The sequence below is a fragment of the Ptychodera flava genome, chromosome 8 (assembly GCF_041260155.1).
Source record: "Ptychodera flava strain L36383 chromosome 8, AS_Pfla_20210202, whole genome shotgun sequence".
In the NCBI taxonomy this organism is placed as follows: domain Eukaryota; kingdom Metazoa; phylum Hemichordata; class Enteropneusta; family Ptychoderidae; genus Ptychodera; species Ptychodera flava.
Window position 1 is genome coordinate 18,283,260 of NC_091935.1, and position 72,089 is coordinate 18,355,348.

Consider the following 72,089-nt stretch of genomic DNA (forward strand, 5'->3'; position numbering starts at 1 on the left):
TCGGAGAAACAGAACACTAAACAAGAAGCAGACAACTTGAACAAAAAAAGCAATACGGACAATACTCTAGTTTTAATAACAATGTACAGTTCATACATCAGAACTTAGATACTCAAACAACCACTGACAGAAAACGAGTGAACTAGGAAAAGACGAAACACTGAAAATCTGTTCCGAAAGCAACTAATAATCGCATACAAAAGACACAGGCATACACTTATAAATGCCAAACTCCACAAAAGCGACAGTAGCTCGAACTCCGATTCACATGAGCATAGATAAATACAAGCAGTTTAGTTTCCCTACTTGAAGGACAATCAATAAATTATTCCACATGTTTAGTCAACAAAGAATGAGTTGTAAGCGACTGATGAAAAACCCTCACAGAATCACATTATCACATTTGTATCTCCACTCAAATGTGAGTTAAGAGCAAGACACGTAGATCACGGTTACGTGGCTAATCAACACTTTACATAAAACAGCCTAACATAATATACATATACAATATACACAATGTCATACACAAAACGCAAACAACAAAGATATAGACGATTAGTCGAGTTGCTTTCCCTTTATTACATGTCACCAATTGTGTCTGCTGTCAAATTAATCTTCCCTGATTAGACCTGCGTTCCTGCGAGGGCAGCGATAACTATAGCAACCCTTTTACTCATGACAATGCTGGTGAAGAAGAGGGTGATGAATTTATAGAATTACTCGAAATGAATGATACTGTATTGCCATGAATTATATGGATCATGAATCATGCCAAAATGTTGACTGAAGTTTACTCTGACAAATTGTTTTGGCCGTAGAGTTTCTCTTATCTACTATGGTGTGGTTCATGTGCATCTTTCTTTATATCTTTACTTAATACTAATCGGTGATATTTTGCCACCACATCTTTCACAAAAATGTTTGCGTTCAAATCAATAATGTATTTAAATTAACATTAATAAATCTATATTGTTTACTCCTGTTGCCATGCTTACAACATTACAAGAAATTGTTGAGTGTTCGTTAGTGTAATTAATTAGGTTTTCATACGCTGTGAACGAGTTTATTATACTCCTAAATTAAGCCATGTTTTGGAGAAATTGCATCTGACCTCTTTAAAGTAGACAATGGATTAGGATAACATTGCAATCAAGAAGAGGCTTTCATATATTATAAGACATATATTCAACAAAAGATAAATATATTTTCAGAACTCATTTCAGCTGTTTCGTCTCCATGTTTTAAGCACTTCTTGCATAATACTTGTGCTTGCATTGATCTTTCTGTTAGAATTTAAAAAAAACTATTCAAAAGAGGGGGGGGTACTTTTTCAATATAAGTATGAACATATTTCTGTAAAATAACTTTTAATATCTCTTTGGATTAAATTTTGTTTTCTATATGCAAATATCTTTCATTGATATATCACTCGATGCTATAAAAGTATGTTCGAATAGTTAATGAATTTTACAATTTTACATCGGATTTATGCAAATGGGATACTTGTGTGAATTATGCAACTTACGGGGTAAATACCCTACTTGCAGCTCCACATTGACAATTTTCTTAAAGTAGAGATAATAAGCTTTCAAATGACGTATGATGTGGCTGTATGTGAGGTGGGTTACATGAAGTGGAAAAACAGGTGGGGCTGAAGCTAGCCTATGATATCATGTAAAAAACGCAAACAACTAAAATATGAACGATGTGTGCAGCTGTTTTCCCTTTACTGCATATCAATGAAGAAGATGAAATTAAATATGGCGCCTTCCATTTACAAATACCCAAAATTTAACTGAAACGTTCGACGTTACACAATATAGTAACAAGTGATTATCCATCTAAACAAGACATTTGTAGGGAATTTCAAACTAAAATGACATCTAAAATGCATAAGGGTTATCCGACACACAACTATTATGTTCTTGTTTATTCAGCTACATGAGAATTAGATAGGGATAGGTAACAGTGTGCGTATCCTCAATAAACAAAATGAATTGTAAAACAAAGTACAGGTGTTTATTCGCCATAATATGGGCATTATTCGTATTTACTACACAATGTTTATGAATATCAAAAATATGACAAAATGTTCACGATTTAAACGAAAATACTGAATGAGAACATTTTTAATAAACGTTTGAAGTTGATAGCTCTATTTTACATGCAAATAACTTTCATTTGATATATCACTCGATAGTTATTTCCCTAGAAATCTCTTAAAAGTATGTTTAAATATAGTTTAAAAGTATGTTTAAAATAGTTAACGATGATGTTGCAATTTTATATCGGATTTATACAAAATTTGGTACCTATATAAATTATGCAAACGAGGGGGTTACGGCCCAATTTGGCAGCTCCACATCGTCAATTTTCTTGAAGTAGAGATAATAAGCTTTCAAATGATGTATGATGTGGCTGTATGTGAAATGGATACATTAAACTCCTAAAATAAGCCCCTTCTTGTTGATTTGCCGCTTGCCTATTACATGTATGTGTGTCGTGACAAGATCGTCTACACAAAACTTTTATATATTCGTCATTGTATCGTAGCCTTGTCAATACCATTGAATCTTGCGATGTTTTACCCTGAGATCAATGCGTCAGTAAATGATGAGACCTATTTTATAGTACGCTGTCAATTTGCATAAATGGCTACGTTAAAGGTATACAGTACCTGTAATCTAAATATGCCCATATATGGTCAAAGGGCGTTATTTGGTATTCAAAATGCCCATGTGAGGGGGCTTTTTTAAAATGCGGCCACCTGCTTAAAATCTGTGATTGGTTAGATTTTCTGTTTCCATGGTAACTGTGGCAAAATTGGAACAGGTGACAGTATACCTTTAATACCATCAGGTTCCATTTATATTAATATTAAATTAACCTGTAGAGAAGAGAGACGATATCCTTTATTGAAATTTATAGCAATTAATGATTATTTGAGTAGACTGACAGTTCAAGTGTAAACCCACGTTTTCTAGATTCTTATGAATTGTTAATCAGTCGTGGGTGTGTATAAATTGCCGATTGAAAATTTGATGACGAACACATAATTTAGCACGTTATAGAGTGAAAAAGTGTACATATTAGACGAAAGTCCCCTTTTCGTGTCTTTGTCATGACTTTCCTCGGTAAGCAGATAAGTCTGGTTCCTTCAAAACTAAATAGAAAATTTTGATCCATGCATTCTATAATTTATACCTTGGGATGGTTGCCCAACTTAAGAATCTGTTAATGAATCGGGTGACGATATTAGCAGCTCAACTCTTGTTACATATTGTTTCTCACCACAGATAGAAGTTTATCCACCTGGTTGCTAACTCTTATTGAACAGCTTGGTTAATGTGTTACTGAAGTAGCTGATGCAAGGGGATAAATAAAATAGCCGATATATAAACATTTAGGTAAATATCATCATGTATAGTGGCAACGTTAAAACGTCACGAAAGGGAATTGTTTTTTTGTCACACTTTGTTCACTTGAAAGTAAGTTGTCACCAACAACATACACGCTCTTTTGTATCAAACATTGTACATTTGCAACATTCTATAAGGAGAAGAATATCAAAGTTTGTTTTTTTTTAAAACACAGGACTGCAGGGTGCAACATCGAGCATTCAATGAATGATTCAGTAGCATAAATATAACTGTGCTCCACCCTGGGATTTTGAATAAGAATTGTCATGTGTGCTTCACAAAAAAGGTGACATAAGTATTGTGAACATATGAAGTGGCAGTATAAATAATCGACCTCTTGTAAACAGCTCACTGCTCTGTCATCTATGATTTGTGCATACATGGATTTACAAAATGTAACCTCAATAAAATTACGATCACGTCATACATCTGAATCATTTAAACCGAACTTAGAAACAATATCATAAAAAGTTACACTAAAACCTACCTTGTCTCAGCCTAAATTCATAGTACACTCCTCTTGAAATGTTGGCTAAGAGAATGCGCTTGCTTTCTCAAGCATGCACGTACATGTATGTGTGTCGTGACAAGTTCGACAACTTTTAAATATTGGTCATTGCAATTTTGTGATCTCTTACCCTCAGATTATTGCTTAAATAAAAGATGAGGCCTATTGTATATCACAGTGTCAATCAGCATAAATTGTTTCGTTGACATCGTCAGTTTCCATTTTTATTTGTTCGAGATTAAATTCACCTGTACAGCAGCTAAATTGGAATGTATACCAATTAAGTGACTATTTGACTAGACGGACAGTTCAAGCGGAAACCCACGTTTCCAAGATTCTCATGAATCGTTAATCAATCGTGGGTGTGTATAAATTACCTATTAACGTTTTGATGGCGGACATATTATTTTATTTAGCACGTCCAATTGAGAACAAATGTAAATATCAGACCAAAATGCCCTTTTCATATCTTCGTCATAACATCTCCTCGGTACGTAGTTCTTTTATACTACCACAAATAGAGGAAATCTTAAGTGTAGTTCCTTCAAACTAAAAAAGAAAATTTTGATCCATGCATTCTATGCTTTGGAATTTATGCTTTGGAATTATTACCCAACTTAAGAATCTGTTAATGAATCTTATGACGATATTGGTTGTTCAACTCTTGTTACATACTGTTTCTCACCACAGGTAAGTTTATCAGTCACCTGGTTGCTAACTCTTATTGAACAGCTTGGTTAATGTGTTACTGAAGTTACTGATCCGAGGGGAATTAGCCGATATATCAACTTTAAGGCAAATATCATCATGTATAGCGGCACCGTTACAATGTCACGACAAGGCATTGTTTTTTTATCACACTTACTGTGTCTTGTATGCTGGCTTTGCTAAATTGGTAATGTAAAGTACTAAGCGGTCCCTCAAGTAGCATAGGAAGTTAATGCTAAAACAAAAGGCCTCTAGAGAACAGGAAAAACTCAGGCTTAGAATAAATGAAGTCATTCAGTTCATTTGGAAATTAGAGAAACGGCCTCAAGTTTCCCATTGTTTCCAATGAATTTCCATTAAAGACGCTTTCTCCTTTTTAGTGGTCAATCAATGGAGAAGACTTCTTCAAACATTGAGAAGTATACGCTGATATCACGGCAACAATTCAACTTAAAGTGCGTTTAAAAACTATCTACTGTTGATTGACCAATCAGAGTGCTCAATTCAGGGTGTTTTATTTACTCGTAAAGCCTTGGTCACCAAATTCCAGAAACGAATGACAGCGCCGTAGTAAAGTACTGTCCAATCAAAGTGAACATGTCATATTCTGTAGACATCTGGTACGTTTTAATATTCAAATTTGGTAACACAGCGGAAACCAGCTGCAACACAAAGTCTGCTGTGCCCTAGGGCATTTATATAATGTGCCCTAGGGCATTTATAGGACGTTCCATTACATTGGAAGGCTATTTCACAAATAAAAGTTTTAATTCATATCCTAAACATGTTACATTGACAAAGGGGACGGTTGACGTAAACACATTGAAAACGAAAATATATCAGTTAGGGGCGATAGTTTTTAAGTCGGATAAACCTCGTACTCGGGCTCTTCTGGTATATAAAGTCCAACCCTACGATAAAATGTCTCGGCCTGCGGCCTCGACATTTTATCGTTGGGTTGGACTTTATATACCAGAAGAGCCCTCGTACTCGGGCTTTATCCTATACATATACAACTCACTCTGTATAGCACTTGCGGCTTGCGCTACGTATCGCGTAATGTACACAAACCTCGTATATGACAAGGCGTTGTTCCTGTTCACTTTGTTATTATTATCAACGAACCGGAGAAAACCGTCAAAATTTGCGAAAATTTTCGGAGCGAAAGACAACTGGGCCCCAGATCTGAGCAATACGCGACGCACTGTCACGCGCGCTGTAAAATATTGGCAATCCGGAGATATTTTCAGAAAAAAGTATCTCAACTTGGCCCACAAGTGCTCCGTTTTATTTTGTGATTGATTATGATTTACGTTTGAGCTGTAAAGTTACGATACTTTGAGGTGTTAATCTTATTATTGATATTCACGGGCATGTAAACTTTCAACCATTCTCTTACTAAATCAATAAAAATCCGGGGTCACCATGCAAAGTTTGGAACTAGCGAAACAAATTACCGATATTTTGCGAGATTAGATATTCGAAATGGCCGCCATTCCTGAGTTAACAGTACGGGGAAAAGTTAATTTTTTGATTTTCGAGAAACTAAGTCGGTGAACGTTTTTCTTTCTCCAAACGCTTTAAAATGAGCTCGCATAAGTTGTAGATCAGAAAAGAATTGCAGAAATTTGAGAGTCCGACTATCTCTCCCCGAGGCGCATTCTACATTAAAGAGGGACAACATGAACTTCTAATAACTTTATTCATGAGATGCAGATGACACTTAAAGCCCCAATAGCTGAGAACTTCATGCATTATTTTCATGATTTTATTTTCTAACCAAAGTTGCTTCGTGTAAATGTGCAAACTGAAGGACGTGAATGGAAATATCACTGCTGGCTGATTTGGATCATGCCTACACGTTTTAACAGGCTTAATAATAAATGAGTACAGCACCGATAAATTGGCACCCCAACGGAAAAGTGCAAAATACGCAGTATTTCCTGCATATACACATCATGATCACACCAGAACGTTAACAAGCATGATGCCATTTACTTGAATGCACAACACATAGTCTACATTTTGTTGTTGTAATCTTCTGTCTGATGATTAGTTTTTGAAATTTGCGGGAAATCTAAAATGATGTTAAAACTTTCGAATTTACATGCCACTTTGGACACTTATGACAGTGTTATACACTTTCTCAGTCTTTAATGGGTCCTAGTCAAAGACAACTCTTGGATAACGGAGGATATATTGAGATCGGTTTATTGCACACCCGCTGCAATTGAGACTTTAAAGAGCTGAGGATTTTTCGACATTTTCAAATATCTTATTTTTCCAAAACCTGACGTGATTAAACAATGACACACGACCATAAAATGCATCTCTTCTTTTATAAAAATATTGGAATGCCGGGATGAAAAGAAATCGAAATCGATGTCAACATAGTCAATACAGTCATAAAACTCTGAGAAAAAACTATGTTATCACTAGTAAATACAATGGATTTCCTCTTTAAAGCGCACCACTAGTCTTTGCTGTATTTCACAAGCCACAAGTTCCCCCATAGGAGCTGTTGACTGTCGCAGAATTGTACTGTGGATTGCCGTTTGGCTGATATCATGCCATCTTCTCAGCAACTTGTCAATTCCATACACTTTTCATGTAGCAATATATTAGCCCTACGATCGAAGTCGTGGCTCGTTGCTTTGTGTATGCGAGCAAACAATAGAAAACAGAATATAATAAATCATATTTAACAAGGGCGGAACACGACATAGAGTCATGCTATTTAATTGACGTTTCAATGAGATGTAATTCCTGCTTTTCCGCATCTCATTCAGCATGATCATGAATAAGGGACTAATATTATACTGTATATTTGTAAGGTTGTTTTTTTTAAATTTTATTGGTCCATAATATTAAATATGTATGCTTTCAGCGCGTATCAAATCGAGTTCGATAGGGTCATGTTACTCCGAAACTTAAGTCGATCGATTGACTCCGAAAATATTTTGGTACCGTAGATGACGCAATCACTCTACGCGGTTGTATGTAGGCATATGCCCCACTGAAATACAATACTCCTCCGTAACATGGCTTTAAAAATGTACGGTGATCCAACTCTACAATGCTATTCAACACTGTTGCCTCAGCCTGATTTATTTTCCGGTGAAAAATAATGAAGAACATCGTTGGCTGTCATGGTGATGCATTACTCCGTAATGATATCTTGTTTTTCTCAATCGATAAGCATACACTGTTGGTATTATTGTTTGGTTTAGACATTCGTAAACGCGTCGATAGGACCACCCCCAGTAAGAACATTGTAATCCACCGGTTACAGGCTATCTTCATCATCACATGCAACAAAATTAGCGTTTATAAAGAGAAAATACACCGATAACATATTTTATGGTTTCTTAGAATTCCAACTACGCTGTACAGCTACTGAATGATCTTCGACCCTACCCGAACATAGTAGTCACTCCCAATTTCTATGCAAAACGAATGCAGGTACGTTCCATTCGTAGACGTTGACACCAACGTAGATGTTGGGGCGATCCTGGTTAAATACGTGAAGGAGTCGAAATAACCGACACAGTGGCTCAGTCGGAGGATGACTACACATGTAATGAACAATGATGTAAGCTTATTCTTCGATATTTTGTAGGACTGTTGGTGTCTTCGAGTGATTGCGATCTGAAAGTCAGAAAAGGGGAAAAAACGCTCTCAAGGAAAGGTTCCCGTTACTGCGAAGGAGAAATTGCAGATGGAGTCTTGCAAACAGGTATCATTGCTTCCTTCACTGAGCGGCGAAATAATCGACAGAGGCAGATTGTATGAATGTAGTAGAGACTACGGTGTACCAGCCTAATTAACTTTATCAAATTTATGACACTAGAAGAATTGTTCTTTAAGAGACACGAACGAAGTGAGCTCATTTACACTGATGGCATCCAGTATATCAAACGACACCAAAATTGGCGAGTCTTCGATCGGAAGCTACGTCGGCCTGGTGTTGTTTGAAATAACAATAACGTGCACCATCGTCCTGGAAAATATCGTCGTGATCGCTTCATACCTGTCAACCAGAAAGCTGAGAGACAGAGTGTCAAACATCTTCATCGTGAACTTAGCAGTTGCTGATCTGTTTTGTGGTCTTGTGCCATTACCTTTGATGGCGGCGGCTCATATCGCGGGAGGATGGACTTTCGGTGAATTTCTTTGCAGCCTCAACATTACATTCCACGTCGGTCTGTCTGCGACTTCGGCGTATGGAGTGTTACTTGTGACCCTAGATAAATATATATTTTTGATACATCCGCTGCGATACCACCAGCTTGTCACCACACGACGAGCAAGAATCATCGTGGTTACGACGTGGATTTGTACGTTTCTGTACGCCAGTCTCGGAACGATGACTCGTTGGAACGAAATGGGAGAGTCCAGGGCCTGGGCAAACGTTTACCCGCCGTTATGCTATCCCATCAAGCCGACATTCGTACTCTCAACCGCTGCGTTTTATATCCTCATCCCTGGGATAGTAATCATTTACTGTGGATTTAACATTCTACGAGCCATCAGGAATCAGCTGAGGAAAATAGAGTCCCTAAATCCTCGTGAGGATCATCAGAGCTGCCAGCTCCCTGCTTCAAAGGATATGCCAGATGGCCAGGAAACCCTTGTCATTGAGGATGTCGATATTGGGAGCGGCGTAGAACGCAAAGATTGCGAGGAAAAGGGAACCGTTGAAACCGAGATGCATCGGTCACTTAGTGGAATTGCGTCGGGGACACCAGAAGAGGAGCCGAAATTTAGAAGAACTGGCAAGTTCAACCCAACGCGGGACGGCTCACAGGACCGAACACAAGTGAGTGTTCAAGGCGGGGTACGACGAGTGGGCAAGACCGAAATGAAAGCAGTCAAGGCAGTTGGACTTGTGATCGCGGCCTTCTTCGTGATGTGGGCCCCGTTCTTCACAACACTTACAGTAGCCGGGGCCTGCACCAACTGTATCATTAACTTCAAGCGCTCGCTGGCGATAACAGTATCCATAGGCTTTGCTAATTCGGCTATCAATCCCATGCTGTACGCCCAAAACAAAGATTTCCGCCAAGCCTACAAACAAGTGATTTGCTGCTGTTACACTGTGCGTTCCTTCTCCATCCGTCCTACGGAGACTTATTTTTCAAGAACAGGTACAGTCTCGATGTTAGCGACAAGGCTTCAAAAACGTGCCAGTACACCAAAGAACTGTTGATTTATCAAATCGCTGCATCTAAAATCATCGTTCGTGTGCAGTCGTTCAAAAATATAAAAACCTTTAAAGATATACAGAAGGGTAAAGGTAATGACATATATCCATCAAAAGTGTTCTAAATTTATCGTTGCGTTCGATTCTCTTTTGACTGTATTGAAGTGCCAGATTTATTAAGTAAACATTGTCAACGATACTCTTATTATGTACACATACCTCGCTGGAATAATACTTATATGGTTGTTTTTACGTAATGGTATTTAATTGTCTATACTTTATTGCTATTAAGGGTACCTTGTTTCACAGAATTGATCACAGCGTTTGAAGAACGCGACTAAATATTCATTGTTATGATTCTTGAACCACGTATTTATCAGAGACTAAGCTCACACACTTTCTATAATTTCATAATAATTCAAACCCGTTTTTTGATCACGAGAAGATGTTAATATGTTTTTAATCACGGCCAAATGAAGAAAAGTGTCCTTGTATGGGGCTTGTCAATATTTAACAGTCTATTTACTATACTGAAACATGTTTAACGAATGTAACAACATTTACAATATTCGCTGCTTTTTCGTTTTTATTATTGCAGCTTCATTTACCGTCAATGCAATAAACCTTAAAGGTGAAAAGTTAACTGTTGCTGCCTTAAAGAACTTTCCGTTTAACGTCGAGGTGGTAAACCCTTTCTTTCTTTTTTCTATATGGTACTCAAGAACATTCGATCTCGTTATGGCGAGAAGTGTCAAAAATGGATTAAAATATACGAATTGGTACATCGCTGCAAGCTGCTGTAAAATCGTTTGGATGAACTCTAAAACTTCTTAAGGTTCTAGAGCACATCAGAGAGATAATTTCGTACGAACCAATGAGTATAGATAGCGTGTAAAGGTATCTGTCAAAAGCATCGTGCTGACAGACTTGACCTACAGCCTATAAATTGTCGCCTTAGTGTGTTTAAATTTCCACCAATACACGTGTTAATATTTTAAATGACATTGTACGGTCTTTTCTAGGAAATTTCCTTTTAGTAATTTAACAAGTTCAAAGTTTACATTCGCTGCATAATATTTGCTCATCACTACTTAACTTTCTCCTGTATAGCTACGCTATGTGTTGTTACTTTTGTATATTTTATTCATATAAGGATTCTTTTACTCTTATCCATGTACTAAGACTGTAAAGGTAAAATGAACCTCGGGACTCAGACTTTCAGTTTTGTTCAAAATGTTTTCCGGGTCTATCAGTTTTTTTTTGTCTTTTTGGGGCCGCTCGTTTTAAAGCTTTAGTAGTAAACAATATTTTCGTCGTCTTCGTTTCTCGAAAACTGAAAATTTAATTTTAAACCCACAGAGATATCACAGGGACGGCGGACATTTGGATGTTAAATATCGGTAAATGATAAGCACTTTGTTTGCCTTGTACTAAACTTTAACATAGAGAAATAGATAGAGTGGCAACGGGTATTGTTTAAGGCGTGAAGCGGTTACGTAACCCATCCATGTTCGCCTCGCCTCAGGTTGCTCTCGCCTCTCTTTTCCGAAGAGTGCCGACCATGAATCCTTCGGTAGTTTTCGAGTTTTCGCCATTGTTAAGCGAAAGTATCTTCGGCAAAGTTTGTGTTGTTGTTGTCGTGTGGTGCTGACAGAATTGACGTGCTGCGAAAACGGGAGTGTTTTGAGCTTCAGGAAAAACGAAGTTTTACAGTTTAAAAATTCCTCTCATATTTTTATGAATATATAATGAGTGTGTTTGAACCAAATTTGAAAGTCTTTTATCGATACTGTCTGGTTTTACTCAATGGTTTACGGTCAGTCGTACCCTCTTTTACACGTGCGTCAAGGAAGGATATGTTTATGAAACTGCTGCCGTGTTATGTTTTGATTGGCGTGAAGCAGTGTTTCTGGCCTGAGAGCTCACAAAGTAACTATGGTTGCTACGCGACTGGCATTACGATGCCATTTCGTCGTATTTTTCGCCATAATCTCGTGTAATCATCAACCACAAACAAAGCCTCCAAAAGTTTAACACCTTTGGAGCTCATTTTAATATGAAAAGTCAATAGTCTACAAAGACGACCATGAAACAAAAGGCATGCAAGTGTTGCTACTCTGTCGATGTTACTCTGTGACTTTAATCGTGACCCAGAATACCAACCAGAGAGAGAGAGAGAGAGAGAGAGAGAGAGAGAGAGAGAGAGAGAGAGAGAGAGAGAGAGAGAGAGAGGCAGAGCTGGAACACACATGTAAAGGGATATTGACAAACAGATGGAGAAACAGAGAGCCTGTTGACTGTTAATGGATAGGCCACTGACATGTTAAAGAAACCTCAATAGACAGACTTGTCGAAACAATCTCAAATTCGATTATTGGGGGCGCTAAATCGTTTTCTCGAACTTTTGTCTGCCAGGCAAACTACACAGTGAACATATGGTGAATTTTATGTATAGCTAATGGCAATGGAAAATGAAAGAAATCTACATTTTTTCATAATTTGTAGTAACATTTAACATTCGTCTAAAATGGTACAAGTATTAGCTGTGCTGTTAACAATGTAAATAATCCAGTTAAATGCTTTGCCCTTCATCGTATATGAAGTATTTCTCATACCAAGGCATTCTGCATTGCGATGAAGGCATCGCCTTAAGACTATTTTATCGCTACTCTTTGTATTCGTCTAAATCTTCTCCGAACATATCACGTAATTCTCCCGGGTCATTGTAATTCAAAAAACAATTATGATGTAAAATCTAACCGAGGCACGCAGTTTCCTAGAAACATGGACAAACAATATTCACCTTTCATGTGTACCTCCGTATTTTCCGACGGTAACACATCAACCTTATTCATTTCCAGAAGGTAATTTGCATTTTGCCTCGCCAACGGTGTTTTTATTAACATTCAACTGAAAAGCAAACTTTGCGGAATAATCCATTATCTGTTGGCTATTCCGAGGTTAAGTTACCGAATAATAGTAAACCATTATTTAGATTGAACTATTATTTAGATAAGTAAATGGCGGTGTGAGGGAATACCCATGGAAACCATCCAAGAAAGACCCTACGTTATGTTTTACAATTTTGCTCAATAAATGTTTTTTACTCTATGCACACAGTATGTCTTGTGGGCTTTGAGGATGACAAAAGTGGAGTTAAGAACTGATTCTTGCTGTTTGCTTTGATTCTGAAGTACCACAGTGAAAATAGTATCTCCTCTCTTCTCTGAAATGTCATATCAAGTTGAAGACACCGCTGCTGATAGTATGAGTACCATCGGATTAGTATAGGCGTTGCTTTAACGAAGAAAGAAGTGTTGACGTAATCGCCTGAAGACGATGAGTTTTTCTTGCAATTACATGCAAACGACATGCAATCAATGCCAGATGTAATCGTTAAACCATTGTACATAGGTATTTTAAGTGCACTTTAGGTTTGTTTGTCGTTCAGATGTTCCTGGAAATGCAGCTGTTGCAGGATTGACGTCAAGAAGTGTGATTATAGAATTCGTCCATTAACAAAGCGCCCTAATAACTAGAGGCTAAAGAAAATAAGGTATATTTACTTTCTGTAAATCTGTTCTGGTCGCATATATAACAAGATAGGCCTATATCATTAAAGAACGATCCGAGTTAAAAATACATGGTACATGAACCATTACCTTTTGCAACTTTCATTATTCTTTGTATAACTTAGGTCCTTGTTGTCACTTCAAATACAAATTTAAAGTGCCGTTTGAACAACACCTGTAAATATTGTTGTGCATATTGTTGTTTAAAAAATGAATCAAAGCTTCTATGTCGAGTTATTTGACAAACTGTCATATTATAGGCATGTCATGACCAATGCTGTAAGAACATAATAATTAATGCTGGTGCATAGAAAAACGTAAATTAACATAATCAGACAGACGAGGACGGTGTTTGTTTACGCCAAGCGATATCTAAATCATACCGACTTCAAACGGTAAATAACTTCGAACGAATGAATACCGATCTTCCTTGATGTTAGACTTACTCTTGAATTAAGAGCAGTGATACTGTATTCGACCATTTCAAAAAGACAGACATCAAAGTAGATTAGTGCAGAAAATTTTTCTTAGCAGAGTAGGTTTTGAATATCACCGTTGTATCATACGCCCTCAACAGGTCTTTAGTCTGGCCCCTGCCCCATTTCTACCGCTGGCTGCGCTGCTCACAAAAAAGGGTCAGGTTCGTCCAGGTTTGAGCCGCCATTATAGTCATAATCTTGACTGCATATAAATGGACACAGTCGTCTTACAAGATCACGGGATCAGTACATCTGTATAGTGGCCAGCTTGGAAATTATACGACGAAACATCGAACGTTGAAGTTATTTGCACGGCTTCACGTTAAGTTTCCGACTCTGTACTTCTATGGCATTTAGTAGTGAAATGACGATTAAGCTTTAATATGGTCTCAGACGCGACAGACTATCCCTTCTTTCGTATGCACGGTAGTGAAGTGATTTTTCATTTGTCATTCAATGTCGACTTAAGATGCTAGGTTCGGGAAACCATGGAGGTAAAATTACTCCATGGGCAAAGGAAGGTGGCTCCAAGTTGAAAATAAATTCAATGCAATCACTGTGCTCATATACTTACGATATCCCATACCTGACCCTATTTTCGTGAGCAGCGCAACCAGCGGTAGAAATGGAGCAGGGGACAGACTAAACAGGTCTTTGACATCATCGCTTCGCAGAGGGCGAATGACTGTGTTAAATTTCGTCTAAGCCACTATATCAAGGATTTGTTTTGAGAAATCATTTTAAGTGAATTTCTCTAGTCCATTCTGAAAGTATTCACTTTATAACCTGAAAACATTCCACATTTATTTCCATCCACTGCAATAGACGATAATAAAAACTAAGTGCCATTCTCGAGTCATACATGTACGCTCTTTATAAAAACAGCTACATGTTAACTCTAATCTAGACACAGCAGATCCTGTCTTTATGAACAATGATATAAACTGACTATACTCTCTCTATGCTTATCCTAACAATGTTGCAATACAAACATAAAGACAGTGAACACTTTATTCTGAGAAGTTTTTTCCATGCATATCACATAGCATTTGAAAGTATAAACGTCGCACAGGTCAACACTGCGAAATTGCATTTTTCTCGGATATAAAACAAAGGTGTGAGGTTTCTAAATTGATTGATCTTATCATTCAGTAGGCCTTTTCAATTATACCACAGGTTCATTTACATATATGCAAATATAAAAGTCGGGAATAAAGGAGCGAGTTTATCGCTGCCTCTTATATAGTGAGAGGTCAAAGTGTACGGTTTTACAGATTCCATTTCGCTCTTCTATTTCCGAGTAGGCGCAACAAAAGCGCTCTCTGAAGAATCATAAAGCCCACAGAGCTACATTGTTGTAAAGATTGTTCGAAAGTGAATAAATTATTTTAAAGAGTACGGTCGAGAAAAAAATCCGTTTCTGGATTGCCATCAACATATATAGAAACAGTGACGCGATTGTACGATTTTCTTTTGTCCCTTTGTGCTTGCCTCTTTGCTATGAGATTACTATGCCAGTTACAAGTCTATTTTTTGTATTGGTTGATATTTTGAAAATCAAGTGACATAAACTTATTGCTCTGTGAAAAAAATCATGGCGCCCTTTGCACTTTACCGAATTCAGATGTTCCTACTACCTGCTTGTTTTAGCCTGATTGACCTTCCGAGCTGTCATCAAGCCTTCATGTCACTTTGAGCATATCTACATGAGGCCTAAATGTGACATAACTTGGGCGTAATAGGACGCACTAACACTGGTTCTTGATTTAGTGCAGCAATAATTCAGGTAATATTAAGACGACCTAATGTGGGAAAAGGTTAAAGTTACAAAACGCCTTTTTTTCTCAATCATGAAAGCCACAAAGCTGAAGAGCGTAAATGGTACTTCCGGGTAATTGCATTTCCACTGTAATAATTGTTGCGTTAAAAGATTTTAAGCGTTTTTTCCCACGCTCTGAAACGGCAGAAAATCGAGATTTTGTATATACAGCTTCACCGAACATTCAACCTCAAAGTTGTCAAGGCGATACCAACTCCGTTTTCTTTTTTTCATACCAATGGAAATTACAAGTGGTGAATATTACTTGAAATACATTTGGCATCTTGTCGTCACTGCACACAAGTCTTTGTGGAAATGATAACTGCAATTATTGTATTTAACACGATTTCATAGCTACCTTGCCACAGGCGATGGGGACTAACTAAAAGCACCCATTATTGTCAGTGATTGAGTGCGCGTATCCATACGAGAGAGAGAGAGGAAATCCATGCAAGGTTTCTATTCAAAGGATTTGCACCTACACAACAAAGACAATATTACTGATTACTGAATTCCAGACACCCTGTTTCCTCATAATCATTCCAAAATAGGGGATGTATTTTTCCCAATGAAAGTTTACAATTTAATAGCTAGAATTCACAGACGGAAGCTTGCAATCTGCTGCAGTCACATTCCTCTTTCATTAATGAAGATGAGTACTAAATACAGTATATCAGAGGGATATAGATGCATGTGGCCAATCTGCCAACAAAACGTGTACAACACCGGAGGTTGTTGACCATCCAATACTGTGATCGCTCTTTTACAGCATGTGTTTCCGTGACTGACGTTTGGCCGCCTGCTAGACGAAAAATGATAAGAAGATAAAATATCGTTGTGCCTAGGCTAGTGCCGAAAAGTTTGATTAACAAGGTTGCGAACGGTATACGTATGCAGTGCAGCAAGAGTGGCGTGTATAGCAGTTCCAACGTATGTTTCAAATAAGCACTGAAAGTGTAAAGGTTTGTTGCATTCGATGCAGATACTAACAACAATCATCGTATAAAAGTTGATAACTTTAAAAGTACATAAATTTAGGGTTGACAAAACAAGACTTAATGACGAAGTTTTTCCTTAAGTCCCTATGGCCTCCTAGAAACCTAACAAGTTCAAAATTGGTCTCACCGTCGGTGTCATGAGATGCATTATGTTGTAGGTGATCAGTGTGTTTGTTGTTTATGTTCATTGTCATGTTGTACATTGTATGCAGATAGTATGACAGTTTAGGTAAAGGTTAATTTCTATTGCTGACAGGTCAAGTAATCTGCATATTGCAACTGCTTCATCTGGTTGTCATAAAACTGAATCAATCAGATTCAAGGTCGTTGTTATGAAGTATGCACTGTCATCAAGACAAACAGCTAGCAATATCATCATAAACATGACCATTCTCCAGCTACTGTGTCAACCGTTCTACGTGTGAATAAGCAGCCATGAATCCTGGCCAGCTTGTAATGTACGTATCCGTACAGGTCTGCAAAGCGACCGAAGTACTTTCGCGTTACCAGCAGTCTTGTCGACTGCTGCCATCAGCTTCAATGTCATCGCTGTGTCAAGGACTGGACAGTTTCATGCTGTTAGATAAATTTGTATGTATGAATCTTATGTAGTTTGAGTTATTTCGAAACTTTGATTTTATCTGTAAATGGTAGCACCAAATTTGATGAATTTTGCTGTTGATATATTTTATTTGTTTATGTATTTATTTATTTATTCATTTATTCGGAAGACCAACAGGAATAAAATCCCAATTACAGGCTCCGCTCGACATAAAAAGAAATACAAGCACAATCACACAAAATAAACAATAAAAACAATATATATATAATAAAAACAGACAATTGCGATTCACAAATTTTAGCTCCGCTGTCAATGATACGGAACTTATCAGATACATGGGTAGCCCGTCGTCGTCTGTCGTCTGTCAACATTCATCTTCCTCTACAGATACCGCTGGTTCCATTGCTTTGACGTTTGGTATGCAAGTTGCTAAGGGTGACCTAAGTCAGATTAATTCATATTGTGAAAAGTGATGTATATTAGTATTTTTCATAAAAACCATTATTTTCTTAAACAGCTTGAACAATTGCTTTGAAACTTCGTATTGTGATGCCTTGGATGGATTGACATCAGTATTTTTTTTTCACAAATCATGCTGAAATTTGCTTATTTGTATTCTGATTAGCTGACAATAACGTGGTTTTCACATGACTAGGGCGCCAGAGGGGGTTTAAAATCATCCATGAGCCATAGCTTTCGACGATAATACTTCGTCCAAAGCCTTCCCTCCCATTAGGCTTGTCGTCCAAGTTCGAGGCAGCTTATTGTCCGCCCCGAGCTGTCAGCCCTGTTTAACGTCTTCAGAGTGTGCATTTCCACATACTGCAGGATAATATCATATAGCGCTCAGCCCTAGGTGCCGTACCAGAGTCAAGATTAGAACTTTTATTTGTAATGATTCATGATACGTAAAAGTAAAGAATAAAAAAGAATTAATTGTTACTTGCTAAATACGTGTAACGCCCCTCCCTGTAGATATTTATCTCGAAGCGTCCCTCACGTGGCCAAGGCTTGTGCAGGTCATTGACTCAGATCGTACGAGAAGCAGATAAGAGATAGTGTGATAGTTTAATTAATTACTGGTTAAGATTTCAATGAGAACAATCGAGAATGGGATATTCCATGATGTGATCTTATTTAATCTTAAGAAACAATCAAAGACTGGCGGGAAAATTACCACGTGATAACTTTTGTAATTATGTAAGTCTTCAGATGTATTTAACTTTGTAGAGAGCTTAGAAGACTTGGGATCAGACCGTTGACAGTGAACGGTTATTATACGGTAGCCATCTTGCAATAAAGTACAAGGTTGTATTAAATCTACATCTTGGCGTGTCAGCTTCAGTTACTGAAAGCATTACGATCCAGACTGGTACCTCAACTCGTAAATTCCCCCAACTACGAGCGTGACAAATTGGTGTGAGCATCCGGAGTATACTGAAGCAGCACGGCTGTAGGATTGTGAGATCTGGTGGTAGAGTCAACGAGGGGCGTGTACGAGAGATGGCTGAAGGACCACTGAACAAGCAGCACGAGCGACTGTATGGTGATATGTAGCGGTTGATCGAAGATGCACCCCAGCGGATGGAGGTGAACTGTGACCGGAGAGACGAAGGCGGCTTGCAGACATGGACGTACGAGGGAGGCAATGTGACATTATGAATGTTGGTGCTAACGTCATGCCTCGAAGATACTCCGGACGAGAGAGTGGTTGTCTACAGAACTGGCTGAAGAAGTTTGCAATATGTGTGAGTCTAGAACAACTAAAACCAGCCAACGTCAGCGATGCTTGTGGTTCACCTTCCAGTCGGCTTTGTAATACACGGACTGATTTCGTGACCAATGAACTGACAATGATAAGAAGCAGAATTTCGGAATACTTCCACCCATAAAGTGCGACAATAAGGGACCGTAGAAGATGCATGACTTTCAGTTTTGTTGACTGTATTTTCTGGTGCTTTTGAAACCATTCTTTCTATTAGGATAATACTCTGACATGTATGCAAACGAGGCGACTTTCTTTTCGAAGTGTTGTTTTGTTTGTTTTTTTTTTGATGAAGTGTTGAAGTTATGTTTTGTTGAAGAGATACGTGTAAGGAGTTTTGGATGTTTTGTTGTGTATCTCCCCTCAGTTGGCTAGGAATGCCAGTGCTAGTGATCCGTAAGTGATACAATGGTCCTTAGATTTGACCGAATGGCCTGAGGAATTGAGTTTTGGAGATGAGGCGATGTTGAGGTTTATCGCGTTTATTTTTGGAGTTTTTGAAGTTGTTGATGATGTTTTGTGTTGATGTTTTGCTTTTTGTTGTTTTATGTTTTATGAAGATTTTTGGAGATAGAAAGAGCCCCGAATATTGGCACAGGAGTTGCTATTTGCTGCAGTCTAGTGATGCCTAACGGTCGTTACTATGGTTACCCTGAACCTTTGACCGTGATATCAGAATACACCAGCAAAATTACGTCATCCTTCTCAATGCCCACCCCTTCCAGCTAAAAATACAGAAAATCGACGAAAATAATTCGAAAATCGTGTCAAATATCAATGACAATTTTCTTTAATTTGTGTGAAAGGGTGGGTTAGCTGGAAGGGGGTGGACATTGAGAAGGATGACGTAATTTTGCTTGGTGTATTCTGATATCACGGTCAAAGGTTCAGGGTAACCATAGTAACGACCGTTAGGCATCACTAGACTGCAGCAAATAGCAACTCCTGTGCCAATATTCGGGGCTCTTTCTATCTCCAAAAATCTTCATAAAACATAAAACAACAAAAAGCAAAACATCAACACAAAACATCATCAACAACTTCAAAAACTCCAAAAATAAACGCGATAAACCTCAACATCGCCTCATCTCCAAAACTCAATTCCTCAGGCCATTCGGTCAAATCTAAGGACCATTGTATCACTTACGGATCACTAGCACTGGCATTCCTAGCCAACTGAGGGGAGATACACAACAGAACATCCAAAACTCCTATACTCTTACCTCTTCAACAACAACATAACTTCAACACTTCATCAAAAAAAACAAAACAAAACAAAACAACACTTCAAAAAGAATGACGCCTTGTTTGCATACTAGTCCAGAGTATTATCCTAATAAAAGAGTGGTTTCCAAAATACTAGAAAATTCACCAAAAACAAAAAAGTCATGCATACTTATTGGCGTTGCTGTCGGACCTTATGGGTGGGTTTACCTATAGTGGGGACTGGATTTGACTTCAAACTTTCCAAAGCTGCGTCATTCAGATTCTCCTCCGGTTCCCATGTGTTATGTTTCGCATCGTATCCTTGCCATTTTATCAAATATTCGCGCTTTCCATTTCGATATCTACATTTTTCAATTTTCTCTATACTAAAGTAGTTATTCTTATCATTATCATCACAATCATCATCAGTTTGTGTCGTTCTTCGGCGCGTTCACGAATTTTGCGGCGACGTTGTTTGTTTCGTTGATTATTATCTGATGACTCGAGGGGCGTTTCACCGGCACTAAAGTATATCTCAGTATCTGACTCTAAGTGGTAATCTACTGTTGCTGGGTGTGGCCTGTTGTGTACGTCGTCGTTTGTCTCACTATCATCAGCGCTGTACTGACGCGATGGCGAATCTAACAGTCTGCATGGTCTCAAATGGGCGTGTTTCAATCGACTAACGTGGACAACATTTTTGTACGGCTTTACATTTCCTATTGGTTGTAAACGGTAGTTTACTGGGGATACTTGCGCGCTAATTGTGTAAGGGCCTCGATAGGGATGGGCGAACTTTGGACTTTTTCCGACTGCCACTGCTGAAGTGTGTAAATAGACTGTAGCGCCTACTTTAAACTTGACAGTCTTGCCCAATTTCCTGCCGTGTCTTTCCTTCATAACATTTTGCGCTCTTTGTATGTTTTCCTTGGCTAACCAAACCGCTAAGTTTCTTTTCTTCGCTATGTCTTTCAAATGGAATATTTCTTGATCTTGACTGTTGGGGTAAGATTTCTACGTCTATGGAAGTCTCGCTTCATATCCGAACATTGCCATGAAAGGACTGACACCAGTCGTCTCATGTGGACTTGATCCATACGCAAACAACGGCAGCCAAATATTGATCCCAATCATCTCTTTCCGAAAACATACATAGACAACATACTCAGAAGACTCTGATTCATACGCTCCACGGACCCCGTTTGAGGAAGGGGCGCCCCTCCCTGTAGAGATTTATTTCGAAGCGTCCCTCAAATGGCCAAGACGTTTGAAGGTCATTGACTCAGATCGTACGAGAAGCAGATAAGAGATAGTGTGATAGTTTAATTAATAATTTGTTAAGATTTCAATGAGAACAATCGAGAATGGGATATTCCATGGTGTGATCTTATTTATTCTTAAGAAAAAATCAAAGACTGGCGGGAAATTACCACGTGATAACTTTTGTAATTATGTAAGTCTTCAGATGTATTTAACTTTATAGAGAGCTTAGACTAGAGAAGACTTGGGATCAGGCCGTTGACAGTGAACGTTACGGTCGCCATCTTGCAATAAAGTACAAGGTTGTGTTAAATCTACATCTTGGTGTGTCAGCTTCAGTTACTGAAAGCATTACTATCCAGACTGGTACCTCAACTCGTAAGTTCCCCCAAATACGAGCGCGACATACGTTTGTACGACGTCTATGCCAAGTTTACCCTCAACTGACAACAGTCCACGCACGTACACGATGTCAGACCCTGCAGGTATAGATTTTCTGTTTAATGTGTAAAAATATAGACGTAAATTGGCAATGTTTACCATGATAACAACCTGTTGCGTTTTACAAGGAATGTTTTGTGCCATCATTATCATTGCAATAATAACTGTACCGCTCAACTTCCAATACGAGGCTGAAAAGTATCGTTCCGTTAAAAAACTGGCAATTTTTGCATCTAGCTGTTGACACAGAGGGCGCTTTTATAAAATTAAATCTTAGCATTCTTTGCGTATGTCCGGTTCATATGCACGACAGTTTTCTCTCTTTTTCAATTTTTTAGGCATTTTAGAAACGATATTTTGAGTCAGTGACAAGGTGGATAATAATAGTCACTGGCTAATAAAAGAAATATATTTTGTGAATGGCATGTCATAAAATAATACTTTGCACGTTTCATATTCGTTTTTTTATGAGCACTCAAAAAACATGGCGATGGCAATGAATTTAGTCGGGTACACTTCCTGTTACTCGCATAGTATATTATGAACATGCGCATGCGTAGTCAGTAAGTCGCTTGCGCGACTGTTACCCTCTACTCCCTTCTTATTTATTTATTCTCAGTCTTCGTCGAGGCCGCCTGCCCTGTGATATTCTCACTCTAACTTGTTCTGAATGGCTTAACCGCCATGTCAGAGCACTAACCCATGATGATGGTAACTCCCTGGTAGGCTTCAACATATTTGTCATTTTCTAATTTACTCCATCCCACGGCCATAAACTCCTCTTCTTCCCCATCCCTTCTATATAAACCCGTGATTTCAACTTTCACTTTGGCTGTATCTCATCAGAGCCAACTGTTTTAGTTTCATGACCTGTCTATTCCACTGTCTTAACTAACTCCTGTGTTCTGATATGTCTTCTGGAAGTGTTTGTTGTGGTGGGCTTCCTTTAAATATTTAATCCTTTCAGACTGTGTATTTTCTTACACCCTCGGCATCATCACATATCATATACCATCCTCAAGGATATTAGCGTCCGTCTGAAGAAAGCAAAGTGTAAATACTAATAAAAGAAAAAAAAAACATGTAAAATCAAGGTAAATTAATTATTCAACAGGTCAATAAGTAAATTGCGTATTCCAAAGCAATGACCAATATTTCTATCTTAAACCATTGATATAGTAGTGTAACAATTGTGTTAATATATATTTGAATTTGTACAATCGCCGTAAAGCATGTGTGTGACGACTTAAAGATACCAAACGAGTGCACAGATTCCGGATGGAAGAAAGTGTTTCCATATAGATGTTTTCCTTGGGGATTATGCGTTCAAGGATTCAAAGAAGACAGCAAAGTGTTTATTTTTAACTGTAATCGTAGTCGACTAAGTTATCAGGATTTTAATTTTACTTAGGTACTGGACAGGAATTACAGGGGGTGGTTGGGCCGTTGTTTTACGAAGTGAGCTGCGCGAAAAATAGGGACCCTCCCCAAATTTTTATGCGCAAAAAATAGTGACCCTTCCCTCTGCATGTCACAGTCCGTATCAATAATATCTTAACTGGCGTATAATTTCTCATTTGTCCTTTGAAATTTCAAAGAATACATTTTCACCTCTACAAATAACCACTTTATGCGAGGTTTTAAGTACTTTAATGAAAAAGAGACCACAAATCATGATAAATAATTTTGTAAACTACAATTTGCTATTCAAAATCAAAAGGAACAACCGCTTTAAACCCCACTAGCTGTAAGTCTTGAATTTGTTGATCTCAAAATATCTTCCCATTGTCTCCTGGTTTTCTCTGTATACTACCCTCTAAAGGGATATGGGCTTTCACTACATTAGGAACAATTCCTGTATGAAACATTTGACGAGTAAATTCAAATTTTAACTGTCATTTTATTTTCCGTCATTTTCAAAAATTTGTAATATTACAAAGGAAACAACATACAATGTCACAGTCGAAAAAAATTCACCCCTCTACATTGCATTAGGCTACTTTGTGCAGTTTATGTAAAGAATTCAGTGAAGATATGCACAGTATCCATGGATTTTGCTTTTGCACACGGAGCTGCGATTTAATGTTTGGGCAAACATTTCATTGCAATTTAATCTTTATCTTGTTCAAAATAACATTTATATAGTTCAGCGGGTACTTGATAATACATTTATACCCATAACTAAATTAGTACGTTCTCACAAACATATTTTAGCATTAAAGCAAATCATAAATATATTATGCTAAAAGATACAGCTAGTGGGGCTTCAATGTGACCGTCATTTATATATATATATATATATATATATATATATATATATATATATATATATATATATATATATATATATATATATATATATATATATATATATACACATATATATGTAGTTTGGCTTGTAATTGTACAGAAAGCACTATTATTGTCTGTTTAAAAGCTTATTACAGCCTTAAAATCAATTTTTAACGACATAAACATGTCAATTCACAATGTAGAAAGTTTGGTACTGCGAAAACATCCCGTACGTTGGTTATCCCTAGACTACCATGAGAATTGAATCAATACTGGGGTGAAATTCCAATATCACATTTGTTGCTCACATATGCTCTTTCAAACATCCTATTCTCAGCACATACATTTATATTAATTGTCAAACATTTATAAAAGCACATATTTAGCTAGTTTTGCATTGTAAAAAAATTCACATTTTCCTCATAGACTCCCACGTTAAGTGAATCAACATTTCAGTGAAATTCCAAAATCAAATTTCTTGCACAAACATGGAATTGTAACCACCCAAGTCTGATGAAATACATCAAAGTGAATTATGAAACGTCTATAAATACATAGATAAAGCTAGTTTTCTCTTGGAAAAAATATTCATAGTTTCCTCATAGACTCCCATGTACAATGAATCAACATTTCCGTTAAATTCCAAAAACAAATTTCTTACACATACGTGGAACTTGAATCACCGAAGTTTAATCAAGTACATTAAAATGAATGATCAAACATCTATAAATACTGTAGATTTTGCTAGTTTGTATTGTAAAAACATTATTTATAGTTTCCTTATAGACTCCCATATACAGTGAATCAGCATTTTTGATGAATCCAAAAATCAAATTTCGTAAACACGCATGAAACTTTTACCTCCATCTTTAAATAAAACACATTACATAAATTATCAAACTTATATAAATCTATAGATAAAGCTTGTTACAATGTATATGGGCGAAAATTGTTTATAGTTTTCCCAATAGATTTCAATGTATTATGTTTTGATTATTTTGGCCGAAGCACCTTTTGGCAACATCTTGCCTTTTTACAGTTGCGATAGTTGCGCAAAAAATGATGACCCTGCCCCAAAGGCGTGCATGAAATTTCATGGCCCTTCAAATATGCTTGCTTGAAAAATGGCGACCGAATACTAAAAAACACCGGCCCTACCCGCTTTGTAATTTTCGTCCAGTCCCTTTAACAGTTAAATGTGCTGTTGAACTGAAAATCATCAAGAAATCACACTGTAAACACAAACCCATTTAAAGTAGTTTAAGCACAATCTTTGTTGAAACCGGCTGTGATACGCTGGAGCGAAACGACGGAGTGGGATCGCTGCTAGAATATTATTTTGATAACAATTCTATGTGGTTTCTTACTTACTTTTTTAAACTGAGCAATTCTATTGGAGTTATTTGCCGATTATTTGCCGATTCTTTCATGCTTTTGCGTTTATTTTGCAATCATTTGCTTCATTTGTCATGATTATTGTTGTAACTATTTGCTAATTTAATAGGATTTTGATATTAGCTTTTGATCATTTTTATTTTGACGTGATTATAAGATTAATTCGACATTATATACACATTGCAGGAAGCGAAATTATAGGGGACGTCCTATAACATATATATATACTGATATACTGATATATATATACTGATAATGTCACTAGAATATCGCGAGAGCTTGAGCAGGATAATCATTTTGTATTTTCTTGTGAATATTGGATCTCTTAAACGTAATCTTACTAATGGTGAAAAGTGAAAGGCCACTAAGATGTTTCTTTTCAACAAACTCAAGTTTAACTCAGTTTAGATAAACTGAAAAAATGCTCTCCATCTCAGACCTTTTGGTAATCCAGGAAAAGTCTCAATGTACCAGTGTTTAACCCTGTGCCGACAAGTCTAGAAAGACGATCAAAAGAGATAACATCGTACAACGCAGACATGGAATTGATCCATCGGTGACATTAAATTGATGAGATTGGTGAGATTAAATGTATATTGTCAAGCGATGATGTGGTACCATAAACGTCACTGATATAAATGATTTATGTTTAAGAAAAAGTTTGTCAGAAAAAAGAAAATTATTACAAAAACTTTGTAAAATATGTATCGAATGGTGAATAGTCGGCATTCCAATAATCAATCACCATATGACTTTAACAATCACTAGACTGGATAATTAGCCAAAGACTCAATTTTTTTCGTTAGAGTAATTAATAGCATATTCAAGGTAAATGGGCCTGATAAAATATCTGGCATAATATTGAAAGAATTTGCTAAGGAGTTATCTATTCCTTTATACTTTATTTTTAATTGTTCACTTTCCGAAGGTAAATTCTTGCTTGAAAGGAACAAATGTAATTCCAATCCACAAATTCGGAGACAAGTCAAAAGTTTAAATTAGACACCTGTTTCTCTTCTTCCTCTAATTAGCAAGTTGTTCTAAAAGATTAAAATATCCAATACTTTATTTTAATGCTATGCAAGGCTTGCGTGACTCGGAGCATGGGTTTATGTAAAACAGCTCAGCACAAACCAAAGTTGTTCACTATTTCGATTTTATTGCAATTATTAAATACTAGGAGCCAGATTGATGCTATTTATAAGAATTTTAGCAAAACTTTTAATAAAGTCAGCTACAAGCTTCGGACTTATAAATTGAATCCATATTGTGTGAGTGGCACAGGTTTGAACTGGTTTAAATCGTACTTATCCAACTTATTCATGGAACCCGGCAACTTCTGGTGTTTCCCAGGGGTCGCTACTGGTTCCATATATATGTTCTATGTACGCTGATGACGCCAAAATTTACAAAATAGTTAATTAGGGGGATTACTGTACACTGTTTTAATAGGATAATACACGACTGAACGAGTGGTTTTCAACTTGGAAAATATCATGCAACACAATCAAACAATTGTAAATAAAAGCAAAAGGATGATAAAATAAGCAAATAACTGCAAAATCATGAAACAATCATTATAAATAAGCAAGTAAGTACGAAAATACAAATCATGATAATATTATGATGACACACTCGGCAACAATCTCACTCCATAGACTTCTTCTTACGTTCGCTTTTTCTATCCAAGTCAAGTACGATACTGCCCTCCCACTGCCCTCCCGTATCTGTATCTGTTCGCCCCTATCTCCGCACAACCATCCAAGCTACCCACAGCCCTCTCCCAACCACTGAAAATTCCCTATTGCTATATTCCCACGTGTACATTATGCAGCTATTTACAGTGGATTCATGTAATGTTCCGTATTCAGTATAAAGCTACCTGACTGTTAATATACTGCTTATTTCAACCTTTGGACATTGCAGTTCCTTCTAAGTTCCTTGTAAGTGAGGCGCTTAATCTTCTCAGAAGTTCTATCAACCAGGGCAATCCTCTCCTCTGCCTATTTTCCTGCACCCATTGCAAACAGTTTTCTCCCCACCCACTGTAAAAACTGAAATTGCTTGCCAACCCAGAGTTAAAAATGATTTTTCTATCCTAACCTGCTGGTGTTTTTTTTTAATTTGCCCGCCCGCCGAAAATTTCCGCACGAATACCTTTTTGCACAAAAAGATATGCTGTTCTTTACATTGCTTAAAATGAATTGGTTTTTACAGTGTGATTTCTTGTTGTTTTGGAGTTCAACAGCATATTAGCCTCCATTCCGTCCTTTCTTCTTCCAGTCAACCAGTCTTGTGATATTCATACTCTTGCTTATTCCATACACCCTCCAAAATTAGTTTTGAATGGCTTATCCTCCACGTCACAGAACTTACCCATGAGCATGCTAACTACCGTACAGGTTTCATCAACTTTGTCATTTTCTAATATACTCCATCCCAATGCAATAAACTCTTTTCTTCCCCATCTAATCCATATAAATCAATGTTTTGTTTATGACCTGTCTGTTCCATCGTCTTACCTAACTCATGTTTCCTGGTATGTCTTCTCGAAGCGTTCGCTGTGGTCATCTCCCTTAAAACATCTAATCCTTTCAGGCTGTGTAATTTCTTATTCCCCGACATCATGATATATCATCACAAACATCATCACCCACTGCATGTTTACCGTCCGTCTGAAGAAAGCACAGAGTTCATAAAAGAAAAAGAAAGAGTTTAAATTCAAGTTACATTAATTATTGAGCAGGTCAATAAGTTACTCATTCCATGATAATGACACATATTTCCATCTAAAACCATTGCTACGGTAGTATAAGGGAAGAGGTCATTTTCAAATAGGCGGTACCGCCCGATACCTCCCGCGGTATACTCTACTTCGCTTACCGCCAGGATTACCGCCGCTCAGAGACCGTGAATATTCATGAGAACTCATTACCGCGGACTGGAGGTGAAACATTAACACCTCTACTAGGGAAGAGGTCATTTTCAAATAGGCGGTACCGCCAATACCTCCCGCGGTATACCTCTAACCCTGGAGGGACCGGCGGTAAGGCAGTTAGCAGCTTTTAATGAGCTTGCATGCATAATGAGACCGCGGAAAACCGCGCTACTTAGTACGTCATTAGTAAACTATTGTTTTCAAGTCTTTTGATTTTGCGGAGAGCCATTGCATTTGAAAACTGAGTGAACGAAGGAGAGTTGGCGTCATGCATGGCCACCTGGCAGAGTCTGACTTGTAATGTCAGTATCAAAATTTCCAAGAGTGCTGTTGCCGTTGAATGACATTTTGAGTCAGTATTCAACAAAACATACAGCACTCTAGGCTCGTTCTAATAGTGAGAAAATTGAAACGTAAACATTTATGTCACTCTGTTCTTTTCTGTATTCGAAATACAAGATTGCAACTGTGTAGCACAATCCGTACTGTACACATACGATGACTTTGCGCTTGCGGCATATATATTGATATGTATTGATAAAATTTCCTATGTGTCAAAGTCATCAGCACGATGCGCGCAGTTGTTTTAAGATGATAAAATGGAATACAGATACTTGCCAACTGTAACATCGAGAGTTGGTCATAGTTCTAAAATAAAAATGACATCAGTCTAAAATAAAAATGACGTCAGAAAGAAACGTGCATGGTGTTGAAAAGTTGGACACCAATTTTTATGTTGGTGGCAATGTAAGTATGTTTTCTATTTTTTATAGCTGAATGTCTATTTCTAGCACTGAATGATTATAATAAAAACTATGTTGAATGCTTTCTCCCATTGCCAATACCTAATTCAATAAAAAATGCATACCGACTTACTAGTAATCTACTCATAATCAAACATCGGGTTAGTTATTGCAATTAGACACCAAAGTTTGGATGCGTTGTTTTGCAAAGTTTATGACTACTAAAAATTGATCACGCGACAATAAACACGGTGAATTACATGTAGGTGTGTGATTGCTAGTGATTTTTTTTATGATTCTTAAATCGACAAACTAAAACATTTATATATACGATTATGAACAGCTGTGTGTCAGCAACGACACTTGCCTCCGGTCGCTTGGCTTTTCTCGGCATAGCAACAGCAGTTACTGGGATGAACGCATTGGCTTGCTCGGCCAGAGCAAGCCAATGCGTTCATCCCACGATCCTACGCAACAACCTACCACTAATGCGACAGTCTGCTTAAGTTTACTCCTTATTTTGGTATTTATATGCCCATAGACTTGGAGCAAGTCTTGTTAGAAACGTAAAATTGATTTGTTTAAAGCACGGTCCCTCCGCTAAAGTCCCGTCAGCTTGGCTTTTCTTGGCTAACGTACCACTCCCGCACGCACGTTCAATAATGATGCGGTTGAAAGGTCAATTAGACGTTGCCTGAATAATACATTGTTCTAAAAAGAGTGCAACCATTACGGTCCGGCAAATTGTTTGTTGACCAACAGTCCGTAGAACGTGAGACTACATGTATGTGATGATCGATTTTCGAACGTGGGATTCTCAGCAATGACGACGTCGAGTTCGGCCCTGTGACGTATTTGATTTGCACAATTTATGTCTGGGTCCCAATCTCCGAAAGTCAGCAACATTTCATTGCCCAAGAAAAACATTGTGATTTTACCATATTTATTTAAATACCAGCATCCAACTTTGACGTCCCACATATTTCTGTCAGAAATAACGATATATGACGTGATGTTGAGTCTGTAAAATCACCAATATATGTCGGGCTTTTTTACTTCATTTCTCCACGCTTTTCAATTACATGACATGTCATGTATATAAATGCATATCAATGCTAGATCATTTATCCGTGACGTGTACACTCCCTCTGTGAAATCGTCTATCTTTTACATCTGACCATATTCCCTCTGCAATTTGGGGGATACCCATAAACAAAAACTGAAATGACGTGCCTTTTACCTTGGCGCTCCGGTACGTAAAATCGCCGAAAGAAGATTGCATTCGTAGCGAAGAACGCTATGATGCAGAGTGGCTTACGCGTTCTGCGCGCTTTACTTTTTGCACAGATTTGGATTGAGACGCTCCGTTTCACACAACCTGCTCTAATTAACGCGGTGTATGTCCGAAATCAAACTCCTATTCATTCATTCACTCTAACTAACAGTGTTTAACAGTTTTTCAAACACCAGGTGAGTATTTGTTCGTTCCTTGATGCGTCACTCTCGCCTCGTTTTTCGTTTGTCCATACAAACATGTGCGATGAGATGAATATTAAATGAGTTCATTGTTTTTAATCTTCATATTTTCGAGTGACGACCGAGAACGTGTGTCGATGTATAGCCCAGCATCTTGCCAAATCTAATTTCTGAATATCAATTTTTCCGAGTTGACTGCTTTTTCCTGTGGATAAACTCAATCATGCTGAAAAACAGCGTGCTGCTGGTCTGCCTATCGTCGTTATTATAGTAGTTCAACGGAGAGTCGCCACCGAAGAACGACGAATGCTCGTTTCAACATATCAGAGAACGCGATATTAAACTGTTTGACTGAAGTTCACGTATTTCACTACTTCACGGTCCTTTTGTGGAGGGACCGTGATTACTTGTACCACAGTCCTCTATCCAGAGTGTGCTTGTACAAAACTCGACCGTCGCGATTTTAGAACGACGCATTCAGTTATCAGCGTGGTCACAGATTCACATCTGTTTTACGTACTCGTGAAGCCAAAACAAGTCGCTTTTAGAATTGTTCGAGTTTCGTGTCAGAATCGATTTATTTCAGTTTTTCGCCAACTGCATGCTCCTTTTTATCTTACTATTAGGAAATCGTTTTAGATACCAGATATTGTCTGATGTTATATTTAGTTTAGCCTAACGGTGGGTTCTAACCTGGCACAACACAAAGTTAATACTGCACTATAAACTGCTGCTCTGAGGTCGGAAACCGTGTTCATGGAGCTGTCCGTTTAAGCTCCATGCCGTGTTCAAGGTGGACTATGGTCGTACTTCAACATGCAGTACCGAACGTTAAAGCCAGCCATTTCTTCGCTCGATAATCAGATTTTAACTGGTACACTACAGTGCACAGTTAATACGCTAATTTGTATTGAGCAAGAAGATTATCCCCAGATTTAGTTCGGAATGACAGTTATGTAAATAAAGCCTAACACTTCGCCGCGAACTGGCAGTTTCAGTGTTCATTCTCTTTCAATTTTCACGTCATGTATCATTTCATTCATACCACAAATTCAGACAATTGTGTAAAAAGTCCTGTACTTCATTATGGGCTGGGAATTTCCATCGAAAATGTGAGCGAACCGGAATTTTAGCTTACTTTGTGCGACTCCAAGGGTCGCATACACATTTCTGCGATTTACTCCGTTCCGTTTTTGGCAATGTATCGCAACTTTTGGAGAATGTAACTTGGCGCCACGTTGACGGATTAGCCTTATCTATGTACAGGTTGTAGTTAGTGACTGTTTCTACAAAACCGTGTCTCAGAATTCCGATAATGTTCAAAAAACAAAAGATATCGTGACAAACGTGGACAAAAGCCGCTAATTATTCAGAATTCACCACTTCTCACTTTCAAGGCTAATTGTAGCCCTTTTATCGTTTATTTTTCCAACAAATGTGTTTCCACAGGTTCTAGGGTAGTATTTTCTGTATCGATTCCATTTTGCAACACCAACGAACAGTGCGAAATAAATAAAACAGTTTAAAAATTAAACCATAGCACTGACATAAAATTGAGATCAGAAGACCCCTCCTGGAATTCACATCTCCAACGCAATTTTCGTGGTTGCCAAGCAATATTTGGCCATGACCCAATTCTGAACGCGACCTGCTGAGGGGGGGGGTGCTACTTTGCAGTATTGCAGAGAGTGCAGTGGGCTTAGGTACGTACCGATGAGCGGCGTCGCTTGGCCAAATGTCGACATTTTATGGCGATCAGTGCAGAAATGATCTGAGAAATTTTACTTTACAGTTTGCAGTAGTCCACAGACACATTTATTTAAAATTATCAAAATGCAGAGCGATTTTTATCTAAAGAAGCTACATCGTTACCAATGCGTGCAGAGCCGTAAACTACGTCAATATGTAAATATTTCCAGTTTATTCTGTGCCCACACCCATTTTTCTGTTTGCTCAAAGTTCAAAGATACCTACCATGTTCTGTAATCTTGAATGCAAAGCTTCAGACTTCAAACAATTATATCAGCAGCATATTTTATTGAACTGAGCTTTATAGCAGAATGTTTTATTTACTGAACGTGTTCATAAAGTTTATTAATATAAACATGTGATCGTAGACTTGCTCCAAGTCATGGGCATATAAATATCAACTCCGCATGCCGGTTTGCATGTCTGGTTAGTGGTAGGCTGTTTACGTAGGGTGAACCCTTTTGCTCACATGTGCTGCATGCTGTTCACTCAATGGCTGACACATCGCAGCCATCGATATTGCGGAAAGTATGAACATCGCCTTGGACAAGAAGGTGCATCGTATGCGCTGAATAAGTGATAGAAAGGCAAAAACATTTCACAAGCAATCATATTTCATTTAAATTTACGTTTGGTGATCGAGATTGTGTAAATCTTCTGATCAAGTTGCACTCGAGTATAGAAGTCACAGAGGTCACGGGACAGGTCACGAGACATCAAGCAAACTGCAGCAGACGATACACGAAAACCATACCTCCAAGCACAAATTAGGAAATTAATCAAAGGAATTTATTCTTTATGCCCTTGAAAAGACGATTTTACTTCTCATTTTTACTTCTAACTATCAGCACAGCCAAGACCTGCCAAAATATGCGAGTTTATTTCGAAAGTGTCCAATTATCAGTCGATGAATCTTTTGAGTTGAATTATTATTTCAAAACTATCCGTATTTGCTAAAATTTGTCGGCGCAAATGGCAATTACAACACAATCTAATAATCGAGATGTAACTGGTCGAGGAAATCGCATAGCGTACACTCTGTCTATTACCCCATGCTCCACCAGGCATAGCATCACGACGAACGCCGTATGTCAACCCCGTATTCAGAAAGTTAGGTTTTTCCGAACTACACGGAAATACGTCGGTGGTAGTTTGCTGGTATTTTCACTGCCTTCTTTATTAAGTGCAAGGGCATTCATGCTGCTATCAAATGCGGATGAAAATTAGACGACAAACTGTCCCCCAAGTAGCTGTGATATCGCAGCGGTACTTGTGGCGTGTATCGAACGCGATCGGGTCATTGAGGTCATCGCCACAGTCCCGCTGCGAGCCAACGTATAAGCTTCGTTGGCAGTTTACGACGACACCGACCGGTGTCGTAGATTTAGCTTGCAAAATAATGAACTATATTAGCCTTTGAATAAATAAACTTGTATCATCTTTATCATTGACTATCTGAGACTCATTCTGTGCGCCTGCTAACTTTCTTGAAGATAAGAACACGTATTTTCGACCATTTTCCCGTGAGCCGTCGACGGTTCTACGATGTTTGCTCGATCGCGCGTACAACGCATTGAATACGTTGGAGGTCAAAAGTTCAAATTCAAGCAGGAACCATCGACGACTCACCGAAAAACGATCGAAAATACATGTTGTCACGGTCGGGCTCGTTAGCAGGAGTAGAAGATGAGTCTCAGATAGTCAGTGATACAGTAGGTATAATTTTATTTTTTGCATGCTTTATCTATTTTATTATTTTGCGAGCTAAATCTACGATACCGGTCGGTCTCATAGTAAACTGCCAACGAAGCCTATGCGTTGGCTCGCAGCGGGACTGTGGCGATGACCTCAATGACCCGATCGCGTTCGATACACGCCACAAGTACCGCTGCGATATCACAGCTATCCCCCAAGGTAATTTGTCGATATTTACTATCACGGAATGGTCCCACTCTGCTGATGTGGCGACCGAGTTTTACTTCCCGATCTCGCACAAATCGAACAAATTTTGGGTGTCGTAACTTGAACCCCGGTCTCTCTATGAGGGACCATGCTTGAACTTTACATTTAATATTACAATCGTGAACTAATTTTTTGTGATTGGGTGTTCTGATTGCACCTTTTTATAGGTATTTTGGCCTTCAGTTTGCAATATTTTACAGGCGGAATTCGGAAGTGAACATACGCAACAGTTACAACTCACTCTGTTTATATGACCAAGATGTACGCTTGCTCTCTCTCTCTCTCTCTAAAATACTATATGTTTAGTACAGCCGTTCAGGCCATTTAGCGCTTTGACCGCGGTATTGCCGCGATCGTTAGGAGTAGTAGAGGTGTTAATGTTTCACCTCCAGTCCGCGGTAATGAGTTCTCATGAATATTCACGGTCTCTGAGCGGCGGTAATCCTGGCGGTAAGCGAAGTAGAGGTATACCGCGGGAGGTATCTGGCGGTACCGCCTATTTGAAAATGACCTCTTCCCTACTCCTAACGATCGCGGCAATACCGCGGTCAAAGCGCTAAATGGCCTGAACGGCTGTACTAAACATATAGTATTTTAGAGAGAGAGAGAGAGAGTACACACCTTGGTCATATAAACAGAGTGAGTTGTAACTGTTGCGTATGTTCACTTCCGAATTCCGCCTGTAAAATATTGCAAACTGAAGGCCAAAATACCTAAAAAAGGTGCAATTCAGAACACCATATCACAAAAAACTTAGTTCACGATTGTAATATTAAATGTAAAGTTCAAGGACGGTCCCTCATAGAGAGACTGTGGTTCAAGTTACGACACCCAAAATTTGTTCGATTTGTGCGAGATCAGGAAGTAAAACTTGGGTCGCACATCGGCAGAGTGGGACCATTCCGTGATAGTAAATATCGACAAATTACCTTGGGGGATAGCTGTGATATCGCAGCGGTACTTGTGGCGTGTATCGAACGCGATCGGGTCATTGAGGTCATCGCCACAGTCCCGCTGCGAGCCAACGCATAGGCTTCGTTGGCAGTTTACTATGAGACCGACCGGTATCGTAGATTTAGCTCGCAAAATAATAAAATAGATAAAGCATGCAAAAAATAAAATTATACCTACTGTATCACTGACTATCTGAGACTCATCTTCTACTCCTGCTAACGAGCCCGACCGTGACAACATGTATTTTCGATCGTTTTTCGGTGAGTCGTCGATGGTTCCTGCTTGAATTTGAACTTTTGACCTCCAACGTATTCAATGCGTTGTACGCGCGATCGAGCAAACATCGTAGAACCGTCGACGGCTCACGGGAAAATGGTCGAAATACGTGTTCTTATCTTCAAGAAGTTAGCAGGCGCACAGAATGAGTCTCAGATAGTCAATGATAAAGATGATACAAGTTTATTTATTCAAAGGCTAATATAGTTCATTATTTTGCAAGCTAAATCTACGACACCGGTCGGTGTCGTCGTAAACTGCCAACGAAGCTTATACGTTGGCTCGCAGCGGGACTGTGGCGATGACCTCAACGACCCGATCGCGTTCGCTACACGCCACAAGTACCGCTGCGATATCACAGCTACTTGGGGGACAGTTTGTCGTCTAATTTTCATCCGCATTTGATAGCAGCATGAATGCCCTTGCACTTAATAAAGAAGGCAGTGAAAATACCAGCAAACTACCACCGACGTATTTCCGTGTAGTTAGGAAAAACCTAACTTTCTGAATACGGGTTGACATTCGGCGTTCGTCGTGATGCTATGCCTGGTGGAGCACGGGGGTAATAGACAGAGTGTACGCTATGCGATTTCCTCGACCAGTTACATCTCGATTATTAGATTGTGTTGTAATTGCCATTTGCGCCGACAAATTTTAGCAAATACGGATAGTTTTGAAATAATAATTCAACTCAAAAGATTCATCGACTGATAATTGGACACTTTCGAAATAAACTCGCATATTTTGGCAGGTCTTGGCTGTGCTGATAGTTAGAAGTAAAAATGAGAAGTAAAATCGTCTTTTCAAGGGCATAAAGAATAAATTCCTTTGATTAATTTCCTAATTTGTGCTTGGAGGTATGGTTTTCGTGTATCGTCTGCTGCAGTTTGCTTGATGTCTCGTGACCTGTCCCGTGACCTCTGTGACTTCTATACTCGAGTGCAACTTGATCAGAAGATTTACACAATCTCGATCGCCAAACGTAAATTTAAATGAAATATGATTTGCTTGTGAAATGTTTTTGCCTTTCTATCACTTATTCAGCGCATATGATGCACCTTCTTGTCCAAGGCGATGTTCATACTTTCCGCAATATCGATGGGCTGCGATGTGTCAGCCATTGAGTGAACAGCATGCAGCACATGTGAGCAAAAGGGTTCACCCTACGTAAACAGCCTACCACTAACCAGACATGCAAACCGGCATGCGGAGTTGATATTTATATGCCCATGACTTGGAGCAAGTCTACGATCACATGTTTATATTAATAAACTTTATGAACACGTTCAGTAAATAAAACATTCTGCTATAAAGCTCAGTTCAATAAAATATGCTGCTGATATAATTGTTTGAAGTCTGAAGCTTTGCATTCAAGATTACAGAACATGGTAGGTATTCTTTGAACTTTGAGCAAACAGAAAAACGGGTGTAGGCACAGAATAAACTGGAAATATTTACATATTGACGTAGTTTACGGCTCTGCACGCATTGGTAACGATGTAGCTTCTTTAGATAAAAATAGCTCTGCATTTTGATAATTTTAAATAAATGTGTCTGTGGACTACTGCAAACTGTAAAGTAAAATTTCTCAGATCATTTCTGCACTGATCGCCATAAAATGTCGACATTTGGCCAAGCGACGCCGCTCAGCGGTACGTACATAAGCCTACTGCACTCTCTGCTGTACTGCAAAATAGCAAAATTGCCCCCCCCCCTCAGCAGGTCGCGTTCAGAATTGGGTCATGGCCAAATATTGCTTGTTAACCACGAAAATTGCGTTGCAGATGTGAACTTCAGGAGGGGTCTTCTGATCTTAATTTTATGTCAGTGCTATGATTTAATTTTAAACTGTTTTATTTATTTCGCACTCTTCGTTGGTGTTGCAAAATGGAATCGATACAGATAAGACTACCCTAGAACCTGTGGAAACACATTTGTTGGAAAACTAAACTATAAAAGGGCTTACAATTAGCCTTGAAAGTGAGAAGTGGTGAATTCTGAATAAATTAATTAGCGGCTTTTGTCCACGTTTGTCACGATATCTTTGTTTTTTGAACATTATCGGAATTCTGAGACACGGTTTTGTAGAAACAGTCACTAACTACAACCTGTACATAGATAAGGCTAATCCGTCAGTGTGGCGCCAAGTTACATTCTCCAAAAGTTTCGATACATTGCCAAAAACGGAACGGAGTAAATCGCAGAAATGTGTATGCGACCCTTGGAGTCGCACAAAGTAAGCTAAAATTCCGGTTCGCTCACATTTTCGATGGAAATTCCCAGCCCATAATGAAGTACAGGACTTTTTACACGATTGTCTGAATTTGTGGTATGAATGAAATGATACATGACGTGAAAATTGAAAGAGAATGAACACTGAAACTGCCAGTTCGCGGCGAAGCGTCAGGCTTTATTTACATAACTGTCATTCCGAACTAAATCTGGGGATAATCTTCTTGCTCAATACAAATTAGCGTATTAACTGTGCACTGTAGTGTACCAGTTAAAATCTGATTATCGAGCGAAGAAATGGCTGGCTTTAACGTTCGGTACTGCATGTTGAAGTACGACCATAGTCCACCTTGAACACGGCATGGAGAACGGACAGCTCCATGAACACGGTTTCCGACCTCAGAGCAGCAGTTTATAGTGCAGTATTAACTTTGTGTTGTGCCAGGTTAGAACCCACCGTTAGGCTAAACTAAATATAACATTAGACAATATCTGGTATCTAAAACGATTTCCTAATAGTAAGATAAAAAGGAGCATGCAGTTGGCGAAAACTGAAATAAATCGATTCTAACACGAAACTCGAACAATTCTAAAAGCGACTTGTTTTGGCTTCACGAGTACGTAAAACAGATGTGAATCTGTGACCACGCTGATAACTGAATGCGTCGTTCTAAAATCGCGACGGTCGAGTTTTGTACAAGCACACTCTGGATAGAGGACTGTGGTACAAGTAATCACGGTCCCTCCACAAAAGGACCGTGAAGTAGTGAAATACGTGAACTTCAGTCAAACAGTTTAATATCGCGTTCTCTGATATGTTGAAACGAGCATTCGTCGTTCTTCGGTGGCGACTCTCCGTTGAACTACTATAATAACGACGATAGGCAGACCAGCAGCACGCTGTTTTTCAGCATGATTGAGTTTATCCACAGGAAAAAGCAGTCAACTCGGAAAAATTGATATTCAGAAATTAGATTTGGCAAGATGCTGGGCTATACATCGACACACGTTCTCGGTCGACACTCGAAAATATGAAGATTAAAGACAATGAACTCATTTAATATTCATCTCATCGCACATGTTTGTATGGACAAACGAAAAACGAGGCGAGAGTGACGCATCAAGGAACGAACAAATACTCACCTGGTGTTTGAAAAACTGTTAAACACTGTTAGTTAGAGTGAATGAATGAATAGGAGTTTGATTTCGGACATACACCGCGTTAATTAGAGCAGGTTGTGTGAAACGGAGCGTCTCAATCCAAATCTGTGCAACAAGTAAAGCGCGCAGAACGCGTAAGCCACTCTGCATCATAGCGTTCTTCGCTACGAATGCAATCTTCTTTCGGCGATTTTACGTACCGGAGCGCCAAGGTAAAAGGCACGTCATTTCAGTTTTTGTTTATGGGTATCCCCAAATTGCAGAGGGAATATGGTCAGATGTAAAAGATAGACGATTTCACAGAGGGAGTGTACACGTCACGGATAATGATCTAGCATTGATATGCATTTATATACATGACATGTCATGTAATTGAAAAGCGTGGAGAAATGAAGTAAAAAAGCCCGACATATATTGGTGATTTTACAGACTCAACATCACGTCATATATCGTTATTTCTGACAGAAATATGTGGGATGTCAAAGTTGGATGCTGGTATTTAAATAAATATGGTAAAATCACAATGTTTTTCTTGGGCAATGAAATGTTGCTGACTTTCGGAGATTGGGACCCAGACATAAATTCTGCAAATCAAATACGTCACAGGGCCGAACTCGACGTCGTCATTGCTGAGAATCCCACGTTCGAAAATCGATCATCACATACATGTAGTCTCACGTTCTACGGACTGTTGGTCAACAAACAATTTGCCGGACCGTAATGGTTGCACTCTTTTTAGAACAATGTATTATTCAGGCAACGTCTAAATTGACCTTTCAACCGCATCATTATTGAACGTGCGTGCGGGAGTGGTACGTTAGCCAAGAAAAGCCAAGCTGACGGGACTTTAGCGGAGGGACCGTGCTTTAAACAAATCAATTTTACGTTTCTAACAAGACTTGCTCCAAGTCTATGGGCATATAAATACCAAAAATAAGGAGTAAACTTAAGCAGACTGTCGCATTAGTGGTAGGTTGTTGCGTAGGATCGTGGGATGAACGCATTGGCTTGCTCTGGCCGAGCAAGCCAATGCGTTCATCCCAGTAACTGCTGTTGCTATGCCGAGAAAAGCCAAGCGACCGGAGGCAAGTGTCGTTGCTGACACACAGCTGTTCATAATCGTATATATAAATGTTTTAGTTTGTCGATTTAAGAATCATAAAAAATCACTAGCAATCACACACCTACATGTAATTCACCGTGTTTATTGTCGCGTGATCAATTTTTAGTAGTCATAAACTTTGCAAAACAACGCATCCAAACTTTGGTGTCTAATTGCAATAACTAACCCGATGTTTGATTATGAGTAGATTACTAGTAAGTCGGTATGCATTTTTTATTGAATTAGGTATTGGCAATGGGAGAAAGCATTCAACATAGTTTTTATTATAATCATTCAGTGCTAGAAATAGACATTCAGCTATAAAAAATAGAAAACATACTTACATTGCCACCAACATAAAAATTGGTGTCCAACTTTTCAACACCATGCACGTTTCTTTCTGACGTCATTTTTATTTTAGACTGATGTCATTTTTATTTTAGAACTATGACCAACTCTCGATGTTACAGTTGGCAAGTATCTGTATTCCATTTTATCATCTTAAAACAACTGCGCGCATCGTGCTGATGACTTTGACACATAGGAAATTTTATCAATACATATCAATATATATGCCGCAAGCGCAAAGTCATCGTATGTGTACAGTACGGATTGTGCTACAGAGTTGCAATCTTGTATTTCGAATACAGAAAAGAACAGAGTGACATAAATGTTTACGTTTCAATTTTCTCACTATTAGAACGAGCCTAGAGTGCTGTATGTTTTGTTGAATACTGACTCAAAATGTCATTCAACGGCAACAGCACTCTTGGAAATTTTGATACTGACATTACAAGTCAGACTCTGCCAGGTGGCCATGCATGACGCCAACTCTCCTTCGTTCACTCAGTTTTCAAATGCAATGGCTCTCCGCAAAATCAAAAGACTTGAAAACAATAGTTTACTAATGACGTACTAAGTAGCGCGGTTTTCCGCGGTCTCATTATGCATGCAAGCTCATTAAAAGCTGCTAACTGCCTTACCGCCGGTCCCTCCAGGGTTAGAGGTATACCGCGGGAGGTATTGGCGGTACCGCCTATTTGAAAATGACCTCTTCCCTAAGTACTATGCTAGCATGTATCTTAATATGAACGAACAACAAAAAAGCATGACGACTAAATGATGCCAAACTAGTGTGCAGATTCCTAAGAGAAGGACGTTCCATGTAGATGTTTTCCGAAGGGAATATGCGTTCAAGGCTTCATAGAAGACAGCAAACTGTTTTGTTTACTAACTTATCAGGATTCTAGTTTCAGTTGAAAGAGTTGAATGTGCTGCTGAACCGAAAATCAACAAGAAATCACAACCTCATTTCAAAGGTATACAGTCACCTGTAACCTAAATATGCCCATATATGGTAAAAGGGGCGTTTCTTGGTATTCAAAATGCCCATTTGAGAGCGCTGTTTTTAAAAAGCGGCCATCCGCTTAAAATCTGTGATTGGTTAGATTTTCTCTCTCCATGGTAGCTGTGGCAAAATTGGAACAGGTGACAGCATACCTTTAAGTGATGTAAGCAAAATCTTTGTTGAACCTGACTGTGATATACGTAAGAGCGTCTTGACAGAATGCTATCGCGGCTATATAATATTAGTTTGAATTTTTAATGGTCTCGTACTTACTTCTTCATACTGAACGATTATATTCTTTTGGAGCTGTTGTTTGCCAATTCTTTCATACTTTTGCGTTTATTTTGCAATCATTTGCTTACTTTACCACGATTTTTTGCAACTATTTTTTGATGTAATAGAATTTTGATATTAACGGTTTGATCTGTTGTATATTGCCGTGCTCACAAGATTAATTCAAAATTACATATACATTGCACGAACGAAATTACGAGGGACGTTGTATAACAGCTTGCAATATACTGATAACGTCACCAGAGCTCCGACTTGAGGTAGTCACAGATAAATCACTTTGTATTGTCTTGTGAATGTTGAATCTCTTAAATGTAATTTTACTATTTGCGACAAGTGAAGGGCCACTATGCATTTAGAAATGTCCAAGATATCAATGAAAACTATAATTATATTACTTTCATATTACTGTACTTTATTTCTTACTGCATACCTGTCATAAATTTCAGAGATTACGAACAACTTAAAGTTGTTTGTGGAAATACTTACAAGTTAATTGATTCAGAGTGATGTCTTCATTCATCGCTTACTTAAGTCTGAAGTGAAGTGAAGCACATAGTATTTTGCACCTTTCGGATAATATGTTTTCACTTGTTGATATTCATTTCATTAAACCTTAGATTTATATGCTTTCTAAGCTGAGCATCAAATTCATCGATCCCACTACTGACAAATATTGAACTGGCGCTGTCATAACCGAACGGTATGAGGGCTGCTACAATAACTGATCACGAGATTACCACCATACAATTGATAATATCTTGAACTTTACATTCATTGAGCGCAAGGTATATTTTCTCAAAAACTCGTTAGCTGAGATATAAAAATATCTCTTTTGGCGTTAATTGTCTGTATTATCTCTACTGCCATGGGATATCCAAGATGTTTTGTTTTTCAACGAACTCAAGATTAACTCCGTTTAGATAAGCTGAAAGAATGTGCTCCATCTCATATCTTTTGGAAATCCAGTAAAAATCTCACTCGGATTCGAACTCACAACGTGCGGCATCCGGTCAACTAGCGAAGACATCACAGTCAGAACCGCTTGGCTAAATCCCCACCCTTAAAAACAGTGGTTCAATAACCGAGCTAAGTTGTTACAATGTGTCTGACTGCGACCCCTCCACACGCTGCGGAGTTCATGAAGCGCTTGCACATATACTTGCTATCAAAGCGATGAATACATCGCCCGACGGTCAAAAGACAGCCCCAGGGACAATGCTGTGCACCGGCAGAACTATCTATTCTAGGTAGAAAAGCCAGTGAGGTCTCATCGGATTTGAACTCACAACCCATAGCACCAAGTCACCTAGAGAAGACATAACAGTCCAACTTAATCACCACTGTTATAGAAATGGTTCAGTAACCCAGATAGGTTGGAATTACGCACATTTTGTTTTCTCTGTGTTGAAAATAATGCAATGAATATCGCTTTATTTACTAAAGACATAAACAATTTTCTGAGAACACCTAGACGGGCTGATCAAACTGATACCATCATGGTTTACAAAAATACCACCAATGCTACAAGCAACTCAAGAGTTAATATGTAACCCAAATTATCAACATATACACTAAAAAGTTTTGGAGGCAAGACCCCTCTTTGATACTATGTATAATTGCCAATTTTCTCATCACGTTCTCAGTGCAATGTGTATATAAATACAAAATTCTGTGATCATGATTTAATATAGTTACAAATAATCACAAATTTATAAAACAATACGTTTGAATACAAAAAGTTTCCAAATAATGAATGCATATATCATACAACATAAACAAACAATAGTAAATAAATGCAAAAGGATTATATAATAATCAAATAACTTTAAAAATTGTGAAACAGTATTAAAAACAGGCTAGTAAGTGCGAAATCATGATTATATTATCCTGACAAATTTGACAGCGATCCCGCTCCATAGACGGTCGTGTTCTTCGGTTCGTCCTTTCTATCCAAGTCGGAGTTTTTTGTAACTGCCCTCCCTCTTGCATATGCGGAAAATATGCCCTCCCACTGGATTATGATGCCCACAGTCCTTCAGTATCTATAGTCTGTCCGCTCCTGTCTCCCAACAACCATTCAACCTCCCCATTGCCCTCTCCCATCACTGAAATTTGTCCCTTGCTCACTAGAAGGACATGTTTCCACATGTACATTTATGCAACTATTTATCCATCTCCCACTTTCGTTGGTTCAGTTAATATATTATACAATCATCCATGCTCAGTATAAAACTACCGGACTTAATATACTGATCATTTCAACCTTCGACTTTGCAGTACCTTCATTCTAAGTGAGGCGTTTAATCCTCTCTGAAGTTCTATAAAGCACGGCATTTCCCTCCGACTACATATTTATTGTACCCATTGCCATTGCCCTCAGTAAATGAAATTTCTTCCCCACGCACCTTAAAAATTGATTTTTCTCTTATCACCCGCTGGTTAGTTTTTATTTGCCCGCCCGCTGAAAATTTCAGCACGAATACCTTTTTTTGCACAAAAGGTTGGTTGCCCCTGACATTACTTAAAATGAATTGGTTTTTATAGTGTGCTTTCTTGCTGTTCTGCAGTAACGTTCAACAGCACATTCAACTGAAACATGAATCCTGATACGTCTGTCGACCTTGGTTGCAGTTAAACATATAGAGTTTGATGTCGGCTTCGAAGACTTGACAGTGATCCTAATGGCAAACATCTATGTGGAACACCAGACTATATACTGCCTTGACTTAGCTCATTGTTTCTTTTTCTTCGGGGAGGGAGGTCTTTATTGAGTCATCATCACTGTTTTACGGAAATTATGCAAATTTAAATACATAAGAAAGAGGTTGAGTGGTGCAGGCTGAAAGTTTCAGAAATTAAAAGCATGATGCAAAGCATTGGTTGTGCGGGAATTATTTCTGAAGGGAAGACAGAGGGATGGAGAAAACCCAAATCAGGGCCTTAATAGAACTGTATATGGAATGATAATCTTCACTGAAAAAATTGTGTATCAGGCCAGTCAAAATATACCGACCACATTAGGTATATCAACCTTTCTTTTAGAAATGGAAAAACTATCTGTAACCGTACGTTGCCAGCATTGAATATTATTGTAACTGTTCAGCAGGTAGTATAATTAGGAATGAAGTTGCCTCTCTTCTTGAACTATAATTGTTATTCTATTGTTAGGTTGTGCTATATATTCAAGTTCAGAGCGGCTTCGTGTTACAAGTAGTAAAACGCAATGACCGTGACGTTGCAATCATACTGACAAATTTGTTTGCGCAATTACATATCTTGAGGTTCTTGAGGTAATTTTAAATTATCATCATTCAAGAACCTACTCTCTTATAGGGGTATGTACTTGACTTGAAATCACATCTTTACATCGATGCTAATACGTGTTGCTAGTTATTTTACATGGGATTGAACGTATCAAATCACATAGCAGAAAGCTGATAGTCTTGATCGTAACTCTCAATCTTTAGAGTTGCGCCCAAATCCCTGAAAACAAGTTTCTAAATGAACATTTAATGCCGTTTTAAACTATTTCTACTACGCTGCATTGTCTCCCTAATGGCCAACAGGTAAATTATCTCAAACTCACAGATACTCCAAAAATGATCGCAGCTTGCCGTTTAGCCAGAACGTTCTATTGAAAAGCTCCATTTACAATTTTCGGTTACTTCAAACTTAGCCGAGACTGGCAATCGCAATTGTAAACACCTCTAACAACATACATATACACATCATTTCCATTGTGGTTCAGATGTTACTAAGCTGTATGAATTGGTATTCGATTTGATACATTTATTCAGATATATAGGTGTGTCGACATTTATTGTGCACCATACCTATTTTGAGCACAATTCAAGAAACTTGGGGACCTAAGTATATACTTGACAGGAAATTCACCTCAGGGCATCAGTGCATGTTTTGGTATTTCAATATGACATTGAACGTATCATATCCCTACTAAAGAAAATCAGTATTCTCCTAGTGTTTAGAATGACCGTATTCGTCAACTCGTAAAGAAGTGCCCAAAAGGAAAACGTAAATTTGATGCCATATCATTTTAAACTATTTTTACCGCATTGTGTAGAAACTTTTCCATGGTCAACAAAAAACATTTCCTTCAATCATTCAAAATTCAATGTGGGTGTCCTTCACTTTGTTAACCCTGCGGGCAAAGTACACTTCAAATCCAACAAAGAGGGCGAAACTTACTGCTTAATCTCAAATTTAGACCAGTAAAAATTTTTACTATTTTGAACGGTTTGCAGACTGAAACGCGTATGTCTTCGCTTTTCAGACTATATATAGAATGATGGAACGTTTCGGAGAAGCCTTCAACATCTGAAGATTTGGCGAAGACACTGCTGAGCTCACTATACAAAATACCGAAGTTCGTTTTGAACAGTATCTCATTTTGCATTCAGTTCGAAGTATTCCAGAAATACAACGTCGAACATGATAATATTCCGAGGTACATCGCATGTCTCCACGTTAACGCCGCCAACCCACTAGCTGTTTGTTTGCATGCCGTACCGTGCGAAGTACGAACCGTAGAATGTTACCTTGGACTTGTGCATATAACAAGAAATTTAATGGAACTACCATAGGACAACATTCATGAGATTGAATAGTTTATTTTCTTAAAGCCCTTCAATCTTTTCATGTCGGCATTATTGCATCGTAGGCGTAGCGCGGCAGCCCTTTTGTTCGTTTGCCTTTTTTACTTGCAAGTTGCATCTGTAGGTCGAGAAAACTCAAAGTCTTATAACGTTTAATGTATTTATGTTTTACCGTACTAACGGTAAACGTCACGAGAAGCGAGCCATATGGGCCCGGGTGTATGTAGACAATATTGCCCCCATCTATTTGTTCTCACCTTCTACCTAGTACATGAATACTAGTATACCAATGTTAAACACTCAGACTGTTATGAAAACCCTATAATACTTGCATGGATTGTTGCCTGTACTTTAGCTGAATAGTGCATATACAGATGAACACAGTCAAGACTCAATTGCTGTATCAAGCCTGTATTAATGTGGGCTTTGAATGAGTCTGGCTGTTTGTGTGCAGGGGTCGTGGTCAGAAACAGAAATCACTTAGCTCGGTTATTGAACCATCTTTTGGAGGTGGAGATCTCTGATATATTCGCTAGATAGCTACGCACCGTAGGCATTGATTCGATAACAATGGAGGATGCTTGTAAATGAGCGTAAAACAGTACGTTTGATTGAAAACTGCTAAATGAAACAAGAACATGCTTTAAGAATGAAAAAGTGGATGATATTTATTACTTTTAAAATAATCCACAGGGAAGTCGTTTTCTAGATTTATCTAGTCGTTGTCAAAACCACAAGCTAATGTGTGGAGGGGCTTGGCACACGGCAGTCGAAGAAATGATTAATTGCCATATTAAATGCAAAGTATGCAACTTTTTGCCTCGTAGTGCAATATGCACGTGATAAAAACCAAGTACTTGCAAAAGATAGATATCCTTGCCAGCAGTCAATTCATAATCATAATTAGGCCGAGAAATATAAAGGAATCCTACAGAACAAAGTAACAGGTCTACACAAAGCATGTTCTTCTAACCCTATGGTCTTTGCTTTAAAGAACGTGCTGCTCTAGAATCTGTGACATGGCGACTTTCCAGGGATAAATTTGAATAAAATGACACCATTATGAGCGTGTCATTAAATTTAAGAATAAGACAGCGAAGGCGACGCGAAACGTAAAAGGCAGTACAACACCAGCAAAGTAACTAGAATTATATTACCATGCCCTGCCCGTCGCATTTTGATTGGTCGAGCTGAACCACGTGACTGACCACAAATACACAGTAATGGTCTGTTTACATGCCCGTGAATATGAATAAGAAGATTAACAACTCAAAGTATCGTAACTTTACAGCTCAAATGTAAATCATAATCAATAACAAAATAAAATGGAGCACTTGTAGGTCAAGTTGAGATAATTTTTTCTGAAAACATCTCCAGATTTGCCAATTTTTACAGCGCGCGTGACAGTGCGTCGCGTATTGCTCAGTTTCTGGGGCCTAGTTGTCGTTCGCTCCGGAAAGTTTTGCAATTTTTGACGTTTTTCTCGGGTTCGCTGATAATATAATGGAAATAACAGACTCCGCTCTGACCATTAACGTTTATTTGTGGGCGCGGGCTCGAGGAAAAGCCAAATTAACGGGCTTGGCAAGCCTCGCCCGTTAATTTTGGGCTTTCCTCTCGCCCTTGCCCACAAATAAACGTTAATGGTCAGCGCGTCGCCCGTTATTTCTATAATAGATAGCAAAGCTGGTCACCTTTGCACTAAACGTTTCAACAAAAAATATATTTTTTAAATCTACACTGGCATATTTTTTACCCCTTTTCCGAACATAACTGCATATTTACCGAGCTTTTAAAAGATATCTCTTAAAGGGTTCTGTATACTTTACAGCAGGTCAAATTAATTAAAACCGTTATCAAAGCAATGAGAAAATTTGCCTTTTTAATACTTGTCATTTTTGTCAGACCTTAACATTTTCATTAGAGTTTAGCAAAGTTTCCATCGATTCGTGGATAATTATCGTATTTGAAATATCAGTAGGAGTCAGTCGGCAAATACAGCAGTTTTCTTTTAATTCGGTCACAGAAAAAGCTCTATTGTCCGTATTTTGCAAGACTTGATGGGTGACCAAAGTTAATAGGAACTGGGTAGCAACAGCATGTGTAAAACTTGGTATAGTGTGGTCGGGAGGCAGGAAATCATATGTTTGAGACTAAGCAGGGTTATATTGCAGTTGCTTGAATTATATCTTCATGCAAGTAACTGTTTCTGTCTTTGAACGGAGCTATGGCTCTTGCACTTGATTTCAAAGGCCGTGGAGAAATTACAACCTCAGAAATGCCTTTCCTTCAGTACAGGTGTTGACTGCTACTGTTAAGGCGATCGCTTCGGTCTGACCCACCTGTAAATTATGCAAATGAAGCGAAAAGGCGGCAAATAACCTCTGCATACAGAGATTAGACTTCTTTTAAAAGCATTCTGAGGCTTAATTAGATGTCAGTTTCTCGGCCAATGAGCTCCTCGCAATTAATCGATGGGATTGAATAATTACTTGTCTATTTTTTTCTCACTTGATAAATATTTTTCTCTCCATTTATCATCGATGGTTAACATTAGTTAACTGTTTCTAGAGATTGATTTTTAACAGATATTTTGTAACACCCAACCCTAGCAAGAACGTTATAATTTGGAGCCTGTGAATTTATCATTCAAATTAAAAATCGCGAACTTTCATTGCATCTCTAAAACACACTAACAATACGGTTGTATTGTCACTCTGAAGCCGTGCTGCACATTGCATTATGTGAAGTAACTGACAGGCATAGTGATGACGGCTCCGCCAATCCGCAGCCACCAGGCAGGGCCATTTTCTATGCAAACCAATGAACGCGGGACATTGATAGTAGTGAAGGACACAACAAACTATTTAGAATAGGTTCTATCAAAGATAAATACATATATTCATTGAATTTATCCGCAGATAGATTCAGCCAGCGAACGGCGGTATATCTTATCGAGTAGCTCCAGCTCTCCGACAAAATATACGTAAAGCTGACTCACATTAGTGCATTGGCGAACGACAGAAAACGCGAACAAGACGGTTACAATCAAGTACAGTCATCACAGTTTACAATAACTCGTAACAGCTTTTTTTAGAATCCTGCAAGAGTATTTTGTTCACACTTCAAACATTCTGAATACGTAGATTTTGACGGTTCGGTCAATCGGTCCTCTAAATTCAAGTACGATCACTTCATAAGCTGTCCACAGCAAAGCAAAATAGAGAAATATTGCCTATTTTCAACCAATGGCATACAACGTATCAAATGATACTTACATCGAACAGTCCTCGATGGAGGGCCATGTTGGTCTACTTTTCTTTGAAATAGCGATAACATGCATCATCGTCTCGGAAAATACCGTCGTGATCACTTCATACTTATCAATGAGAAAGCTCAGAGAAAAAGTGTCAAACATCTTCATCGTTAACTTAGCATTCGCGGACATGCTTTGCGGTCTCGTTCCATTACCTTTGATGGCAGCAGCACACGTCGCGGGAGGATGGGCTTTTGGTGAAGCTCTTTGCAACTTTAACATAGTGTTTCATGTCGGACTGTCAGCGACCTCTGCGTACGGAGTGATGCTCGTCACTCTGGACAAATACATCTTTTTGATACACCCACTGCGATACCACCAGCTTGTTACCGAGCAAAGGGCAAGAATCGTTGTAGTGAGCACATGGGTCGGTACTTTTCTTTATTCTGGTATCGCAACGACCACTCGCTTGAACGAAATTCATGACGAAAAGGCATGGGCTAACGTCTACCCACCATTATGCTATCCTATCCAGCCGACGTATGTACTCTCAACTGCGATATTTTACATTTTCATCCCTGGCATAATAATCATTCGCTGCGGATTTCATATTCTCCGGGTAATCCGAGATCAGTTGAAGAAAATAGAATCCCAAGTCCCTCGTGGGCGTCTTCAACACAATGAACCAACAACTTCTAACGATCGCACGGATGGCCAAGACACCCTTGCTATTGAGGAAGTCGAAATTACGCGCGAAATAGAAGGCAAGTTTGCCGAGAAAGGGACCGGTGAAGATGAAGATGGACCCATTGTTCAATGAAGATTCAGCAAACAATCGACTGGATTCCAACCAACACCGTGCGGTACCTACTCACCAAGAGAAGACATCATCAGCCGAAACCGGTACATCAAAGAAATCTAACGAAGAGCAGAAGAGTGGAAGATCTAAAAGATCAACACAACGCGTGCCACCGGACACAATCAACCACAGGTGAGTGTTCAAGGCGGGATACGACGAGTGAGCAAGACAGAACTGAAAGCAGTCAAGACAGTTGGACTTGTCATCGCAGCTTTTTTCACCATGTGGGCCCCGTTCTTCACAACCCTGGCAGTAGCCGGGGCTTGCGTCGAATGTCCGTTGGACTTTGAGCGTACATTATCAGTAACTGTCGCTATAGGCTTTGCTAATTCGGCCCTAAATCCCATACTGTATGCCGGAAATAAAGATTTCCGTCGAGCCTACAAAAAGGTGATCTGTTGCTTCTGTTCAGTGGTTTCATCTTCAATTAATCCCATGTAGACCGCTTTCTCAAGAAATTGTCATATGGTCGGTCCTGGCGACAAGGCTTCAAAAGAATATGTCTGTACACATCATTATTTGAACGACTTAATGATAAATAGGTATATAACCATGTCAAAAATGAAAATACTTAAGAAAGTGACAGTGAATAGACGTGGTTAGAAGGAATGATTAATACCCCCTTTGGTGTTTCTCTATATCGCATTTTGCCGTTCGTTTTTCGCAAGACAGTTTTAAAATACGTGATATCAAGCTGTTCAACAACACTCATGCCGACGTGCATACATGTTCTAGTGTCGGTATAGGTGGGTGTTTAATCTTACTGGTATGTAATTCTTGGTGTTTTTTTTCGGTTGGTCGTTTGTATCAAAGTCAAATACTAAAGACAGTAATGTTGTTGGCAAATGTTACAAATGGCATTACATAATATATTATGAAAGTGAATATATAACCTTTTTTAAAAACAATTATATGTATTTATCGTGCAAAACCATATTGTGATCATGAGCCGTGATAATTGGTTACAATACACTTATAATACCTGATAAATGTAAAAATAAGAATTTTGACTGTCAGAGACTTTTTAATTTCAGATTTTACAGTTTCCTAGAAACGACCAGTGTTTAAGAAAATAGCACATCATTAGATATTGAATTTTTTTCTGCAGTGAAATTTTCACTCGACTGAAGATTGCTTCAGCCTTCTGATTTGTCTGTACATACGAAGATTAATAAGGGCAAGCGCACAACTCCAGAAGTCAATGACATTTTCAGTACCGATGGTAGTTAGATAATTCCACTTCATAAATGACTTACTCATTGGGCATTGAATTGTCGATCAGAGATAGTTATTACCACTTTATACTAGTCTTGTCTGTTGCTCTTAATATTGTGAATTACTTGAACAACTCAATGTACAATTTTCGTGTTAGCTCTTGTAACTTAATATGTCGTCAATAGTCCATGTAATAAATATTGCTAAATGATGAATATCTGTCGTCTGTAGTCTTAATGACTTTCACAATTAAACTTAGCAGTCAAGTGGTATACATACGCTTTTGTACAGAAATTATGTATGATTAAACTTTTTGTGAAATATTCTCTTGCAAGATATTTGGGCGGTTTGAAAGTAATATTCAGTAAATTTTCGCGCCAATGATTCGAACAAAGAAATAATAGCATCTATCTGTTCGCCTTGCGAAGACGTCAGCTGTCCAAACCCCCCAGTCCCAACCCCACAAAGATGTTTCAATGGCCACGGCCCATATACACGCTATAAAGGTCACGAAACAATCTGACATACATTATGGTAAACATATGGTAACCTAGAACTTAAAGATTTTGTCATCCCTGTAAAGAGCATCACAAGCACAGTTTTGAAGCGATATTTTACAGGGGAGGACAAAATGTTTGAGATAGCGAGGCTGATAAGTCCCTATGTCAATCCCCTTTTCAATGTCTCAATGTCCCTAGGCCTGGGGAAAAGCGAGGCACTTAAACTTTTTCAATTGCTCGCTGGTTGTGTTATTGAACGTCTCCCACTTCAGTTGCTCTGTTCAACGAAAGATTCTCCTATATAGTTGACCATATAGCACAGGCATTGAGTTTGCTCATATCGCTGTAGACTATTCTAACTGGGAAGTTCGGGGAGATGAAGGATAGGTAACACAAGCAGGCAGCATTTCCTAGTGAGATGGGTACAGCGCCAGGAATATATTGACAGGACTCATCAACTTTGCTATCTCAAACATGTTGTCGTCCGCTATAACATCTCCTTCAACATTTTTAATCCAAATGGTCCAATTGGTCTATTTAGCAGTGTCCTCTTGAAGCGCTTTGATGTAATAGTGTTTTAGACACTCCACTTTCCTGTCATAAGGTTGATCTTACGTATGTCTATCTGACGATTTCTGTGCTTTCATGAGTTTGATTGTTAGCATGGTTTCTACCAATGGTTATACCCGTTTATACTTTCTTTTGTTACCAATGCAATCTTGTTCAACGTGAAATTGACCTTTGCTCTCCTCATGAACTATTTCTCAAATGCCTCAAAAAGGGGAAAAGCAAAAAAAAAACCAAAACAAAACAAAAAAAAAACAAAAAAAACCCGCAAAAAACAAAACAAATAAAACAAAACGAAAACACCTTCCAAAAACAAAAACAAAACAGGAGCTAATTCTCACAGGACAGTACAATTGATCAAATTTTATTTATAATATTTTTGTGTTTCAAATTTCATGTTTTGAAAATCAGCAATCACATTTAAACCTAAATTCCAACGTCATGCACCCGTTAATAGGTTAATGAATATTGATGAACATCATTTATTATCATAGTACTGTGTACCAATAATACCTCGTGCAGACGAAATATAGGCTATACACTGTTCTATGAAAGACCGCATATGGAATCCCAATTCTGTCCATCCCAATACCAATCACCCGTAAATGTCTTCCCCAAGGTATCCTAAGCGTACTACTCAATGTTCTTAGTTGCACTTGAACCTTTGTTGTCGTGAATTGTCCAAATTCCTACGCTGTTGGAATGGAAAATCTTGCTATTTTAAGAGGCGCCTTGCTCATCCCGGGCGTTCGTCTGGTTCTGGTCACTCGCCATTGTTTCAAAGCAGCAGACGACACTACATGTATGGTTAAGTGACCAGGCACTTTCCCAGCACTGTCTCCTTAAGGTATAGTCTTTCAAAAATACCCCAAAACGTCACTCTTTTCAATTCAATGAGGACTGGATGTATCTATTTTCTCATCACGTGACGTATTTGGCGAATCGCAACACGGAATGAGCATGTGGCTAGTTACTAGCAAGGTACTAGTAAACTTAGACAATACAATAAAATCAATTCGAGTCAGGTTAATTTTAGTGAGGATTGTCTTATTACGCGCGTACTTACAAAGTTATTATCAAGATGTGTTTTAATATGCAGTCTTAGTAAGTGCGAAAAAGTGAATCACCAAGAAAACTGGCATTGAACAATCTTTAATCTTGTAACAGTTATACGATAAAGAGGATTCGAGTTCTTCAAGGTTCAATATTTGTTGAATAATCGCATTCATACACATCCGTAATCCATAAGACTAGGTCAAAGTTCGTAATAGACTAGTTATGAACATAGACAGAAAACAGCACAGAACGGACAGTAAGGCACCGGTACACATAACAAAGTCAATTCATGAAAAAAAGATATTTTTTTGTTGATGAAAGTGAATGGCCGTGTTTTCTTCGGCTTACCAATACAACAATTCCAGTCTATTTAACGTTGAACGTCGAATAGCGATGAAAAATCGATCAGATATGCTGACATCTGCTGAGTAATCTATCTGTTGATATCTTCAATGAAGTTACATATACAGCTTTGGTCGGTCCCACGAACCACTTAGCTACGATTCATTACCTGACTTCGTTGGTTTGAAGTGATGGTGAAGAGCGTCTGTATGATTTTGCAGAGCCGATTAACATCACAGCTGTCTGTTGGTCATTTTACATAATATGCAATATCCTTTCCGACCAATAGTACAGTTATGGCTGATGTTGTAAGAACATTATCTCGGTTAGATGTCTCGAATATGATTTAGCCTACATGAAAGTGCACACCTTGTAGTTTGCAATGTTTTTTTTTCCTACAAAAGATCGATGAAACATAGATCGACCGAAAAAGCCAACCTGTGAAATATACCCGATAATGCTCACCCAGACAGGCAATGAGAGCGACAGGTTTTCACAAAATTTGCAGGATTTACATAGAGTAGTCGGTACTAAGTATATTTATGCTGTTGTTCCTGTCCCATGACCCTAAAAGCCAATGCTTGATTCGAGAGAAAACAAATGCACTCAGAAGTCAACCTTGCTTTCCGATTGTTACATCATTCGAATTGAACTTTGATTGACTTCAATTATTCTTTGCTGTCTTACAAAGTAATTCAAAAAGTTTTGCAAGCTTCTCTTGGCGTTAATGCAAAGTATGTGTTTTCCAACTATATTAATTTTACTGCTATTACTGCATTGTAGGAACAGGAAAAAGTACCTCAAATGACAACAGAAGAGTGTCAGTGAGTGACACAAAGTTTGTATTTTTGGCATTTTTATTCGATTTTACTTTTTTACATTTAAGTTGTCATACCTGCAGACAAAACCTCTAACAACATTGTTTTTGTCTGCAAAAGCTATTGCATTCAGTGCTTAGTGGATAAATCGAAACTTCAGTCAGATGAGAAAAATAACACATACTCTCTTTCGACCTTATGCGAAGACGATTTATATCTTAATCATGCATTCATGTTGAGAGAGTTTGGCATATCCCTAGCCAGTGATGGCAATGTATCACCACACCTGTACTGAATATCCAAGATCCATAAGAATCCTTATAAACAATGGTTAATAGCAGCTTTCTGCAAGTGTACAACAAAACGTTTATCACATTTATTGATCATTATTTTGACTACCATCAAAAAGCGGTCTTGTTAGCTTTTGTGATAAAATTTATAAGACCAGTGGATTAAGTCAAATGAGGATGTTAAAGAATTTGAACGAATTTATTCGTACTGAACAATCTACTAAATCAAGTACACTTCCATCTGTACATTTGATGTTTCCACTTTATACGCTACACTCCCAAATGATTAACTTAAATGAAGAATATCATTGCTGGTAAATCAAGCCTTCTTTCATAAGAATGATAGTTGTAGATACCAGTACATTATCATCACAAGCAACAAGGTATAAATATATTTCAGTGATTGTAATAACACTGAAGCCAAATATAAATAAGCTGATGAGGAAGTTATTAAGATGCTTCATTTCCTCATCGAAAACGTTTCATAAAATTTGCAGGTATGGCAAACTTTGGGCATTCCAATGTGAACAAACAGGCCATGCATGCCTTACGGGTGTAGCATGCTAGCAGGGTACGCTTACCAAAGCCGGACGGACACCTGGTACCACCACTTATGACTCTATTCGTGGTTCAACATGGTCCTGTATTACCTTGTAAATGTCTTAGTTTTGATTTTTTATTCTAAAGGACCTGGTAATTTATTACCTTGCATGATATGGATTATTGATTTGTTTTGACGTCATATTATTTAAATCATTTCAAATATACTTCAAATGCCAAGCCGGTGTAAACAAGAAAAGATAATGAAGTTTACATTAAACTGATATTGTGAAATAATTTTATGCCAACATGAACGACTTCAATAACTATGTCTTAGATGCGAAGTGTTGAGCTGGTTTTTGCGTACTGTTTTTTCCACTGCTGTTTTATTGTTGGATTCAATAACACTCCACCCTATGAATGCTTTCATTCGATTTAAATATGTCCTTGGAACATCGCCATCTCACGAGTTTTATAGCGGCATCTTGTGCAGCCCAAAGACCACAAAGTTATTGAATATTCTTTGTATAGACCCATTCTTTTGTACAGAATGAATGTCTGTATCGCCAAGCGTGATAACGGTTATTGACCCTCGGCAAGAATATCTACCATTTGCATTTACTTGATATCTATCACGTACACTTTGCAATACGCTGCAAAAGGCTGCGCACATTAAAACTGATGGGATGTGATGTGATGTGATGTGAAATCATATTTTCAAAGCAATGTGCCCAGTCCTTTACAATGGCTTGTGGTTTTGACAACAATTACTGAATAATGCTTAAATCTGAATACCCTGTGACTTATCTGAGGGGTGGTGATTATACGTACAAATACTCATTCTTTAGCCTTTTCGCGTTCGTCATATTTGCGACTGTGTGGGTAGCTTATAATACTTGTTTGACGTTCAACCAGCAGTAGCGTATTTTGAGTCTCACCAATAGCATTCGTAAACTTTACAGTATAGATCACAAATCAATTGTTGGAATCAATGTTTCAATTAACGTAAAATATTAATGAATCAGGCGAACATTATTGATTTAGTTATATTATGCGTACCAATGAATTGTAATAATAACGTATTGTTTTAATATGAAGAACTTCCTATTAGAGCCACATTTAACACCAAACAGAGGTCAAGGGGAATATGTCTGTATATTCCGTTAATGCTAAAGACAAAAACGACAACGGAAAGTGGGTTTGTTCGACTAATTGACGGTCTTAAAATGTTTTGAAAAAGTCGATCATACCAATTTGAAATACATTCGGAACCTATATCCTCATACGTATCCACAATGGCTACTCAGTTGATCAGACGATTAATAGTTGAAGGTTTTTGTCCGACAATACGTGTTACTGTGTCTCATCAATATGGTTAGCATTTTAGTTGATACGATATGAGAATGAATATCTAACGCAGATCAAATCACAGTAATGCTGATATCACAGAAAATAGAGACAGTTTAAATAATTATCGATTGCGGGCATACAAATGCCAATAGATGTTTCAGTAAACAATCGAAAATTTATTTTTCCTCTATAGAGTTAACACATGGACGACGGCCATTTTGAAATTTCAAAAAGCGGTAAATTTTGGGTAATTTGTTTCTTTAGTGCCAGAATTTTTACAATGACCCCTATTTTTTATTCTTGATTTTTAAAGAGAATGGCTGAAAGATTCCTCGAGGAATGGTTGAGCAAAAGTTTAAGTCTTTCAATTTCGAGGCGCATATTACCTTAATTATACAACGTCATTGTGTGTAAGCTTTAGGTAATGAGACAGAAATGAAGCCGAAAAGAAATAGGGCACCTGTACATCTGTATGTCTGAATCAATATGACACGTGGCTTGGAGAGGTTATAAGTTGTGTTCACAGAGAATCAAACATGGCAACAGGTGGTTTCCTGCGCAAAGGATGCAACAGTAGTACCACAGCCATGCCTTGCGCTGCGCCGCCTACTTCAATGCAAATAGACTGTGGTGTGAAGCTTTAGAGCTTGTTTTAAAAATTAAAAAAAAAAGCAATCGAAATGACCCGGAAAGGCAGTGCAAGGAACTCATTATGTCGACGGTTGCCAACCAAGGCATCCAAACTTTCGCGAGTGACCATTTCGGGGTTACCTCTGTAAATTGTTAGGCTAAGCGTTTTCCAGGAACGTCAAAAGATTTATGAAACGTGCATATCTCGGCGTTTATATGAAAATATATGTTACTCTGGAAATACAATGTCCGTGGTTAAACGGTTGCCAAAGACTGAATTACATGAATAGCAATCCTGCCTACAGTACAGAAAATCACCGAGTAAAATGAAAATTTGGGCAAAATAATACCCAGATAACGCTAATGTACAACTACCATGTCACAGAGAGTTTATGTAATGAAGCCGTTGAAAGAGAAAACGTACGCAGTATTGCTTTCCCGCACTATTCGCTTTACTCGTTGCATAATATTGCCTCTGAGCGTTCGATCGGCGTATTCCTTTTACTGTACATCAAACGCAAAAGTAGAAAGACAATGTTGATGTTATGGATAGAAGCCATTCTTTTGTGCCGTCACCTAACCACAAATATAAGGGATTAACATTGAGATGAAACTAAACAGACGATTTCGAGAAATCGTGACCAAAGATAATGGTACATGCGAAGTGAATGTTCAAATTTAATTTCAAAAGTGTAGGTGAAGTCTTCCTCCACTTCCTCTTCCTCATCTTCAACTCCCCATTCCAAATTTTATAAAATCCCCTCTTCCCTTTGCTAAAAATCTATTTTTGCCCCCCCCTCAAATATTCAATCCCTCTAGTGGCCTCTACGCTCCCTATGATGAGTCCCCTACGATGTTACATACCCCTATGAACTCGGCTCACGTTCAGACTTCAAGAAATAAATCTGCAAGCCCATTCTAAAATGCTCCGACCTTTCGCTGCCTGTTAATACGATGAATAAACTGAAAACCCATTCGACATTTAACCCGCTTGTGTGAACATTGTCACCGATTTCACAAAAAGCTGATGAATGACTACTCTTCCGAATTGTAAACTGTTCAGCCTCGTTTTGAATACATCCACCCTACTTTTCCGTTTATGTAGAATATCTTAAGAGAGTAAACACTCCGTCCGATATTCCGTGCGATGAAGGTCTTGATATTCCGATAACGTTAATGTTACCCTTCTGACTCCTTCAGTGAAATACGTCGATCTCAATACAAAATATCATGATATAAAATACCCTACGCTAATAGTGCATTGGTTACATAATATCGTCGCCGAATAGTTAGATTTCAGACAGCATTTTACAAAAATGGACATCTCCAAAACTTTTCGTAGACTTGCGGTTGCAATAGGGAAGACGGAATGAAATAGTATCAGCACTGATATCCAGGGATCTTTTCCTGTCAATTAGATACTCTTGTAGATAATTTTTTTGAATGATGTGTAATGTAATTACGCCTCGCAAAGAAATTGATCAGTCAAGGCAATGTGATTACCTCGCTCCATGGATGAAATAAATCGACCTAAAATACAGCATATAACAACGTCAGAATCAAAGGAGCCAAGAAGAGACAACTTCGTTCCTAATGGTACTGCCGCTGGGTAGTTATGGCGATATGTAATCTGCAAACCCCGGCTATAGCAATTTTGTTTTAAAAAACCGCGGCTTCTTTTAATGTAAAATACTATTGTTATTAATTTTCAGCGTTTAAGCAATGGCAATGACGTCAGCGATGACTCAACGATACACACACACACACACACACACACACACACACACAAAAAAAAAAAAATCGCAGATCAGATGTCCAATGTATATGTTTCCTGTGGGGAACGTTACGTGACGAACGGGAATATGGGCGACAGAACTTCAAAGAAGATAATTGACTGATTTTAAAAACAGAATTCAATGGTCGCGACTGAATTTTCAAGGTTCACTGAGACATTTCCAGTTACGACAGTTGAATGTATTGTTAAACTTGGAATCAGGTACAACTCAATAAGCAAAGATCAAACTTATTTGAAGGCATATAAGCAATGAGTATGTTGAAACAGACAGTTACTTTTACATTGACACATATAGCCTAAAGTGAAAAATATTAAACATAGGAGTACGCCTAATATAGCTTGCTAAGAAACCCTGGAAATGTATCATTTTATGATCTGTTTTTGCTTACGGCTCACAGTCTTGCAACGTTTTCTTCTCGGGTTACAATCCCCATTACGATGGATCGCAATACACAATGAATGCAGATGCACACAGCATAAAATGTCAGACCATTTGAATGTCAACAGTCGATCCGTACGAAAGGAAATTAGAAATTACTAAATGACGACAAGATATAAAATGGGCCCATGTACAATATGTAGGAGATTTGTTTACATGCCTGTGTTGGTACCAGATTGTCTCATCAGAAAATCACCCTCCTGGTTACAATTTCAATGGAAAACAAAAGGCTATGACACCTACATAATTCTCTTACAGACTTGAACAAAGGCGACCCCAGGGATCGCGAACAGAGCCTTTAAGAGTGGCATAAAACATGTTAGGGTCATCTATTTTCATGCTAACATAAAACAGACCTTTTCTATATATTATTTATCTCAGCATTTATTTTCGACATTAAAATTATTTTAGCAAACCAACAAGCTTCATAAACCGAGTATGTCAATAGAACAAGCACTCAGCAAAACTATACTAAACGGCGATGCTGCACTGATGTAAAATTAATGTACAAATCAAGTATAAAAAGTATCAGGCGTGAGGGAAGAGTCATTTCGAACCACATTGTAGCGATTTGTTTCCTTGCTTGACCAAGTAAAGGACATAATGGTTTTAAGAATCATCAAGGTGTTTGTAATAATGATGTTTAGCGCAATGAAGCTAAAGTTAGGATTGAATATATCTGCGATATAATAATAGGTATTTTTAATTATCAGATGTACTGCTTTTCACAATCATATTTTTCACAAGTGGTCTTAGCTTTCAGGCTTTAGCTCGAAGATATTATGTTTTGCTGCCGTTGAGTTGTGTGTCGAAAGCACAAGAATGGTTGCTGCATAGTAATTCAAAATCCCGGCATTGCAGTCACTTGACCTTTGTTCACTTATGTATTTATACTACCGGTACTGAGAGTAAATAGCACAGTTCGAAAGTCAGTTCCACGACAGAAGTGGTCGTACGACCGGTCGCGGAGTAGCGTGCTAATCTAAAATTTTGGTTCATTTTGGCGAGGTAAGGACGGAACTGACCAATGGTGCCAAATTACAGTCGCATGAGTTGGCCATCATTCATGGATGGAACAAGCGGTGGATCGATTCACTCAGCTTCAAAATGTGAAGCCAAAGTACTGAGAGACATTTCTTCAAGGATTCTTTTCATAACCAACCGAAACGTTCGAGCTCACTCCTTATAATATGGAGTGAGTTGGCGTCGGACATGGCACCGACAAAGCAGTCATAGTGGGTGTATAAAGTGAGCGGGTGCGATGCACTTATTCGGCGCCCACACTGAAACGGGCTTTATTATGATGAGAATGCCTGAGACAAAGAGCCAAATGACGCAAACTGTATATTGCGAGCCAATCATTGACATGGTACAGGCCTTGGCAATCTAGAACAGCAGCAGAACATGCTTTTTGGGGTAATCTGACTGACTAATGCAGCAATGAGCAAGCGATGTGCAAGCAATGAGCAAGCTAGTTTCGTATTTGTTCCGATTTTATAACAATATTTTACATGGAATTGTGCAAAAGTTTCATAATACTTCGGAAACGAAAATAAGCCCTAATTAGTCTGACTTTACATGATAGAGAGAGTGCTGATTGGAAACAAGCGCACTTTTTCTCATCGTGGGTTTGATAAATTAATGTACAATTACAGTTGCACAACTGTATGCAACTTTTCATACTAGTTGTAAATTACGTCTCTCCCAATGCGGTCCTGTTTACCGTCCCACAAGAAGTTAAAAATAAGAGACTCGTAATTCTTAAAAAAGTCACGGCTACGTTTTTGGAGGGACATAAATAAATATGTACACTTAGAAGTAACCAAAGACTTAATAAGAGCAGCTTCCCCGTGCAAGGTAAGACCATATCCCTTCCATGGCTGCAGTATCTTCTTAGTCTTTTCAATGCGAGGATTAAAATTGATATCAAGAAATCTGCTAAATGAATCGATATGAGTATACCCAATACGAGGCGCCAAATGTAACAAAAAATAATTTACATACATACATACATACATACATACATACATACATACATGCATATATATATATATATATATATATATATATATATATATATATATATATATATATATATATATATATATATATATACACACACATAATCATACTTGTACACATAGAGTGTGTACATTCAGACATGTACAATACATACATACGTTCATACATACATCACGCGTATACACGTACACACATAATTTCACACAAACATGCATAAACACAGACACACTCACATACATACATACATACATACATACATACATACATACATACATACATACATACATACATACATATACATACATACATACATACATACATACATACATACATACATACATACATACATACATACACACACACACACATACATAACATACATACATACATACATACATACATACATACATACATACATACATACATACATACATACATACATACATACATACATACATACATACATACATACATACATACATACATACATACATACATACATACATACATACATACATACATACATACATACATACATACATACATACATACATACATACATACATACATACATAGACTATAGACCCTGGACAAGGGTCGAGCCTCGACGCGAAAACATTTATATATATAGAACCTCGTTCTGACTTACTGATTGAGCTGCAAAATTTTATATACATAGAACCTCGTTCTGACTTACTGGTAGAGCTGCAAAATTTTATATACATAGAACCTCGTTCTGACTTACTGATAGAGCTGCAAAATTTTATATACATAGAACCTCGTCCTGACTTACTGATAAAGCTGCAAAATTTTATATACATAGAACCTCGTCCTGACTTACTGATACAGCTGCAAAATTATATATATATAGGAACTTGTTCTGGCTGACTGATACAGCCACAAAACGATGCTGTGCGTTCCCGGCGTTGAAGGTGCCGGACAGGAGGCGGTAGGCCTCTCGCACCGCGCTGGGAAAACACAGTATCGTAAGCAGGGCCATGGAGCTAAGAAGGTACAATGGCAGGGCTAAGAATGATCCAGGCTAGGTGCAATTATTGTAGCCCATATGCCTTGCGCGTGCGCTGGCTTTCTGACCTGTTTTCTTTGCAGCGCTGGCCTGCAGCGGCTGCTGCTTCACAGCAACACAGGAAAAGACCACACACTGCCCGGCCGGTCGTGAGCTGCCTTTTTTGTGGCTAGACCCTGGCAAGACTAAAGCTGATACACGCATAGTGCTAGCTCTGCATGGCTGGGCTGTGTGTTACCGGCGTTATACGGCCTCCCACCACAAAAGCCACCATGGGAGGCCGTATAACGCCGGTAACACACAGCCCTGCCATGCATAGCTAGCATAGTGCTAGCGCTTATGCTATTCAAGTGCATTTGAACTTTCCGGTTTATTTTGTGCTAGCGACAACAATGACCGTGGTATTGCTATCACGAGAGATCACCACTGGTATATTTTCAACAATCAGTCATTCTCTGTTTTAATGAAATTGGTGTCATGCCAGTTGTAAGATAGGAACTTAAAAGTGTCAATTCTAAACAGATACTTTCTGTTTTCTCTATAAGAATTTAGTATTAGAAAGCAACATGCACTAATATTTCAATCACATTTTCCTTACAATAGTTTCTGGACATCTGATTATGCATAAAGAGAGTTGGAATACATACAGCTCATTCAAAATACTCTACTTGTCTAAAGTTTGAGTACAGTATTTTGAATGAGCTGTATGTATTCCAACTCTCTTTATGCATAAGCAGATGTCCAGAAACTATTGTAAGGAAAATGTGATTGAAATATTAGTGCATGTTGCTTTCTAATACTATTTTCTTATAGAGAAAACAGAAAGTATCAGGAACTTGCCATGCTTTTCATATGAAGGGCATGCTGAAAAATATGTTTGATATTTTAAAGAAATGCGCCCAAGGGCGCGCCGAAAAATTTTAAACATACAGATATCTCAAATATATATATGTCAAATATGTAAAGTTTTGCACTAGGACAGGGGTCTAAAAATATGCCTTATTATTATTTAAGTAACGCGCCCGAAGGGCGCCCGAAAATGCAACTCAATGCTAAAATTTGTGGCTGGCACAATGCATTTTATGCAAGTATGAGCCCTTGTTGAACTTGAAAAACACACTGACCCCCCTATTGGGCATTTCTAAAACATGGTGCCCCCATCACCAAAATCAAGAACAGGGTGACCCCCATGAATCCACTCCCCCCTGGCTGAAGCAACTGACCAATCCCTTAGCTACATGCTTGCGAGTACCACTATGCTCCTTGTGTCAAATGCCCCGAGGAAAGTTCAAGACCAAGAATTGCTGTCTTTTTACTCAAATTTACCTTCATCCATAATTGTGCATGGGTTTATTGCACCAAGATTTCAGTATTAAATTTTTGTCTTTATTCTCGTAACTATGTAGACTGCGAAAGTTCGTTGCACAGCTGACGGACAGCAGTGGTCTCAGTGAACGATCGTTGGTTGACGCGGTTGTATGGTTGACGAGTAGCCCTCCGTACAGGTCTGTGTGTTCCCGGCCGTATAACGCCGGGAACACACAAACATGTACACAGGGCTAGGCTGCAAGCAGCCCAGATCAGTGGTGATCTCACCTGATAGCAATACCACGATCATTGTTGTGGCTACCTTAGTGGATCAAAATAAACCGGAAAGTTCAAATGCACTTAAATAGCACAAGCGCCAGCACTATGCGTGTATTGGCTTTCGTCTTGCCAGGGTCTAGCAGCGTACGATACCGTGCAGAGTTCAATCACGCTTTCTGAGCACAAGCATCACCAGGTATTACACTTTATCCAAGACGAGTCTGTATGTAAAATTTTCCCACCGAGTCTGTGTATAAAACTTCCCAGCTAGCTGTATGTAAAATTTTCCAACCGAGTCTGTCTATAAAACTTCCCAGCGTGGTGTATCTTCAGAACGAGTTTGTATATGTAAAATCTTTCCACCGAGTCTGTGTATAAAACTTCCCAGTGTGCTGTGTCTTCGGAACGAGTTTGTATGTAAAATTTTCCAACCAAGTCTGTGTATGAAACTTCTCAGCTATAGCTCTCTTCAGAACGAGTCTGTATGTAAAAGTTACCCACCGAGTCTGTGTATAAAACTTCCCAGCTATAGCTGTGCCTTCATAACGAGACTGTATGTAAGATTTTGCTGAGAGTAGTTGTATAATTAGAACGAGGCCCGATATATATAAACTTTTTGCAGCTGAATTGCTGTATCAGAACGAGGTTCAATATGTAAGAAACTTACTCAGCTAAGCTTCATCAGAACGAGGCTGTATATATAAGCTTTTAAAGCGCTGTCAGATACTGTAAGCGTCAGCAGCTGCCTCGAAAACGAGGCTCAATGTAAAATCTTCGAGCTGTATCAAAGTCCGATGTATGTATGTATGTATTTATGTATGTATGTATGTATGTATGTATGTATGTATGTATGTATATATGTATGCATGTATGTATGTATGTATGTATGTATGTATGTATGTATGTATGTATGTGCGTACTTATTATGTATGTGTGTATGTATATATTCTATATGTATGAATGAATACGCTATATGCGTGCGCGTATTTTTTTCTATATGTATGTATGTATATGTATGCATACGCAAAATATGTGTGGGGCAATGTATCTGTATGTGTGTGTATACACACGCACACATAAATATGTATATATGTATGTATATATATATGTATATATATAAATATATATATATATATATATATATATATATATATATATATATATATATATATATATATATATATATAATTCCTCTCTCTATATTGTGTGATTGTGTGAATTAATTTTTTTACATTTGGCGCCTCGTATACCCAATACATTCACAGAGCCACCTGTCCTAGAGGGCAGGAAGTGTCAATACTGGAATTCGACGCATGCACACCGTGTTGCTCGGTCGCGCACAGAATTGCAACATCTAAGTCGGTTACTGTGACCAACTTATTTTGGGTTGGAAGCAGTGGCCGACTGGTTTTGTGTGAGGCCTAGCAGCTAGGCGATGTTGCCGTGAGTGTGTGGTGGTTCGAATCCCATTTGGGTTATAGTAAAATTTATATTTCTTTAACCTGAGTGGACAGTCCTGCTGGTGGATATTTACTTGTCCCCGAGTCTGTCTGATAGCTCAGTAAAAAGCTTCGTGCTTTTCCGATTACTATATGTGTGTGTACTGTGTTTGTGTATCGTCTGCTCCACGCACACCGTGTTGCTCGGTGGCGCACAGAATTGCAACATCTAAGTCGGTTACTGTGACCAACTTATTTTGGGTTGGAAGCAGTGGCCGACTGGTTTTGTGTGAGTCCTAGCTGCTAGGCGATGTTGCCGTGAGTGTGTGGGGGTTCGAATCCCGTTTGGGTTATAGTAAAATTTATATTTTAAAGAGCCGCGATGCGTAACTCCTTACACTTTTCATAGTTAGGATCCAAACCAGAGATAGAGGAAAATCATTCAAAATATCTAGCAGTCTGACCATAATTTAAATTATGCGATTACAAATATTAGTGTACACGACTTTAACCCAGGTAGCAAGAGAAGGACTAAAATTAAAAACTCCGAAGTCTTTATAATCTCACTTCGTCAAACGCTTTTTCAAAATCAGATATGAAAACCCAACCAGGTTTATTTTCTTGCTCGTAACATTCCATAATCTCCAAGGGCCTACGGATGCTGTCTGCTATATAACGACCATGGATAAACCCTGTCTGGTCTTCATGGATGATATCTGAGATAACGCGTTTGACTCTAGGTGCATGACACTTTGTTAAAATACTTGTGTCACAAAGGTAAAAGTGTTCGAGGCCGCCAATTCTCTATACAAATAGGGTCTTTGTCATTACCCTGCGCATCTTGTTTTAAAAGTAGTGACAATAGTCCCTCTCTCTGATAAGGATAATATCCCAGATTCATAAGAGTACTTATAACACTGGAACACAAGAGTGCACAACCGTTTAAAGAACGGTTTGTAAATTTCAATAGAATGCCATCCAAACCGGGAGACTTACCCATAGGAAAGGAATTAATTGCTTTCAAGATCTCATTGAGGGTAATTGGACCTTCACAATATCCTTTTTTTTCAAATCACACAAATGGCGATCGTAATTCTCAGGGTGAAAAGTCACCACAGTTCACATAATTAATAGGGGTTGGTGAAACATCAAAAGAATAAAGCTTACTGTAAAAAGTAAATTGCTCATCGATAACATCAGCTGGATTAGACAAGACAGTACTATTAGTCTTTATTAACTTTGGAACATTCTTACGAGTGTAGTTGCGATGAATAAGATTGACAAAATACTTTGTTAGGCGTTCTCTCTGAGACACCCATTGTGCCCTAGCCCGTGTCATAAGGTTAGCAGTCTTCTCAGAGTGCAAATTTTCGAACTCTTACATATCTTTTGCCGAATATTAATTCTGAGAAAAATATGCATGATAGAACTACTTGAGTCGATGATGTTACGTAACTCAATAATCTCTTTTAGAAGACTTGCTTTCTTTTCTTTATTTTTTCAATTTCAGTGAACTAAATTTAATACAATGGCCTCTAAATGCACACTTAAATGCATGCCAAACATTATGAAGGGTAAAAGAACCTTGGTTAGTGTTGAAGAATTCAGAAATGAAACGCTCAGTTTCAGATCAGGGCGTCTTAAGAAGACGTGAATAGAGTAATTGAACACTACAAAACGAGGGAAAGGAGTGAAGATAGTAAAAAATTGGGACCTTCTTTTCAATCATTTCCCCCTAAGTTTCCAAGCCCCCATTCCTAACTCTTCCGCCCCAAAATAATTTATCGCCCTTTTAGAACGTAACCTATGACCAGATTTCCATGAGTACGCACATCTTTGACGTCAGCAATTTGTAATTATACCACTTGTAAAATGGTGCCGAAGAGATTTTTATGTGCAACTCTTGATAGATAGCACTGTATTGTGTTCTACTAAAATTGTTGCTTAGGTTTTTGGTTCAGGGGAATTGAGTCGTGGAAATTTGTCCTCAGCCACCTGTTGCATTGTATCCACGTCGTTCGCGGAAGTCACATTTTCAATGGAAGCCATGTACACACTGCCAGCGGAACTAGTTAAAGATTTCTGTCTTGGTCTTTCGGTCTTTCTACGACCCATATGGCTTCTGTCGGGCTATCATGGGCTACATTCTAGTGCAAGCGTGGTGTTGATGTAATCAATTGTCTTGTGTCAATGATTTTCACTGATATTGAGCTGAGTCTTTGCTGAGCCTACAGCGTACACGGTCTGTCTAAGCCACCATGATATGTAAATATTTCGATGATATTCTTCATTAAAACTTGAGTGTCACAAAATTTGAAAACACAGCAGCAATTAATACCTCGTAAGATTTTGTCAGGCATATTTTTTCTTTTGTCTAAACCCGTATTTCCACCAATTGTGACATCGTAGTATCGCAGATGTGTTTCAAAGTGCACCAATATATGACTGACGTCTGTCGCTGATTGTGAACTTAATACGGCCGATATGAACAGGTTCTTCGTATTATATATCATCTTTGAAATCGTTCAGATTATGTATGGCAAAAATAATGGTCAACATCATGAAAGCGATTATAATCCATCCTATAAATAAATTCTTCATGTATTTCAAAAGGAGGAGGTATATTTTTTACTGCTGTCGAAATTCGGTGAAAGACACCGGAACTGGCAAGCGATATGTTGAATTGCGGTGTCAAACACCCACTTATCTGTGCACTTAAGGAAAGTATATCTAATATCTGTCTATCTGTCTGTCTGTATACTTGCCTGCTGTCGACGTCTGTCTGTCACTGACTTAGTTTCTTTGTTTTGCTTGTTCATTGCTCTACGCGTGGATCATAGTGACATTCGAAAGAATCAAGCTAACATAACGAGTTTTAAAAACTGCATGGATGAATGGGCGTATATCCTTCCTCCTGTTGCAGGGGGAGTATTATGGAATACAAACTTGTCAACACACGTAAAGTGTCAACCTTGGAATATGATATAAATTTTCAAACTATTGTCATTTAAAAAAGGCACTTAAATGTCTCCCTTACTTTCGGTAGATAACACGAGCATTCGAATAGCCAGCCTCTGGCAAGGTTGTTGAAAACAATCAGGAAAACATGGGCACAACCGGCTGCTGCTACTGCTCAGGAAAGTATATTCTGGCATGTTCGTAATGATTTCGACCCCGGCGGATGTGGCGATGCTACGCCATCGTCTTGGCAACATGCAATTTTAAAATCAACTGAACGTCCACTATCATCATAATCGCTCTTTCCGTCTGTCGGATTCGGATGTATACATTATCATATTTTTTCTATAGCGCCTGTTAACTTCAGCAAGCTTTTATCACAGCTTTTAGCGCCATGGGATTACAAGGGTACAATAAGAAGGAGAGCGGGGCAGTTCTGTCTGGTCAAAACTTGCATATATACCTATTCAGAAAGCTCGGTAAATGTAACATTTCGTAAAATGTTTTTCATCGTAGAGACACGAAAGGTGTAGCTGTGAACAAATACACAGCAGCGTTTCGTTTTTGTTTCACTCTGTTTGCTGAAAGATTATTATGATCAAAGCTACTTGTATCGAACATTCAGACAAACCCGCCAACATTTTATTTCCATTCTAGAATAATTATTTGCAAAATATAGTAAAACAACAGTGCGTCACACACGTCATTAATAAACAGCAATTAACATTCTTTTGCTTTTATTGTTTGTCTGCTTGAAATCTATTCTGAAATACTGGTCAATTTCAAAATATAAATTGACATTTGTGAAAGTCTGTCAATTTTCAAGGCCAAAGTAAACCGTCAACTGCTGCATTCTGACATATTCACGTGAATATGTCAAACTTACAAATGCACAACGCTTATTTTTGAAAGGTATTGCGTCATCATCATCATCATCATCATCATCATCATCATCATCATCATCATCGTCATCGTCGTCGTCGTCACCGTCGTAATATATACCACCAGGACCTCCTCCTCCTCCACCACTACCACCATCGTCATTGTCTCCACCACAGTTATCGCTATCTTTGTTATCATCAGATAATTTAGGTCAAACCCGAAAATCAATGGTGGACATGCAAGGATGAGATATGCAAGGCATAATAGATTATAAAATTTGAGGAATATCTGTCAGGCCTAAGTCGTGTTGGCAAAGAGAGCTCCCTATTCGTCGATCATAATCACTAATAGCAAAGCATCAGAATAGATAATATAAATCTTTAATGTATAGCGCCATTGTTTATTTTTTCGGCTTTGGAAAATGAATAATATCATATATGCTTTCCTCGACTTCACATTTGTGAAGTGTAACGCTGATTAAAAATCTAGAATATATTGCGCTTTTGATGGTATAGCTTAAAATCATCTGAAGTCGTAAATTTTCGTATGCCAAACCTCAAGGTAAAGCCACAGTGGCTTTGAATGAAACGTGCTGTGTGATTTTGAATACGTTTGTTTGTCACCTTTGGCCATATACAGACTCTTGTATTCCTCTTTAGAAGCTTCTGGAAGAATGTCTTTATGTCAAAGTAATCATATGGGATGCCGTAAGGTGCGAATCATACGAAGAAGTTACAAATACTGCATTTTTTCCGCAACAGAATTATTCTACAATGTTCTTCCGAATTCCAACTACTGTAAAATATTAATGACATGAGCAATTTTTTTGGCTTTCTTCACCACAATGAAGTGCTGTCTACCGCTCTTTTAACCGTCATTACAAATATGTTTTTCTCCTAGATTAAGAATTACTCAATCGTAAAAAGCATAGCAGGATGAAGTGACTAGGGAAATGTTCAAGAGTGCGGTTTTGGTATTTCACAGATAAAAAGTTGCGCTTTTGGAATGTTTATCTCGTTCGTCTAGTGTGGATATGCATATAAAGCGCCACCTACTTTTTGATTGCAGAGTTGCATGCTTATTTCCATCTGCCAACACAAAAAGATAGGTCAGGTGATTATATAATCCCCCGTTTATTCGGAACTCGCATTTAGAGGTCAGACAGTCGTTTTCTTCAATCGTCACTGTGATTATTTAACAAGTCCTCTACAATGCTTATTTTCAAATTTAATACAAAAAAAAGATAAGCGTGGAAACTTTTGTGGGCGACAGAGAGGAAATTCTGTCAGTCTGTCAATGATGGAGAGACTTTTATAGGCAACAATATGCCTCGACAAATTTTAAAGTAAAATAGAGGCGTGGATAACATACGTCGTCTTCAAAGTAACGGTGTTTTTGATACTTAGGGCGATTTCCATGAATTCGCGAAATTGTATTACAGTCCATAAAAAAGTGTAGCGTTTGCGGAGATTATGCTGTCAATGTCTCTCTTGATCACCTATGACGTCGAAACTTAGTTGGTTGGCAGATTTGGGCTGGTTACTTTAAATGAACAATGAATTAACAATATAAAAATACCCTATCATCATGCGTAAATGTGTTGACATTCAGCAAAGGGGTAATTTTGATACTTTTTTCAATCGAATTGAATCTATTCACCAAGTTACTGTTTTCCACGTTTACTTGATACCACAAGTTAACCAGATATGAACTGAAAATGCTCACGTGTTTCATTATTATTGCAGTTATGTATAAATTTGAACCTTCACCACATGTTTGCAACTTCAATGAAAGTGTTATTATCAACATAATGAATAATATTCACCACAGGTTGGTTCTAAAGCCAAGTATATATCCCCAGTCAGGAAAGTTCATTAAAATATGCAAATTAGGAATTGACTGAAATGTTCTTATTAAAATGCAAATTAGTGGTTGAAGTAAAAATGTTAATGACTTTCAATAATCTCGTATCATAATAACATAATGTACAAAGCAATTCGTCAACTTTGGTCTAGTCAAGACAGACAAATATCCTTAATTAG

At 38.2% G+C, this 72,089-nt stretch overlaps 1 protein-coding gene across 1 annotated transcript; it reads left to right on the top strand.

Annotated features, from left to right (window-relative positions):
- Positions 1-8,533: 8,533 nt before the first annotated feature.
- On the top strand, positions 8,534-9,844 carry LOC139139544 (probable G-protein coupled receptor No18). Its single transcript, XM_070708457.1, has one exon. The coding sequence runs from the start codon at positions 8,534-8,536 to the stop codon at positions 9,842-9,844; it is 1,311 nt and encodes a 436-aa protein (XP_070564558.1).
- The last annotated feature ends 62,245 nt before the right edge of the window (positions 9,845-72,089 follow it).

Bases quoted from the DNA above. Each gene is read 5' to 3' on its own strand.
- LOC139139544 (XM_070708457.1), top strand. From the start codon at position 8,534: ATGGCATCCAGTATATCAAACGACACCAAAATTGGCGAGTCTTCGATC.